Source organism: Heteronotia binoei, chromosome 3, assembly GCF_032191835.1.
Source record: "Heteronotia binoei isolate CCM8104 ecotype False Entrance Well chromosome 3, APGP_CSIRO_Hbin_v1, whole genome shotgun sequence".
Taxonomy (NCBI): Eukaryota; Metazoa; Chordata; class Lepidosauria; order Squamata; family Gekkonidae; genus Heteronotia; species Heteronotia binoei.
Window position 1 is genome coordinate 101,855,257 of NC_083225.1, and position 72,089 is coordinate 101,927,345.

At 42.6% G+C, this 72,089-nt stretch overlaps 2 protein-coding genes across 2 annotated transcripts in view; both read right to left on the bottom strand.

Moving 5' to 3' along the window:
* Window positions 1-7,046: 7,046 nt before the first annotated feature.
* On the bottom strand, window positions 7,047-41,638 carry IFNAR1 (interferon alpha and beta receptor subunit 1). The gene is made up of 11 exons (XM_060234311.1): window positions 41,362-41,638; window positions 38,078-38,201; window positions 36,394-36,584; window positions 35,404-35,558; window positions 33,739-33,877; window positions 33,072-33,189; window positions 20,272-20,471; window positions 18,492-18,646; window positions 15,636-15,774; window positions 10,919-11,067; window positions 7,047-8,522 (listed from the first exon to the last, which is right to left on the bottom strand). Exons 1-11 carry the CDS (start codon window positions 41,423-41,425, stop codon window positions 8,298-8,300), a joined length of 1,659 nt encoding a protein of 552 aa, XP_060090294.1. The 5' UTR covers window positions 41,426-41,638; the 3' UTR covers window positions 7,047-8,297.
* Window positions 41,639-54,912: 13,274 nt separating this feature from the next.
* Window positions 54,913-72,089, bottom strand: part of IL10RB (interleukin 10 receptor subunit beta) — a 17,640-nt gene continuing 463 nt past the window's right edge. The window contains exons 2-6 of the mRNA XM_060234320.1: window positions 69,258-69,415; window positions 65,257-65,423; window positions 56,873-57,023; window positions 55,951-56,093; window positions 54,913-55,405 (exon numbers count right to left, since the gene is read on the bottom strand). Of these exons, the coding sequence (XP_060090303.1) occupies window positions 55,142-55,405; window positions 55,951-56,093; window positions 56,873-57,023; window positions 65,257-65,423; window positions 69,258-69,415 (883 nt within the window). The 3' untranslated portion in view covers window positions 54,913-55,141. The remainder of the gene's footprint in view (window positions 55,406-55,950; window positions 56,094-56,872; window positions 57,024-65,256; window positions 65,424-69,257; window positions 69,416-72,089) is intronic.

The window sequence follows — 72,089 nt, forward strand, 5'->3', positions numbered from 1 at the left end:
TTTGTTTCCGACTCTGGGGTGACGTTGCTTTTTCACGGCATACTTCTTACGGGGTCGTTTGCCATTGCCTTCCGCTTCCCGCCAGGGATCGAACTCAGGTCCTGAGCAGTGTTCAGACTGCAGTAGTGCAACTTTACCACTCTGCGCCACCGGGGTTACTGGCAATCCTTTCTTTACTTGCAAGCATACTTCCTGGAATGAAAGCCAAAATTCGGAGAGTGCGGGGGGTGTATTTAACCTTTTCTTGAAAGTTTTCTGCTTCAGGAAGTATCTCTCCGGAGCTGTGACTGGGCAAGACAAATATTCCTATAAGTCTTAAAAGGGGCCCAGGTTTGCAGAAAACTGAAATATTTATCATCTATGTATCTCAGGGCCCCCTGGGCTTAAAAACCCTGAAAATAGTAAAAGGATGCCTGAAGCATTAGGCAATGGATTCCCTCAGTGGCTGTTGCTAGTATTCCAGGATGGGTTTCTGTGAGTGAAAAGGCAGTCGGAGAGGGGACCTTCCAGGACTGAGCTAGGGTTGCCAGCTCCAAGGTGGGAAATTCCTGGAGATTTTGTGGTGGACTCTGATGGGGACAGGGTTAAGGAAGAGGCCTCAACTGGTATAATGCCATAGATCCCACCAGCCCATAGCTAAGAGTCATAGGGGAAGGGGGGCATGGGGGTAAGAGCAAGACGCTTGAGAGGCTAGGGGCCACCCCTCTCCCTCCAGTGTGATTTAAATTGCATGTAAGCTCCATTCCCCTTCTACCTTTTCTGGAGCTCAGCCTGCAGTGATCAACTTCCAATTCCGAAGTTCAAAAGAAGGCTGATTTGTATCTCTGAGCTCCCTCCCCATTTCCCTACTTTCCTGTGCCATTCCCCAACTGGGAGCAGCAGGGAATGTAGGCAGCTTGTAAATGCCAGTTGAGGAAGACATGTCCTGGCTGCCCTCCCTCCCCACCCCGAAAGGGCTCTAGCTGCCCTTGTAGCCTTTGCAGTCTAGGAGCTTCTCCTGCCCACCCAAGAACTTACCATTCAGGCTCATGGTGGTGGAAAACAAGGCAGCACATGGAGCCCTCAGCCCTTTATGGCTGGACTAAGGGCTGCTGAGAGTAGGGGGTGGGGCTGGCTGGCCACCTACCTACCCAACTTTAAGAATTTGCCCAGAGTGCTTCAAGGAAGAGCTTGCTGTAGGAGGCTGAAGTTGGTTCCTTATTCATTACTTACTTGTGAATTCAACCAAAGACACTGAAGAGAATTTGAAAGCTCCGAACCCCAAAATAAATATCATACACCCCCACATTCAGGGGACTCTGCCCTTCGAGAAGACATGTGCTGCTTCATGGTCCAATGAGCGGTTCTCATGCCAACTGCAAGGTGCACCCAGGACACTCAAAGAGGCAGACACTAGGGCCAGGCTGTACCCCAAAACAATGTTTGGACCAATAAGGAATGAATAAGGAATGAACTGCAAAGAAGGAACCAACTTCAGCCTCCTAGAACAGGATGGCTTGGTAGAATGATAGAATGGTCAGCACGTAGGGATGGCTCTGAAAAGGGGATCTTTTACTCAAAATGAAGCCAGTGTTTTCACTTAAATGTAAACAGAGTTTATTTAGAAATATAACTGTGTAAATGTTTCAATATAGTTCATAAACATAGTGGTTTCAGATTACCGTTCACCTCCTTTCTCTACAGTTTTCTTCAATAGACCTAGCCACACAGTTTTATTTTCCTCACATGCCACGGCTAATCACTTCCACAAAGAACACAGACTTCTCACTTTCATCCACAGCACCTCATGCAGTCTCTTTACACACTCAACTCCCTTCTTCTGTCTCACACAAAAAACCTCTGTACAAACTTAGTCAACTCTGCACCTTTGGTTCAACTACGATCTAATCACAACACATTTCAATCACCCATCCAGCCCATCTTTCTTACTCTAGAGGCCTGCCTTTTAAACCACAGCAACACACACAAAATTTCACATTAAATCACAAAAATAAAATCACACAAAATATTTACATAGCAAAACACTACCCACACTATTTACTATATCCCTCCTCCTGGCAACCTTTTTCTGTTTCTATCTCTCCCTTCCCTCCCCACTAACCAACTGATCTTTGATCTGCCCCACCCCCATCAGGTATATTTTTTATTTACTACATTTATACTCCACCTTTCTCTACAATGTTGACACAACACAACTTACATAATTCTCTTCCCTTTTATCTCACCATCAGCCCTGTGAAGTAGATTAGGCTGAGAGGGTATGACTGCTCCAAGGTCACTCAGCAGGCTTCCATGGCAAATTGGAGATGAACCTGGGTCTCCCAAATCCTGGTCTGAAACTCTAACTTCACCACCACACTGGCTTTTGTGGGGTGGCTGCTGCTGAACAGTAGTAAGCAGCCAGTCCTGGGGAAGTCATGCAAACTGCATGGCATCAAGTCACTTGGTGGGCCTGGCCATAATGTATTCTCCTCCCTCAAAGACCAAAATAGCCCTGGAAAGGGCCCTGCTTCTCCCTATCTTCAACTGACAGAAATCAAGTCTTCAACTGGCAAAACTGCTGTGGTTGCCAAGCAATGGGCCTCAGAGGGCATTTATTCCCTAAAGTGGGGGTGTCAAACTCATTTGTTGTGTGGGCTGGATCTGACATAAATGAGACCTTGAGGGGCTGGGCCATGTTGTGTCGGGCCAAGTCGTGTCGAGCCAGGTCATATGTGTACCTATTTAAGATTAGGTAGCAGAGATATAAATTGTATAAAGAACACAAACACAATTTTTTTAAACTTAAAACATTAGCACTCATTGGTCTTAAAGGTGCTATCTTTGTATTTCTTCCATGGGATCCAGGGAACTGGGCAAAGGAAGCTCTGGCTCTTTCTTTTCTTCCTTCCCCAGGGACGGGGGGGGGGGGGGGGAGCCTCAGTCAATAGAAGGAAGAGAGGTTTGGCTCAGTAGCTCTGCTGTGCAATTGAGAGAGCCTGGCAAAGCAAGCTATTCTTCCCCCTTCCTCTTCAAGAGAGGAGCCTCAGCCAATGGAGAAAATAGAGGATTTGCTCTAGCTCCTGTGCAATTGAGCAAGCCTGGCAAAGCAAGCTATTATGCAGAAGGAAGCAAGAAAGAGGGGGAAGGAAGCAGATGACAGCCAGTTGCTTGGAAGCCTGATAGGAGCCCTCCAGGGGCCTGATTCGGCCCCCTGAACTGCATGTTTGACACCCCTGCCCTAAAGCTACAGGCACTGCTATTATTTTGTGGGGTTTTAAATCACCAATTCTTTTTTAAAAAAGATTTCCAATTTTTCTGCAAGCCTGGGGCATTTTTCAGATTTGTAGTAAGCCCTGTCTTGTCTGTTCACAGCTCTAATCTTTAAACATTCACAGATCTGGCCATATTGAGAATTAGTTATATTGATGTGGACAAAGTATCAAAATATGAGTTTGAGGGATGAATCACACCAATCTGCTATCTGTTGCTGAATAGCATTTTATGTTTAAGTATCAACTAATTATCTAATTAGAGTTAAAATATACTAAATTTTCAATGCCGGGTCAATTGCCTTGAATCTGGTGTTATTTACTTCCAGATAACACCGGTTTAAAATCACAGTCTTAGGCACTTATTCTGTAAGAGTTATGATAATAATACTTTGCATGGATAGAACACATATGTGACGTGTTCAAAGCAATTCACCTACATTATCTCTGTAATCCTGTTAAAAATATTGTGAACCAGACCCATATTGTTATCTCCCATATTGCAGCTGAGCGAACAGTGGCTTTCCTGCTGCTCTAATAAATTCATGGCTGAAGTGAAACTTGAGCAGGGGACTTCCCAACTCATGGCCATACTTTCATTACACTAGTATCTGTGACTACATAGCAATGTACAAAACTGGCTCATTTCCAGACTTTCACTATGCGTGAAAATCACTAGTATGTGCAATAGAGAAAAATGGTGAGGAATTTTTAAATATGTAAGATAAAGTATATTTGCATTTTATTCTGCAGATCTGGAAACGATGGCTTTTATACAGCAGTCATCAGATCAACAATATGATATAATTTATATGCAGAATACAGAGCAATATAGTTATTGGGAATCAGCCTCCACAAATTAATTACCAAAAGCATGCATCCAGCATTATATGAACAGTAAGTGCTAAATACTATTTGACATATTCCTCAAAACAATTAAGTGCAGCTTAGAAAGATTTGCTCAGAGTCAATTACTGACCTGCAAGGCACATCAGTGTATTGATTTCGGTTTCCCACATTCAAATTCTTTGTGCTATTCATGCAAATTAATATATAAATATCCACAACAGCATGTAATGCAGAGATCTAGTATAATTTGTTTGCTGCTAATCGGATTAGCAGCAACAGAGAAGTGACATTCAGTCAAACACCATGTGAGTTTTCACTATTACAGACTTCATATTGGATAAATTTTCTATTGATCTCCTGGGAACATCTATAAACACAGTGAGTGGCAAGATAATGAATACTAAATATGCGCTGATCATTTAAGGAAAGAGCAAAAAAATAAAATAAAAAATTAACCCAAACCAGAAAGAAGTAGCTGTATATATTAGAATTAAAGGATGTGGCTCAGGATGTGCATCATACCTGTTATTTTAAGCTACAACATTTTTAAAGATGCTGCTTTATCATTCTTTTTGTATGGGAATTTGGTCTGGGCATTGCTGTTTCTAACACAGGACACATTGTTACCATTCATTGTGCAAAACCACACATGGATTCTGCTCAGATGGGCACACCTAAGGCTTTTTTCTTGGAGAAACATAGCAGAATGGAGTTCCATAACCTCTTCATGAAAAGAAAATTGTTAACAATGTTAGAAATTAATAAGAGGCACCGGGAGAGCATGACATCACTTGTGAAGTCACAAAAATATTAAATATAAAAAAGATTTCAATGAAGGGATGACCAGTAGTGGCTGCGGGTGAGTGGGGAAGCAGCTAGACACTGCAAGGGACTTGTTGCTCTCACCAAGGGTGAGGTACAGACTGCGAGCTACGGAAAGTCTGGGATGGATTCAGGCAGGAGAGAGAAAATCAACTGCAGTCTTCCTGATGGAGGCTTTCCCCCCCCCGGCAGCAGCTATTACAGCCGTTCAGAAAAGAAATGCCCAAGGAACTGTCTTGGATTTCGCACACACTCAATACAGTAGGTATTTCCTCCAGTGAGTGTGAAAGGCGATCTCCTTTAATAGTCTTTGTTGGACCTCCCTTAACAGTCTCTGATCCAATAAAGTATGTTAAAACATTCAGTGTTAGGCACCAAAAGCAAGATCCAAAAAAGAACTGAGGTAGTTAGTGACATGTCTAAAGTTTGGAAACTGCTTTAAAATAGAGGTAAGTCCATAGTGCATGAAAATAATATTGTTCCAAGGAATTCCATGTGTTTCTCCTTCATTTCCCTCTCGAGAGTTCCAGCACCAATTTTCCAGAAAAAAAGCCTTGGACACACCTAAATGCGTTAAAATACAAAGCTCTCTCACATATGCAGATATGTAAACTTTACCTCCTTTTGTTCATTCACATATTACAGAAACTGTATTACATGCAGGACTTTTTTTGTAGCAAGAACTCCTTTGCATATTAGGCTGCACCCCCCTGATCTAGCCAATCCTCCAAGAGTTTACAGGGCTCTTCTTACAGGGCCTACTGTAAGCTCTTGGAGGATTGGCTACATTTGGTGTGTGGCCAAATATGCAAAGGAGTTCCTGCTACAAATATATATATATATATATAAAAACACAGAGAGGCACTGACATCAAAGAGATGGCATTTTTTTCTTTCTAGGTTGTAAAACCAATTCTATATGGTGAAATGGAGCTGTTCCCACGCTCTGTGGCTCCATCTCTAGTTCATTTTCATCACTGTCAAGGTCTACCTGCCCATCTGCTCTTCATTCAGTCCACCACTCTTAGCCACCATACCGCACTGGCTCTCCACTACTCCATGCAGGCTACAAAAGTAACAGAGCATGGAAAAGGTTACTAGGTAAGAGCAACTCACACAAGTCCTCAGCGGAAGGCTGGTTCTTGTGTGCATGGCACAAGTACACATACATTCTACCCTTCACACTCCACCTTCTTGAGCAGGCAAACAGGCTGCCCACTCTCTTTCAGCCATGCTACTTGCTCACAAGAGACAGCTCCTTTTCAGCCTCCCCTCCCATGTACTCCAATGGCACTGTCAAGGTCTATCTGCCCATCTGCCTCTCATCTACAAGACCATTTGTATGGATTTATGTTGCTTGAGTGTCCTGATGCAATGTTACAAGACAATCCTAAAACTTATCTCAAGGTTAAATGAGAGTCAGAACTCAAACAGTATGCTCATCTATTCTACTGTGCCTGTGGAGACTGCCCAGTACAAATACTCACCTTTATATCTGCCATCCAAGAGACTACAAAAATCAGACATATACAACAGCTGCCATTTGGTGCAAAATAACAGATGCAGAAGCAACATACATCCACACATAAATCCACAACATAAATCCAAATGGCTTTGTTGTAGATGAGAGGCAGATGGGCAGATAGACCTTGACAGTGCCATTTGAGCACATGGGAGGGGAGGCTGAAAAGGAACTGTCTCTTTGCATGTCAAAACTGAATAACTACACAGTACTATTCCTTGTGTATCTCTAAGGAAGAAACAAGAACCCACAAGCAAGGTGGGCTGCAGTAATCGCTACAATTAAAATGTTGACTCAGAATGTGGTGAGAAGATCTTGGGGTTGTTGCTGATAGTTTGACAACAATGTCAGTGTTCTGCAGTGGTGAAAAGGCAAAGCTGAAGATGATTAGGAAAGAGACTGAAAATAAAATGACTGATATCACAGTGGTCTATGGTGGCCATATTTAGAATACTATATAAAGTTCTGATTGTTGAACCTCAACAAAAAATATCACAGAGCTGGAAACAAATTTAGAAGGGGGCAACCAAGATTATTATCAGGCTGGTGTACCTGTTGAAGAGAGGTGGAAGAGTCTGGAAAATCAGATCTGAAAAAAGACAATTTGGGTATCAGAGGTTTATACATAGTTATACATGTGGTAGGGAAAGTAGATAAGTTCTCCCTCTTCCATGAAGCTGGATTACACAGACCACTGGTCTGATTCAGCACAGGACTCTTATTTTCTTACAACACACACAGAGTATCCTTTCTTACAAATTGTTTAGACTTCACTAGCGGTGTTCCCTGGTAAGCTTTAGACAGTGATTAATTTCTCCCCTCAAAAACAGCACAGAAAACTTAAGTAGAGGCACACTATATCCTTGCAAAGTCCTTCCCTAAAACTTGGTTTTCAAATATTTTGACACGAGTTGCAGACTTGAGAAAAAGTCTTCTGTTCAACAGGAGGCTGTTTTTCTATGTTAAAATTGGAAGTAACTGAGAATATGTATACTAATACAGATAGGCAGTGATAACAAAACATTATTATTTACTGTTAACACTAATAACATTGTATTTGTATTTACAAACTGCAGGTATCCATTATGGTCACTGTAAACTGAGAGACTGCTAAGAACTATTAACTATTTTGAGGCAGGCCATGCCTTTCTTCACAATTTTCACTTATTTAACTCCTTCGAAGGATTTTCCTTGAAGAAACTTTGATTCCCTCTCCCGGTGCTCTTCATTACATGCTACTTTTGTCTTAACTGTCTGTAAAGAAGAAACAATTGATCTTGTACAGGGTTATGTTAACAACAAGCACCACCTTCTAGAAGGCGCTATTAACACTGTGGTCAAACTGTGCTCTGCACACCACAGTTATCACTAATGCCTGTGTAGATTTGGGATCCTCTGAGAAAATCTGGAGAGACCATCCTATCAATACTTTTTGGAGGCTTATATAGCCTCTTTTAAGACTATTATACTTTGCTACAGAAAGAAGATGTTAATTCACAGTTGATATTATAAAACTGAAAGTCTGCATGTATACAGCCTAAGTTTACTATAATTTTCTTTCCTCTGTTCTTTGTATTTCCAAACACCTAAACAGGTGAACATTTTAGCGAAGTTCTCATTATGACTTTATAGAGAAAATTCAGATTTTAAAAAATCTCCTCTGTTCCAGCCATATTCCTGATAGCAATACATAACAAGTTCTTTGACACCAAAGCCAGTTGCCAGTCTTTTTTCTGGCATGAAGTCTCTTTTAACAAAAGACAACAGCTATAATAAAAAAAATATTTTAAGAGATTGAATAAGGTGCTAGCTATATTGCCCCTCTCATCTTGGAGCTTCTACCCATCATCCAAGTCATATTGCTGCTTCTTCTTTGATTTCATGTGGATTTTTATTTCCAGAAATATCATCATCATTGGAATAATTTCCTGAGTCTCGACAGCTCTGTTCTGATTGACTGTGGCCCTTAATATGGTTAATTTCAGGTGGGATGCTGTTTTCAATTACAAGGACACATTTTTCTGTGGATTCTTCTGAAGATATCCAGTAGGAGCTGTTTGGATCTCTTTCTCCAGTCTTCTGTAGATGGAGTGACACAAAGAAAGCAGTGAGGAAAAAAAACTGTAATGAACTTTCAAGTCTCTTAATGGCATTGCAAGACTGTGTAGTACATTCTGCTGAACTTGGCTCTCTACTATGTCAGAACACATAACTACATAGATTCCAATATAAGGGCTCTACAAAGACTTATTCTACATGGTAGGAATAAGATACCTAAATGAATGCTTATTAATACTGAGAAATTAATTGGTATACAAAACATTTCAACCATTATTGACTTCCCTCCCTGATGTATTAACTAAATAGAATATCTGAAGAGGACAATGGTAAGTTCTACTACACAGCATGGGAGAATGGGGACAGAAAGAAAGATATACAATTGATGTTGCACATTTAAAAAAATTTAGTTTGGCCTTTCATTGTTTCATTGCACATTTAAAAAAAATTAGTTTGGCCCTTCACTGCATTTTAAAGAAGTGAGAAGAAAGCAATTATAAACAGATGATGTCAAGTCTGCAAATTCAAATGCTGCAAAGGCTGGTGGATGTGTATCAAAAATAATTTGATTTCAGGCAGTTAATTCACTGAAACAGTGCCATCCTAAGCACAGTCAAACTCTTTAAAATCCATTCTCCATTTAGCAGAAAAAATCCTTCAAGTTAACTCTCAGAGCTGGCAGGACCATATAGGTAAGTTAGGCAGTCACCTAAAGCACCAGATTTTGAGAGGTGCAAAACCCCCACAAGATCATGCAAAGCTCCTCCCCGGGGCTCCAAGCCATACTCTGCAACTGCCCTCACCCTTGGTCAATCTTAGCCTTGTTTGCACTGAGACACCAGCTGGTGCCTGCAGTTGTACACCCAGAGAAGTTTGCACAAGGAAGCAAATGGGGGAACTGAAACAGGGCCTGAAACACTGTACAGAACATTGAGCTAGATATCAGCATTGTATCCTGCTTTTTAAACCAAAACCGATTCATAAGAACATCCCCCAAGGATTAATAAGTAAAAAACAAAAAACAACTTATTTTCACATTGTTCTGTTGGAATGACACCTCAATCTCCACTATTCTATAGTCCTTGTTTTTTAATTGGGGGTGGGTGGGTGGGAGGAGAATATGCCAATGTAATATCTCTACAGTACGAAAAACCCTTAGGCCAACCATGTCAACCCCATGTTCTATGTTTTGCCTTCAAGGGGTATTTGACTAATGGCCAAATAGGGATGGACACGAGCCGCATTTTTGTGGTTTGGTTTGTGGCTGAACCACAAACTGAACTACAAACCCATATGAACTAGGAGGTCAGTTTGTGAACCAACGTAGTTCATAAGCCATTTAAAGTTTAAACGCCCTGCTTTCTGCTCCCCATGGCTTTTCCACTCAGCTATTTTCCGTGAAAAACAAAAAGCAGAGGTTTAAATCCTTGTTTTCTGCTTTTCATGAACCACCATGAACTGCATCAAAATTCAAGAAAGTTCATGGTAGTTCTTCAGTTCATGTGCTTCTCAAACCACAACCTGGCCAAAATTAGCGACAAACTATCAGTCAGTTCATGCCCATCCCTAATGGCAACTTCTGGTGGGTTTTTCAAGGAAAGAGATGTTCAGAGGTGGTTTGCTATTGCCTGACTCTCCATTGCAACCCCATTGAAATTGGTGGTCTCCCATCCAAATACTGATCAGGACCAACCCAGCTTAACTTGCGAGATCTGACAAGCCTGGGCTACCCAGGTCAAGGCAAGACAATCATACAAACAGCTAAAAATTCAATCTTAAAAAAAATTCTATTACAAATCTGAAAAAGTTAATTTCCATTTTCTAATTGTTCCATTTGTGCAACAAACAGGAAGAAATTCTTAGATATTAGAAATATGTTTTACCATTAAATGTGTGAAATACCTTGTTTTAGGACTGAATACAGGTGGATATGAAGAATCTGGCCAGACACTACTCTGAAGTAAGTGAAAAGCAAGAGGCAGCACTTAGAACCAACCTCTTATTTTCACTGCTAGGTTTATGTATTGTAAGGAAGAAAAAAATTTCTAAGGTATTACTTAATATTTTAAAAGTTAAATGCCAAGCCTTTACTCAGCATTAGTGAGATCTATGGATGCATCAAAATAAACTCTCAAAGAGTCACTAGGCAAATATATTCAGCACTAATAAAATTTATATCCTCCATGCAGAACTCCTTAAATGCATGGAAATTCTGAGAGGCATCTAAAAATTCCTGGATATATAACAGCTTCTGTTTAGTGGTATGCTGAGAATCTCTCTCAGTTCACACATTATCACTATGGATAATGCCTGCTAACAATGAGCTTTGTGTGGACAACAGAGAACCTACAATGGAGTCTGCTAGGATATTCGTGTAATTTATTATTTGTAACAAGATAGTTAATTAATACTTATACCTCTATGATTGATGGAAGATTGCATGAGGGGAAGAATGCATATTTGATCTTCTTCCATGTACACCAGAAAGCAAAGAGCAAGAATATGACAACAGCAGCAGCACCAAAGAAAATAATTGTGATGACAAGAGAAACATGATTTGATTGTCCTATAAAGCAAACAAAAAGGAATTAAACTATTTAGATATTGAAAAATATACTATTTCAAAATTTATTCTTAAATGTTAAAAGACCTGTGGTATGAAGAGGGGAAGATGCAGACTGCAGCCACTCTGTCTTATAGGAAACTGAAACTGATTGGGTATAAAAGTCAGTCAGGGCCGGCGCGCCCATTAGGTGACCTTAAGTAGTTGCCTAGGGCAGCGGCCCTGGGGGGTGCCAAATTGGGTGGCCTCTGGAGGGGTGAAGGCCGCCCCCTACCTCCTGAGCGATTTAAATTGCACAGGAGGGCCCTAGGAGCAGCTGCTGCCCTCCCCGTCAGTGAAAGGTCGCTGCCGATCAGTCCATCAGTGAGGACCTTTCACTGGGGCAGGGAGTGCTGGCAGAAGCAGCCACACTGGCCTCCCCCTCCATTTAAAGAGCCTGCAGACCAGCTGGTCAGCAGGGTCTTTAAATAGTGTGGGGAGGCATGTGACTGCTTCTGCCATCTCTCTTGTGTGATTTGGGTTGCTAGTGAAGGCAGGGGCTTGAGAGCCACTGTTGTCAGCAATTCCGATCATGTGGGAGGGCTAGCAGAAACAGCTGCAGCCTCCCCATGAGATTTAAAGACCCCACTGACTAGCTGGTCGGGGGGCTCTTCAAATCACATGGAGAAGCATGCTCCTGCTGCTCTTGCCGTGCAATATGAATCATCAGCGGGGGCAGCCTCCACCAGCTTGAGAGCTGCCCCCACCAGTGATTCAAATGGCACAGGAAGAATGGCAGAAGCTGCATGTCTCCCTGTGCGATTTAAATAGCCCACCAACCAGTTGGTCGTTGGGGTCTTTGAATTGCGTAGGGAGGCTATGGCTGCTTCTGCCAGCCCTCCCGTGTGATTTGAATCACTGGTAGGGGCAGCTCTCAAGCCCCAGCTTCCACCGGCAATCCAAATCGTGTGGGAGAGGCAGCAGAAGCAGCTGCACACCTCCCCACGTGATTTAAAGAGCCCACTGACCAGCTGGTTTTCGCAGGCTCTTTAAATGGTGGGGGGGAGGCCAGTGCTTCCTGCCTCAGTGAAAGGTCCTGTCAATCAGTTGATCGACGGGGACCTTTACCTGGCAGGGAGGACAGCTAGGGCCCTCCCACATGATTTAAATTGCCTGGGAGGAGAGGCAGCCCCCACCCTTCCAACCTAAGGTGCCAAGAAGCCTGGCACTGGCCCTGGTCACAGTAAAATGAAAATGGTTTCATGCACATTAGGAACATTTTGTATTAAACGTTACATTTGATAGTTTTCTTCCTGGAACACTGGATGTTAAGAAAAGTACTTCAGCTGAGTCTTTTCTATACTAAGAACATAAGAGAAGCCAATGGCCCATCCAGTCCAACATTCTGTGTCACACAGTGACAAAAATAAATAAATAAATATATATATACACACACACACACGCACCACCCCTCTTGAAGGTGGCTATGCTTGTGGCCGCCACCACCTCCTGTGGCAGTGAATTCCACATGTTAATCACCCTTTGGGTGAAGAAGTACTTCCTTTTATCCGTTTTAACTTGTCTGCTCAGCGATTTCATCGAATGCCCACGAGTTCTTGTATTGGGAGAAAGGGAGAAAAGTACTTCTTTCTCTACTTTCTCCATCCCATGCATTAGCTTGTAAACCTCTATCATGTCACCCCGCACTCGATGTTTCTCAAAGCTAAAGAGTCCCAAGCGTTTCAACCTTTCTTCATAGGGAAAGTGTTCCAGCCCTTTAATCATTCTAGTTGCCCTTTTCTGGACTTTCTCCAATGCTATAATATCCTTTTTGAAGTGCGGTGACCAGAACTACACACAGTACTCCAAATGAGACCGCACCATCGATTTATACAGGGGCATTATGAATCTGGCTGATTTGTTTTCAATTCCCTTCCTAATAATTCCCAGCATGGTGTTGGCCTTTTTTATTGCAAATGCACACTGTCTTGACGTTTTCAGTGAGTTATCTACCACGACCCCAAGATCTCTCTCTTGGTCAGTCTCTGCCAGTTCACACCCCATCAACTTGTATTTGTAGCTGGGATTCTTGGCCCCAATGTGCATTACTTTGCACTTGGCCACAATGAATCGCATCTGCCACGTTGACGCCCACTCACCCAGCCTCAACAGATCCCTTTGGAGTTCCTCACAATCCTCTCTGGTTCTCACCACCCTGAACAATTTAGTATCATCCGCAAACTTGGCCACTTCACTGCTCACTCCCAACTCTAAATCATTTATGAACAAGTTAAAGAGCATGGGACCCAGTACCGAGCCCTGCGGCACCCCACTGCTTACCGTCCTCCACTGCGAAGACTGCCCATTTATACTCACTCTCTGCTTCCTATTACTCAGCTAGTTTTTGATCCACAAGAGGACCTGTCCTTTTACTCCATGACTCTCAAGCTTTCTAAGGAGCCTTTGATGAGGAACTTTATCAAAAGCTTTCTGGAAGTCAAGGTAAACAACATCTATCGGGTCTCCTTCGTCCACATGTTTGTTCACCCCCTCAAAGAAATGTAACAGGTTAGTGAGGCAAGATCTTCCCTTACAGAACCCATACTGAGTCTTCCTCAATAACCCGTGTTCATCAATGTGCCTACTCATTCTGTCCTTGATAATGGTTTCTACCAACTTTCCCGGTATTGAAGTCAGACTGACTGGCCTGTAATTTCCCGGATCTCCTCTGGAACCCTTTTTAAAGATGGGGGTGACATTTGCTACCTTCCAGTCCTTGGGAACGGAGGCAGATTTCAATGAAAGATTACAGATTTTTGTTAGAAGATCCACAAGTTCAACTTTGAGTTCTTTCAGAACTCTTGGATGTATGCCATCTGGACCTGGTGACTTATTAGTTTTTAATTTGTCTATCAGTTGTAGGACCTCCTCTTTTGTCACCTCAATCTGACTCAGGTCTTTCAACACCCCTTCCAAAATTAGTGGTTCTGGGGCGGGCAAAAAGTTCTCATCTTCCACAGTGAAGACGGAGGCAAAAAATTCATTCAGCTTCTCAGCCATTTCCCTATCCTCCTTCAGTAATCCTTTTACCCCATGGTCATCCAAGGGCCCCACTGCCTCCCTGGCTGGTTTCCTACTTCTAATATATTTGAAGAAATTTTTATTGTTGGTCTTTATGTTTTTTGCAATATGCTCCTCATAGTCCCTTTTTGCCTGCCTGATCACAGTCTTGCATTTGATTTGCCACAGCCTGTGTTCCCTTTTACTAATCTCACTTGGACTGGTTTTCCACCACTTAAAGGAATCCTTCTTACCTTTTACAGCTTCCATTACTTTGTTCATTAACCATGCAGGCCTTTTCTTATGCCTGTTGGTGCCTTTCCTAACTTGTGGTATGTATTTTATCTGAGCTTCTAGGATTATAGTTTTAAATAGTCTCCAAGCTTCCCCAAGGGTTTTGACCGTATTTACCTTTCCTTTCACTTTCCTCCTCACATGCCTCCTCATCTCAGAGAATTTACCCCTTTTAAAGGTAAACGTGGTTGTGGTGGTCTTTTTGGGCAACTCCCTATTTATACAAATGGTGAAATTAATAACATTATGGTCACTGCTCCCAAGCGGCGCAATCACTTTTACATCTCTCACCAAGTCTTGGGCATTACTTAGGACCAAATCCAGGATCGCCCCACCCCTGGTAGGTTCTGAGACCATCTGCTCCATAGCACACAGTCATTGAGAGCATCAAGAAACTCAATCTCTTTCTCTCGACCAGAACACACATTGACCCAATCAATCTGCGGGTAGTTAAAATCACCTATTATGACACAGTTTTTATGTTTAGCCGCTATCTTTAAGCCTTCCATCATATTATAATCGTCCTCTCTCTTTTAATTTGGTGGGCGATAACAAACTCCCATAGTTAAATTTCCTTTTGGGCCCTCTATTTCAACCCAAAGCATTTCTAAAAGTGAATCTAATTCTCTGACCTCAGTCTTACTGGATCGTATATCATCTCTGACATACAGAGCCACCCCACCTCCAACCCTTCCCTCCCTATCCTTCCGATATAACTTATATCCAGGAATCCCAAGAATCAGTGTCCCACTGATTCTCCTCATTCCACCAAGTTTCTGAAATTCCCACAATGTCTATGTTTTCTCCCAACACTAAACATTCCAATTCACCAATTTTACTTCGAACACTTCTAGCATTTGCATACAAACATCTATAATTTCCCAGGCAAGCTAGGCCTGCCACCTCCCTCTTGCCGCCTCGAGACTCTGGCAGACAGTCCATACTGTTTGTCACCATCACAGTGGACAACTCTGGTCCGTTACCCGGTAGAAAAATAGCAGCCAACCCTTCATCTCTTTGAGACGAGTCCTCCCGAACCAGAGACATTTCATCTCCTGTTGGCTTTCTCCCAAGATTTAGTTTAAAAACTCATCATAAGACTACCAAGGCTCACTGACCTGAACCACAACGCAGAGCAAAGAAACGTATTCATCACATTTTCATAAGAGGTTACATAAACGTATGTCACACTACACTTTCTGAGCAGTACATTCCAATAAGTGTTAAACATCTCATACCACTGGCAGTTTCAATGCACGTCACATTGCTGAAATTGCTGCTTTTTACAGGAGACCATGCTTGCACTTCTAAGCAGTATACAGTTGAAGGAGACAAATTCGGGATTATGAATGATGCTGATTTTGTTTCAACTTTGTTCTGTACCAGGAACAAAAATTTAAATATGAGCAAAAGTCTTTTTAATTACAGCTTAGGTTGACTATGTTAATGTTTTAAAAAAATGATTGCATTTTGGAATGCTACCCACAACTTTGCAGTGCCACAGAGAACACTGTAGCAATACACTGCCAACTCTCTGGCCTTAAAACATTGTAGCTGTCAGGAGAATACACATGCCAGGCAGCAACTGGTGGAAATCCATGGCACACCATTCCACAGAAAGCAGTGTTTGTAACTACTCCAAGCTGTGCAACAGTACAGGTGGCTACAGAGAAGCTGCTAGTTAAACAGTCTTCAGGTTTGCTTAGGTTTCCGCTGTCTGCACTCAGCTGGAGGGAAGAACTATCATTTTTGTTGTACACATCTAGGGCTGGATGTTAAGATTCCCTTTCATAAAGTATTCCTTTAAGAAAGAAAGACTTTTCTTCCAAAGAAGTCTTTTTCCATCAGCAAAAGCCTTCTCCATTGAAAGAAGTCTTTCTGTCAAAGGACGTTAGAGGAAGAGAGTCATAAAATCCAATTTAACAGAAAGAATAGAATCCAACCCACAAGTATTTCTTTTTCTTGTTGGAGAATGTAGTTTAGTTTCAAAGCAGTGTTTATAATAATAATAATAATAATAATAATAACTTTTTATTTCTATCTCGCCCTCCCCGCCGGGGCAGGCTCAGGGCGGCTCACAACATAAAATACATTATACATCAATTTACTTATAAAATCACAGTTAAAACAATTTACAAATTATTAAAATTAACAATAACAATATCAACATGGTGCTAGGCGTTAGATCTTCAGCAGAATTCAGTAATTAAAGCATTTTCAATGGCACTTCCCGGTTTATCATTGGTTGAAGGCTATTTTGAAGAGGTGGGTCTTACAGGCCCTACAGAATTGATCTAAGCATCGTAGGACCCACACCTCCTCCGGGAGTTGATTCCACAGCAGTGGAGCAGCAATAGAGAAGGCCCGGTCTCGGGTGGCCTTCAATCTGGCCTCCCTTGGCCCAGGGATATTCAGCTGTTTTTTTCCAGCTGACCTCAGTGCTCTCTGGGGCTCATATGAGGAGAGACGGTCCCTCAGGTAGGCAGGTCCTCGGCCATATAAGGCTTTAAAGGTGATAACCAGCACCTTGTAACGAACTCGGTATACCACTGGCAGCCAGTGCAGTCCGCGTAGCCCCGGCTGTATGTGCTCCCACCTTGGGAGCCCCAACAGTAGCCTAGCCGCCACGTTCTGCACCAGCTGCAGCCGCCGAGTTCGGCACAAGGGCAGCCCCATGTAGAGGGTGTTGCAGTAATCTAATCTCGAGGTGACCGTAGCATGGATCACCGTTGCTAGGTCACGGCGTTCCAGGAAGGGGGCCAACTGCTTCGCCCGTCGAAGATGAAAGAAAGTGGACTTGGCAGGGGCCGCTATCTGTGCCTCCATTGATAGTGAAGGCTCCAGAAGAACCCCCAAGCTCTTGACCTTATGGGCTACTTTCAGCAGCACACCGTCAAAAGTCGGCAAGGGGATTTCCCTTCCCAGGGCACCGCGACCCAAGCAAAGGACCTCTGTCTTCGTTGGATTCAACTTCAGCCCGCTCAGTCTGAGCCAACCTGCCACGGCTTGCAATGCTAGGTCCAGGCTTTCTGGGACGGAGTCAGGTCGGCCGTCCATTAGTAGATAGAGCTGGGTGTCATCTGCGTATTTGATGGCACCCAAGCCCAAACCTCCAGGCAATCTGGGCAAGGGGGCGCATGTAGATGTTAAACAACATCGGGGAGAGAACTGCCCCTTGTGGCACTCCGCATACTAGTGGGTGCCTCTGGGACAGCTCCCCTCCAATTGCCACTGGGATTAGACAGGGGATTAGACATAATAACAGGGGACAGGGGATTAGACATAATGACAGGGGATTAGAAATAATAAAGAATACTTTTACTTTTTTAAAGGGTCAATGTTGTATTATAAAAGGGTGTGTATGTGTAAAGTGCTGTCAAGTCATAGCCAACTCAGGGTTTTCAAGGCAAGAGACATTCAGAGTTGGTTTGCCATTGTCTAACTCTGTGTAATGATTCTGGTATTTCTTGGTGATCTCCTATCCAAATATTGACCAAGGCTGACCTTACTTAACTTCTGAGATCTGATTAGATCTGGCTAGCCATCAAAAAGGTATTGAATTGCAAATAAAACATTACTTTAATAGTTGTTGCATCAAATAAGAGTTTCTAAGCATACTGCCATGCACAGTTCAGCTCCATACTTAAGGGCATTAGATGTAATTCTGTAATCCCTTATTTTTGCTGATGAGGAATGTCTGTGCAGTTGGATACTCCATTCTGACAGGAAATCGGGATAGATGGTGGCTGGCATACTATTAAGCAATGAAAAACTCATCACCAGCATTACTAACAGGGGACTTATGAAGATGGCACACTCTGACAAAAAGAGTGTGCTGTATAATCTATGGGGCAAGAAAACCCCTAATGAAGGAAAATATTCTGATATTTTGGGCTCAATGTTGAAATAATTTTAACATGAAAAAGCCTGTATAACAAAGAAGTCTGTCACTTCCTAGGAGGACTTATCGACCGCTTGAAGCACCAGAGATAGCCAGAATAAGAGTACAAGACTGACAGGTTTGCATTACAATTTTATAGTTCAGATTTCTCATCCATGCTTAAACTAAAACTATTTTTTAGAATTAGTGTTACCTTGGCATCTGAAGATTTATTCCAATACCAAATTTTGTAAGTAAATGGATAATAGTTGCTCATAGAGTTATTTTCCAGTTCTCCGGGTGGCAAAACAACAATATGAAGTGAATTCTCACCGGTATTAACCTTGATATTTGGTGGGCCAATTTCATCTTTAAAAACAAATGTTATACAGTTCAGTTGTACCACCAAAAACATGGTCAATCTTCTGTTTAAGTTAGCAGATTTAGTGATTTCAGGTTGCCAATCTCCAGGTGGTAACTGAAGATCTCTTTGGATTACAACTGCTCTCCAGGCAACAGAGATCTGTTCCTTTGGAGAAAATGGCCACTTTGGAAGGTGGACTCTATGGCATTATACCCCATTAAAGTTCCTACCCTCCCTTCCCAACCTCCCTTCCTGAAATCTCCAGGAATTTCCCAGAGCTGGCAACCCTAATCATTCATCCAGATCTGCAGCTCCCAGCATATAGGCTCACTAGCTACTTTCACTTTAAACAACAAAAATAATCTATCCAAAGCAGTAAAACTGATAACTCACAGTATTAAAGCCAATAAAAAGCAGAAAAGCTTTAATAAAGAAATGTTTATAAAATGGTTTTGCACTAAAACTTACAGCAAAATCTTCAATAGAGTTATGCCCTTCTAAATCCACTTAAATAAATGAGCTTAGAAAGATTAACTCTGTTTAGGATCACACTGTTTAACTCAAGGTGCTAATAAACCTTTTTTTGGTAGCGCGTGTTAATCTGTTGCAATCTGTTCTGTATCCATGAACATATCCTGAGCACCTCTGGAAGTCTCACAGAGAAATCCATTAATTACTACTGCTGAATAACTTCTATTTGCTTCAGTGAGGTTTATTCAACTGAATTCATTTCAAACCGAAGTTGCACAACAGTGGAGCTTGTGAGATCGCTTTCAGACTATTACATGCTTTACACTTTACACAGACTATTACATGCTTTAAAAGTGTGTGTGTGTGTATCAAAGAGCCCTTACACCCATAGTTGGTACCAGACTTCTGTGCACTCTGGGCCCTGTCCCCAACCCTACCCCAGGCAGACCCAAGAAGGCAAGGGCAGGGCAGTGGCCTGTGCACTCCTTTGAGCCTGTCAAGGTGCACACGATGCCGCACTGCCCCACTCTTGGCTTCCCAAGTCTGCGCAGACCTGGGAAGCCAAGAGTGGCATGGGGCTGTGGCCTGTGTGCTCCTCGGAACCTGCCAAAGATGGGCTCCAAGGAGCACCCAGGCTGCCACATTGCCTTCAAGGCCAAGAGTGGCAGGCCAGGGCATGCTCTCCTCCAAGCCTGCATTCCCTTGCAAGGGAAGGTGGGCTTGGAGAAGCACACTGATGCCCTGCCCGGCAGTTTTCACCTTTAAGGCAAGAGCAGCCCAGTGGGGCGTGCTCTCCAAGCCCACCTTCCCTTGCAAGAGAAGGTGGGTTCAGAGGAGCGTGCTGGTGCCCCAACACTTTCGCCTTCAAGACAAGAGCAGCCAGACAGGGTGTGCTCTCGAGCCTGCCTTCCCCTACACGGGAGGGCAGGCTCAGAGAGCACATGCCAATGTGCCGCCCAGCCGCTTTCGCCTTCCTGAGTCTGCGCAGACTTGGGAAGCCAAGAGCAACGGGGTAGGGGAGGGGGCACCTGGCGGCACCCTGTAGGCCTGGTGGTGGTCTAGACAGCCACCTATCTGGCCTACCCCCACATACCAGCTCTGCTGACATCATTTAGACCTTCTGCCATTTTGGAGAGGCAGAAGGAAAGGAGATGCTTACTTTCTATTAAAGGATCAAATTCTAGCTCTTCAGACCAAGGTGATTTGAAGTGGCTATTCATGGCACGTACACGAAAATAGAAAATTCCATTGAAAGTAATCGGAGATGAGATGTCACACTTTTCTCTGGTGATGTTTTCACATCCAAGTACAGTGTTCCATTCCTTTGAGTAATCACGAGATAATTCCCTTCTATATGCACTATTGGAAGAGATCAGACATGAAAGAAATATGTTTATTAGGACAGATTTCCAGTCTATTCATGTTTACTCAAGTAACCCTTACTAAGTTCAGTGGGACCTACTGTTATCACCTCAACCAGCTTTTTATTGGAGAATATTAATTTTTCTTAGCTCAAAATGGCAAGCTGTTAGAGGTGAGATAAAGCAGGATCTCTGTCAATGTTTACGGAGATAGACCACTGAAAATCCTTTGGTTAAATTAATGGATTATATTATAGGAAATGATTTTCAAATAGTTACATCCCAATCAAATAATTTTCAAGCATACAAGAGGAATCACAGATGTTAGCTGAATAAGTGTGGGAGGGGTAGATAATACAATACCTAGTCCTTGCAGAATAGGGTCGGTCAGAGAAGGCAAGAGGCCTCTGGAGAGAGATTCCTCTTGAGAAGAAGTGCGGGGGGGGGGGGAATGAAGCAGGAAGGAGGGGAGGATGCCTGGAGGAAGAACGGGAGGATGGAAAAGATACCCTCTTGACACGTAGGGTGGCCTGTTTTCTAGGGTAAGTTACGTCACATCAAGAGGTCCAATTGTCCAATAAGGAAGCAGAGTGTCAAAAACCAAAATCCAATGAGAAATCAGAGTGTCATATGCCAAGTATCCAATGGGAAATCAGAATGTCATACGCACAAAGCCGAAAAAGGAATCTTAATTACATTGGCCAAATAGGTTTATGGCCCTGTTATTGCTGAGGCTGGTTCCTTTGAAGCTCACAAGAGGTGATAGATTTCTCTCTACATGCCAGGATGGATGTCCATTAATCACAAATTCAGGAGACTTTGATAGCCTTTAGCAGTAGTTAAAGAAAAATAGAGATTCTATAGAACTTAGATTCCCTGGCAGAAATGTGAGACCAGATTAGAGATATGGCACACATTCACACAACAAGATGGCACTTTAAAGACAGTTTGCTTACCTGTAACTGTAGATCTTCGAGTGGTCATCTGTGCATTCACACCCATGGGATAGAGCGCCTGCGCCGATCCCCCAATCGGTATCTGAAAAGCCTGGGATTTTTCCGCACTCAGCGCCAATGGGCATGCGCAGGTGTCCCAGTACGCATGCTCACTGGCGCCAGTGCGGGGATCCCGCCAGTTCCTTCCTGACCGCTGGAAGCCCCTACTGGAGGGAGACCGTCAGCAGTGGGGAAGGAGGGCGGGTAGTGTGAATGCACAGATGACCACTCGAAGATCTACAGTTACAGGTAAGCAACCTGTCTATCTTCTTCGTGGTCTCTGTGCTTCACACCCATGGGAGACTAGCAAGCAAAGCATACCTGGAGGCGGGAAGAGGGTCAATTGGAAGAGACAGCTTGCAGCACCGCAGTTCCCAACCGAGTCCTCTGCTGAGCATGCACGTCCAGCGCGTAATGCTTCATGAAGGCATGCGGAGAAGACCAGGTGGCAGCCTTGCAGACATCAGAAAGGGACACGCCTCTCAGGAACGCCACCGATGTGGCCATCGCTCTTGTGGAGTGTCCACGAACAGGCCCAGGGGGCAGCTTCTTCGCCAACAAATAACAGAGTTTAATCATCTCAGTGAGCCATTTTGAGAGCCTCTGAGACGAAATCCTGGAACCTATCTTGGGAGCAGCATACGAAACAAAAAGCTGCTTGTCCTTACGAAAAACCTTTGAACGTTTCAAATAAAACAGTAAAGCACGCTTAACATCCAGAGCATGCAACCTACGTTCCTCATCCGAGGAAGGGCTAGGGTAAAAAGTGGCCAACCAAACTTCTAAATTGAATTAGAACTGAGAGACCACCTTTGGAAGAAAACTAATGTCCGGAGCCAGGGAAACCCCAGCCTCTCTAAAAACAAGATAAGGGTAATCACACCACATCGCCGTGAGCTCCCCAACACGACGTGCTGATGTGATGGCAACCAAAAATGCAGTCTTCCATGACAAGAGCTGCAAAGAGCACATGGCCATCGGCTCAAATGGGCGACAGGTTAGTTTGTCCAGCACTAAAGTCAAGTCCCACAACTGTGGGGGCGATCTTGATGGTGGATGCAGCCTAAACAACCCCTTCAAAAATTTCTTGGACTGAGGGTGCGCAAAAACGGAGTACCCCTCCATCGGATCATGGAAGGCAGATATTGCCGCCAAATAAACTTTGACAGAGGAGAAAACCAGGCCTGCATCCACTAGGGACAGCAAAAAATCAAAAATTGCCGCCAATCCCACCCTGCTAGGTGAGACCAAAGGGTCAACTAAAAACTTGGTAAATCTCCGCCACTTCCTGTCATAGGAAGCACGAGTGGACGGTTTTCTGCTGTTTATAAGAACTTGCTGGACCCTGTCAGAGAACCCTACTGGTCGATGAACCACGCTGTCAGCTTCAGATGGGGCACGTTGTGATGGAGTACATGCCTGCCCTGAGCTGACAGAAGGCCTGGTTCTGCCGGGAACTGGTAGAAGACCCCCCTTGAGAGTTGGAGCAGGATCGTGAACCAGTTCTGGCGAGGCCACCAGGGAGTCATCAGGATGCAGCGTGGTCTCTCCCTTGCTATTTTGTTGACCTCCTTCGTCAACAACGGCAGAGGCGGGAACATGTAGAGGAACCGGCCCTCCCAAGGAAGCAGGAGCCCGTCTCCCAGAGATGCTGGATCCGTTCCCCCTCTGGAACAGAACCTGGGGCATTTCTTGTTCTCGGCCGTGGTGAAGACATCCAGCTGCAGGTACCCCCAAAGCTGGAATACATGCTTCAGGAAACGCCACTGCAGTTCCCACTCGTGTGGGGAAGCCCCACCCCTGCTGAGGGAGTCTGCCTGAATGTTGAGGACCCCCGGAAGATGTGCCCCCTTCACGAAGATATCGTACTGGAGACACTCGAACCAGAGATCCATCGCCAATGCGCAGAGCCGATGAGACACTGTCCCTCTCTGCCTGTTGATGTAGCACAGGGCAGTGGTATTGTCCGTAAGCAGCGCTACAGTCCTCCCCGCCACTAAGGGGCGGAAAGAACGTAGGGCAAAGTGAACCGCCAGCAGCTCTAGATAGTTTATGTGGAACTGAGTCAGTTTTGGCGGCCACCGGCCCCCCCTCCCCACAGGCCTTCCATGTGGGCCCCGCACCCCCACAAGGAAGCATCTGTGGTGATAGTCATAGTAGGAGTCGGAAGATTAAAGGGAGCTCCCTGGCAGATGTTGTTCTCTGCCCCCCACCATCGTAGCGACTGCAGAGTCCTGGCTGGGACAGTAAACCTCTTTTGAGGTGAGTCTCTGAGAGGGCGAAACTGGCGAAGAAACCACAACTGTAGGCCTCTCATTCTCAGTTTCGCAAAAAGTAGCACGCTTGTCGTCGCCACCATCAGCCTCAGCATCCGCCGAAGCTGCTGTGTTGTGCCCCACTTTCGCCTCTGAAGCAGTTGTACCAGACTGACAATGTCCTTTGCCCTCTGCGAAGGCAGGTATGCACGATGCTGGTTCATATCCAGGAAAGCCCCTATGAACTGCACTGTCCTTGACGGAGTAAGATGAGATTTCTCCAAACTGACCTGCAACCCCAAGGTGTCGAGAAGACGTAGAGTGATGGCAATGTGCATTGACAAACTTTCCCTCGACTTTGCCACAAGGAGCCAGTCGTCGATGTATGGAAAAACGACAAGACGGAGATGGGCAGCCACAACGCTCATCATCTTCGTAAACACCCGAGGTGCAGTGGACAGGCCGAACGGAAGGGCTTTGAACTGTAAGTTCTGGGAACCCACTGCAAACCTGAGGAAACGCCTGAACGCCGGATGGATGCTGACATGGAAGTAGGCATCCTTGAGGTCCAGGGTCGCCATCCAGTCCCCTTGGTTGATGAGGGGCAGGATTGTTTGCAGCGTGGCCATTCTGAACTTCTGGTACAGAATAAATTTGTTCAGATTCCGAAGATCCATAATTGGTCTTAAGCCCTCATCCCTCTTGGGGACCAGGAAGTAGCAGGAGTAAAAACCTCCCGTCCTGGCCTCCGTCGGAACTCTCTCTATGGCTTGTTTCTGTAGGAGGTTGTTCACCTCCGCCAGCAAAGGTGGGGAAGGGGGAGTGGTGATTACCACGGATTGGTTCGGAATCTGCACAAAATCTATTTTGTAGCCCTCTTCTATGATGGACAGAGCCCACATGTCTGTAGAGATCAACTCCCAGGTAGATAGGAAAGGGCGGAGGCGAATAGATGTTGAAGTGGGGGCGATGACGTGTGCCACAAGAAAGTCAAAGGCCCTGCTTCTGAGGGCGAGCACCCTTAGACTTGCCAGCAGCCTGAGAACCATAGCGGTTCCTGTTGTTGCCTGAGTATGATGGTCTGTCAGGCTGGGTGCAGCGAGGTCGCCATTGCTGTTCTGGCGAAAATTTTTGGAAGGGCTTCTTGGCCCATGGTTTGTGCCACTGCTTCGCCTTAGGAGTCCTTGAGGTGGCCTGCACACCCAGGTTCCTAGAGGTTTTCAGGCTCTTGTCGATTTCCTGCAGTGCACTGTCTGTGGTGGTGCTAAACAGGCCATCCCCCTCGAAGGGCAAGTCCTCGACAAAAGCCCTAGTGTCCTGCTGCAGGGCTGTTGATCTCAACCAGGAGTGCCGACGAATGCACACAGCGGACGTGATTGCCTTTGCCGACACGTCCACCATGTGCTTTGCTGCAGCCAATTGTTGCTTGGCCACAGCAAAGCCTTCTTTCTGCAGCTTCCTGGCAGCCGCCTTCTTGTCCTCGCTCAGGGAAGAGAGAAGAGGGGTGAGTTGTTCCCATACGGAGTACTGGTATCTAGCATGCAAGCCGCATAATTAGATACCCTTTACTCCCAGGGCCCCTGCAGAATACACCTTTCTTCCCATGTTGTCCAGCTTCTTTCCCTCCTTGTTGGGTGGGGATGAGTGGACCTTTCGTGCCTTGGATGAAGAAGAGACGACCACTGAGTTCGGTTTCGGATGGGTGAAAAGGAACTCAGCCCCCGTCTCCTGGACCCTGTACATGTGGTCCAGCCTTCTGGATTACACTGGAGTTGAAGATGGTTTCTTCCAGGGCTCCTTCACTGCCTGTAGAATCACTTTGGTGACCGGCAAAGTGATTGCTGTGGATGTGTCCCTCTGCATAATGTCAAAGACATTATCATCCACGATGGGTTGTGGTTGTGTCACAGGCAGGGAGAGGGAGGTTGCCATCCTCTTCACTAGGTCACCATAGGACTTCAGATCCTCCGATGGCGAAATCAGGAGATCTTCGGTCGTCTGGGACCTAGGCGAAGGCTCCAAGGCACCCTCCTGGGTGTCGGCACCGCTCTCAGAGTCCGATAAAGAAGACTCCCGGTGCTCAGAAAGGATCGGCGTCGATTCCCGGACCGGCGAGCGGATCGACGTCGAGGGTCATCGACGAGTCTCAGCCGCTGATGTAGTGCGCCTCTCCGGAGGGATCGATGCCGATGGTCTTCGGGAATGGTGCGACAGCCTCGACATACAGGACGCCTCGGAGTGTTGATCCCATTCCGCAAACTCCCTTGGTGGATACCACTGATAAGGAGGGTACGGATAAGGATAGGAGGGCAACCATTGACGCTGCTCCCACGATGGTAGCGGTGGGAAACGGCATGGTGCCATGGAGGGCTCTAGCTCCCGTCTCCCTCTGGGTTCCATCGGGGGAGACGGATCCATCGGCGCCGAAGCCTCCACTTCTGAGATCGACCCGCTCCTGCTGCGACATACCGACCCAGATGACGAGGATCGCTGGGTGAGGTCGATCTCCTGCTCAGACATCGAGAGACGGTGTTGTTGGGTACTGCCTCTCGATGCTGAAGAGCTGTGGCACGGGGACGCCAGGATCTTCCTTGGCGGGGCAGTCGGCGCTGAAACGTTGTGTGATGGCGATGGAGTGCGGGGCCTGTTCCGCTTCTCCTTGGCCTTCTTCGGGGCAGATGCTCGGGTCCCCGAGTCATCCTGACGCTTCTTAGCAGGCGTTTCCACTGATCCATCATGGGATCATTTCGTGGAGGAGCCTCGCTCAGTCGGCATTTCGGTCACGACCGGGGTCACATCAGCTGATGTGACCGTCGAGGCCGGGGTGTCTGCCATGGTCGATGCCGACAGGCCCGATGCCGATCTTTGAGGGCGGAGTGCCGATTCGGTTAGAGCCGCCGAAAGCCGCGCCGCCCGGTTCTTCCTCGTTTGCTTGGAGAAGCGGAGGCAATGTGGGCAGGACTCCACACAGTGCGCTTCACCCAAGCAGACAAGACACAGAGAATGGCCGCCTGAGGGGGCAATCGTCTTCCCGCAGGAACGGCAACGTTTGAAAAACCCCCAGCGACTTTCCATAGACTCCAGTCGCTAAAAACCCGCTCAGAGTCCTCTGAGGGGAAAAAAACTTTGGGGGAAGGCCCAGAGGGCAGTCCGATAGACACACACACAAACTCTTTTTTTTTTTTTACTAACTATCTAACTATCTACTCTAAGAAAACAACAAACGGGCTAAATACACAAGAAAAGGCAAAAAATGATATCTCACTGACCGGGGACATGAAAGGCGAACCTCTCCGCGCAGCGGTCAGAAAGGAACTGGCGGGATACCCGCGTTGGCGCTGGTGAGCATACATACTGGGATGCCTGCGCATGCCCATTGGCGCCGAGCGCGGAAAAATCCCGGGCTTTTCAGATACCGATTCGGGGATTGGCGCAGGCACTCTATCCCATGGGTGTGAAGCACAGAGACCACGAAGAAGATCCTTTGCATATCTGCTGTCTTTCCAAAGGATAGCAGATCATGCATACAGACCATTTGTTTATGTGTTGCAGGTTTTATGTTTTGGGAACAAGACTTGAAAGAGGTTGCCAGAAGAGGTGAAGGAATTTTTACAGCTTTGTCCACAATACATCCTTCTCTGTGCCTGGATTTTTCCATTTCCACGATCAGAAAAATGGTTGTTTCTTTAGTCTTTCAGCACAGCCAAGATGTCTGCCAAGCCTATGAACCAGACTTGATATCATTCCAGCCTGCCTAGGGGCCTAAATTGAACTGGGTTTGCTTCTCTTATGTGGAAAAGAGACCATCCCAGTTCAGATGGGCATTGCTGTGTAATATTCATATTGTAGTGTTACATTGCAATATCACATCCAGGGGTGTCTTTCTGGGTTTCACCACTACCAAGAAAGTGTGAACAGGACTGCAGGCTTAATCAGATGTGTGGCTTTCAGAAGAGAACAGCTGTGAGAAGAGGGCAAGGTCACCATGCCACCTTCTGCAAAAGTCAGAATGACCATGTGCATGAAACCTTAGGATCTTGGCATTCAGAGTATTCCACAGGATGAATTTGTCAGAGGCAAAGGCCTAGTTCACTCAGGTGTGACCTTAACTGCTTTGGGTCCACTTTCCTAGCCAGCCTAGTATTTCTAGCCACTGGCATAACTTAAGTGTACATCTGGACATAGCAGACATTTGGCTCTCACACTTAAGGAGGGCTCTCATGTCACTATGTGTGACTGGGTGGGATTTCTCCAATTTTAGCTACATTTCTGTTTTCGTTCACATTTTATGATTTTTAAAAAATTCATACCCCAGATGTGGACCAAGACATTTTCTGCTTTAAAGAGATTATTCACTGATCTGGAGACTGACAAGACAACAGATTTTGTCAGCAACAGTAAACATTATCTGGCTGAATTTTCTCTAGTTCCAGAACAAACTAATTTAGCCAACAATCCCACTAAAAATGTTTAAACCAGCTGCTGCTTTGCAATTATTGGAATATTATAGCAAATGGGCCTTTTACTACTAACACTTTAAGTTATCCATACTGTTATTACCATTTTTGAAAGTCTCTTCCCTTCTCTCATTTGTATTCACAGAACAGCACTTTGGACCTTACCCTTTATTACCATGGCTGATCTTATACAAATAAATAGGAAATAATACTATAAGATCCAAGGACTTACTGTTTTGTCAAGCCAGAAACAGAGGCCTCCAAACAACTGTAAATTTTAAAAGGAGTCCTGAAAGCAGTACGAGTTCCAGCACAATGGATCCAGTGCCTCTACCTCTCTCACATCTCCAAAATTAAATATGCAACCAATTTTTGTTGCATTTAACAGTATTTTTCAAAAACCCAGTGGTTTTGCTTGGGATGGTACAAAAGACCTCACGCTGGGAAGGTAATTTCTTGGCTCACCCTATTCTGGGCCAAGTTCTAAGCCACTGTGCACATGAAAGCAAGGGGAATGGTTGTGATGAAATACAACCAAGGTGCTGTTGGTCAACAATGATGCCAACCAAGTAATAATGAGTCAGTCAGTTATGGATGGAGTTGTACTCTCAGGCTTGCAGTTTGGTGGTATTGTTAGATCCACTGCTACAGATAGACATTCATGGCTCATCTATGGAGGATAATGCCTTTTATCAACTTTGATTTGCCAACAGCATCTCTTCTTGGAAAAGCAAGACCTGGTGTCAAGATCCGAGGCCTACAGGCTCCAGGGAAGCCTCTATCAGAGTAGTTACAGGGCCTACATTTCCAAGATCCCTTCTGTCCCTCTGACTGAGTGGGCAGAAGTTTAGGAGGGAAAACTTGGCCAGAGAGGTGGTATCTGAGAGGAAACAATAAAAGGCTAGCAAAAGCAGTTAGTGTATTCTCTCTGAAAGGCTGGGATGGAGAAGGCTGCAGCTGGAGAGAGATTTCTCAGTTGGAATTAAAGAAAGGGAATGTCTAGTTAGTTGCATCAGGGCTTTTATTTCTTTGTACCAACTTGTACTGTTTTAATATTCACTTACACTGAATTTTTTTACAAACCACTTATTGTTTTTGAGCACTTATAATAAACCTGTTGTTATACTGCCTGGTTCCTCATGTCTCTTTGGTCACATAGAAGAAGGGGTCATGGGGGGTGCTCTGGGCCCTCCCAGAAAGACTCTTACCAGAGTGGTGGCAGCCAGTAGTACCCTGCTGTGTGACACCTGGCCACAGTCTGATCGCTTGTATGTGGTCTTCAGCTATGTGCTACAAGTCAGCTAACTAGAAGCACATCTGCACAGGAACATATCCTTTCTGTTTTAAAAGAGCTTCACGGGCTGCATCCATGTGCTAATGCTGGTGCTTAATTTTAAAGCTCCCAACAGACTGCAATCTGATACCTTTAGGCCTGGTCTACACATGAGGCAAAATGAGCAGGTGCAAGTGAGAGCAGTTCTTTTTAAAATTATGCCCTAGGTAAAAATTTCCTTCAAATACAACATTCAGCACATTAGAAAAATGTTTCTAGCCTTGCTTTTCTCATGCTATGTAAGTTCTTACAGGGCTTATTAATGAAGCAGAAATTTGAAAAATGCGTCTACAAACTGAAGTGGTACAATGTGTTTTAGCATCTTAGCAGTTTTGCCACATTACAGCCTTGTGCTACACGAGGAGACAACATCTACAAACTTCTCTCCTGCACTAGCTGGTTGGACCATTAAAATCTACATCAATTACTATGTTATACATGCTGCTCTCACTTATGTATGGCAAGTGGCTATAGACAGTGCATTTCCTGCAGTGGCACCTCAGTTGTGGAACTTCCTCTTATCTTGTATCTTTCTTTTGGACACCAGTTAAAAAGTTTATGTTTATCCAGATATCTGTTTAGTTGTGAGAATTATTTCAGAATACTTTGGAAGTAGAGGTGGAATATGATGGTTCCTTTGTCTTGGCAAGATTGATAGATTTTATCTGATTTAATTAAAACTCATTGCTTGCATAGTGGTACTTTGTTATCAGGTTTTCCAATATCACAAACGGGTAAAGGGGCATTCCTGTTACTCCCTTCTTCACTGTAGCCCCATCCCATGTGGATTTTTGTCTGAGTGGGTTCCACAATCCTTGGTATAGTCTTGGGGGGAGGGAGTACCAAAGTAATTAGAGTTATGGAAAAGGTGGTAGGACCAAACCCTATACTATTTATTTCAGGGTCTCTTCCACTGTATTGTAGTCTTTAAAATACTTTTGCTGTTGATCTCTCAGCCAGTGCTGATACAATGAACGAACCAGAGACCCTTTGGCTGTCATCTGGCTCAGTATTAGATCAATTCAGATGGTTTACTCAGACTGATGTGGACAGTGTTCTGTCACCTGTTAAACCCACCACTTGCTCCCTTGATCCATGCCCTTCCCGGCTGGGCTAATGGATGCAGCCCGTGAAGCTCTTCTAAAACAGAAAGGATATGTTCCTGTGCAGATGTGCTTCTAGTTAACTGACTTGTAGCACTATTCTGCCATAGCTGAAGACCACATACAAGGCCAAAACTAAGAGAGTGTGAACTTCCCTGGATGGCATTATCAATCTGTCCCTGGGTTCAGGGGTCTCCCTGGGAATGTTGAAGAAGGCAGTGGTGAGGCCTGTTGAAAAAACCATCGCAAGATCTTTCTGATCTGGCCAACTAAAGTTTTAAATGTGCTGTTCCTGAGTAAGGTGGTTGAACATGCAGCAGAACAGCTACAGGCTTTCCTGGAAGACACATTGGCCTTGGATCCATTCCAGTCTCACTTTCAACCTAGTCATGTTGGAAACCACCCAGAGCCCTGCTTGGTGGGAAAAGTTGAATGAATAAATAATTAAATATTTTAATTGTTTACTGTTGGTGTTATTAGTTGATGATCTGATCATTTTTTTGGGATTCCATATGTATTTTATTATTCTATACTGACTTTAGACATTTGAGACTTTGAAGTTGTATAGAAAAGACTTAAAAGCAACGAATACAAAAGAACCTAAGTTTTCAATGCATACCTCAGATTAGAAAAGGTACCATGAAATCTAAAATAGAATGTCAACCAATCCTTTGTACTCAGTAATAAAAACCAATAATTATTTAACCTTTGCTCTAAAAAAAGGCATTTACATTTCTAAGATTTCACCCATCCTCTCTCCTATGTTGGACATTTGTGGCATAATGTTTGTGGCAAAATAGTAAAAGATATCCAGGACTGTCCCCCATATTCCAATGGCAGCAAGGCAGTGGGTCAACAAATTATGGTTGACCATGTCAAACACCTGCTGAAAGATTTAACAGAAGCTAAGCCCATTGAAGGCAAAGATCCTGTGTCTAGGTCAGTATATTTTATAGTTCTGTCACTGAAAACAGGTGAAATAGCTCTATCTATATATTATTGAAGGAGACTGCAAATTGATCAGACTACCAGCAAATGGAATCTCTGCTTAAAGACAACGTGGGTGTGAACAAAGCTTGTAACCCATGATCCATTAAACCAACCCAACTAGAACCTGTACATGGTTTCCCATTTAGCACCATCACTTAACACTTTATCCTGATCCAGTGAGTTGCTTTCAACCTGGGGCACCATCATGTTAGTGATAGTAATCAACCACAGAATTCTTTGACACATGCACAAGCTTTAGGTCAATTAAGAAGCTTTTGTATGGTGCCCTATATGGATATCTGCTGAAGATGAATCTAAACAGAATCTAGTTCTCATTCCTTCAGGCAATGGGAAGGCTGCCTAGATGCATTTCATCACTGGCTCTTCATTATGAATTTGGGCTTAGCTCTGTAGTACCCTGTGCCTGGTACATCTTTAATTTTTGGTTCCATCTATTCTTCGAGGCCCGAGGGTAACTTGGTAAGCTTAACTCTCAGGGATTTTTATAAGGCCCCCTGACTCCAGCTCCTTGAACAGAAGTTATCTCTTCTAGATCTTGAGGAGGATTTTTTCCCTTCCTTGGTGAATCAATGTAAAAAATATGTGGCCAAACTGATCTGTGCTAGAGATAAGAACTATACCCATTTTGATGCTATAGGAATGTGTGCTCCACTTGTCTTGGAACTTTCATCTTAGGGGAGACTCCTTCCCTACTCAGAATTCTTGATTAGCCCAAAGTTATGCAGGAATGTTATGCAGTCATGATTTAATTGCCCCTTTTCAATGGTACTGCTGGGTCATCTCTCAAGGATCTCTTTCTCAGAGCGGCTATGTCTTTCCCCCTCCAGTCGGTGGACTCTCTTGCACATATCCTCTTGCAATGTCCTTATGGGCTTCAGCCTCGGCTAAAGTGGATTATGCTCAGTTTTAGTAAATGGACTATGTTCCCTCTAGTAGCATTAGAGCAAAAGGTTCAATTCCTCCTAGAGGATTTAGATTCTAAATGTATTTATTTTATTGCTCGATTTCTAAAGGCAGCAGAGAAGTTCCAAAGGGGGATGTTTTCAGGCAGGGATCTTATTTAAGCTCTCAAGTTTTATTCAAGCTTAGGTCTAAGAACAGGGGAAGGAAAGGAAAGGAGCTTTTGGAAAGGGTAACTATGCTGCAGCAATGCAAGCCACTATTCAAGGATGTGCAGAAGTGCAAAATTGCCCCTTAAAATGTGACTGAAATATCACTGAATGTCAATATGAAAGGATCGTTAATATGCATTTAGCTCACTTGCCTATTTGTATTTTTAGCCACTTATTTAATGTGGCTGGTCAAAGCAAATACCAAACCAGGACAAACTTATGTAGCAAGCTAACTTTGTTAGAAATCTTAAGCTGTGAAGATTCAATAAAGATGAGAAAATAGCTGGAATGTAAAAGTTAGAGATTAAAACATATGCAGTAATGATTCTTACTAGATCCACTGGACTGTGAAGCTTACTCTTCCATTATATAGGTCATCCCAATACAAAATGCACTTCATATTCAAAGCACGAACATGAAGGTTTGTGGGAGGAGCCAGACCATCAAAAGCTGTGAAGAGAAAATAAATAATTAAACAAAGTATCATAGAGTTGGAAGAGACCCCCAGGGTCATCCAGTCCAACCCCCTGCAAAATGCAAGAAATCCACCAATACCTCCCCCCACACAACCCCAGTGATACCTGCTCCACACCCAGAACATGTTCATTTAGATTCAAGAACATTGACAAAAACTACAAAGGGAACTACAATTCTATAGCAATCAAAGGCTTACAGGGTTTGATGTGGTGGCTGAAGTAGTGCCTCAATGATGCTTATCAACTGCTCCAGGACTTAAGGGGACTATGGGAGTGACCCCTGGAGCAGCACAAACAAAATGCTTAGTTATCTGTGAGCATTTCACAGTGCAATCCTAAACAGAGTTACACTATTTGAAGGCTATTGATTTAAAAGAATAACTACTTTCAGATTGCACTAGGAACCAGAAATTTTAAAGAATTATCAATTTTACTACAGGGTATCAAAACTGGGTGAAAAAAAATTAATTAGTGTGACACTATTGATTTGAACAGTTAAACTGAAAAATAAACCAAACGATACCTTTAGGTGTCTTTATACAGTACTCTGGGCTCCATAAAGCTTTATGATATTCTAGGTACGCTTTAACTTCCAAACAATAAGTAGTATCTGGCTGAAGATCAGAAAGGTTCTGCCCTGAAAAAACATCCTGGTATTTTTTCTGCAATGGAAATGTATGACTTTTTAAAAATTGTGACTGCTTTAGACATGTCTTGCTATAACAATTCAGACATGATTTTTATAAGCGATTACCCTTTATTGGATCAACAGAAGTAGTGCTGGTATTTTGTCAACAGAATGATTGCTGTATCTCCAGAATGGCATACATTATTGTAATTATTTATATGTTTTCATTTAAATACTTACACCAAAACCAGCAAGGAGATATCACCAAGTTTTCTGACACCTTAGGCCAATTGAGATTTTTTTTTCATTGTATAATGCACCTCGGTACCCCTTGGAATGCAACCAGAGAACACAAGGTATATTTCTATAGATACAGTGACAGCCTCCTCCTCATTTGACTCAACCTGGATCTGTGGAAAAACTTTCTGGCACTTCCTTCTACTATAATTTTATATTCCCCCATTTAGTACTTTTTGGTAACGCTCTTATTTATTGATAATACGGCTTTTTTTTTAGCAGGAATGCAGTTCTGGCTGGATTGGTATCAGAGGGTGTGGCCTAATATGCAAATGAGTTCCTGCTGGGCTTTTTCTACAAAAAGTATCAGGACAAACAATGGTGACATCAGGGCTATGACCTAATATGCAAATGAGTTCACTGTTGCCTAATATGCAAATGAGTTCCTGCTGGTCTTTTTCTACAAAAAACCGTGATAATACTGCTGATATTTGGTATATGATAGTGAATTTTTTCACTGTAACTTTTATCTTAATATGTTGTTAAGTGTCTCAGATTCCAAAATGGTAGAGAATACAGGGTATAAATCTGTAAAATAAATGAAATTTAATCATGTAATGAAACTTGATTGTAAGTAAGATTAGTTAAATTGTGAAAAAGTAGTACTTTTTCACAACTTGTGAAGAGAGCCAGTCTGATGGTGTGGTTACATTCGAGGACTCTTATCTGGAAGAACTGGGTTTGATCCTGGAAACCAAGCCCTATGAGGGACTTGGGAATGTTCAGTCTGGAGAAAAGGAGGTTGAGGGGGGACATAATTGCTCTCTTAAATTTTTTAAGGACTGTCACTTTGAGGAGGGCAGGGAGCTGTTCCTGTTGGCAGAAGAGGATACAAGTTGCAAAAGGGCGAGAAGGTACCAGCTCAATATTAGGAAAAACTTATAGTAGGAGTTGTTCAACAGTGGAATCAGCTACCTACGGAGATGGTGAGCTTCCCTTCACTGGCAGTCTTTAAGCAGCAGCTGGACAAACACTTGCTGGGGTTGCTTTAGGCTGATCCTGCGTTGAGCAGGGGGTTAGACTAGATGGCCTGTATAGCCCCTTCCAAATATATTATTCTAAGTGCCCCAGTTCTATGAATGCATACTCAAAAGTAAATCCCACTAAACTGGTAGACAAGGAGTGCAACATTTAGAGAATTAGCATTCACACCAAAGAAATAAACGCTACCAACATGAAGCATATATAATAGAAAATCATACATTATAGCATTTATGAAATGAAAACTGAAGCATACTAAATTCATGGAGAATAATGTAGCACCTCAGATTTTGATGAGTTCTTCCAGATTGCTAAATTGTAAATTAAAGTGTCATACTTCCACATTTGTTTTGGCTGGTCTGCTTCTGGAGGTATAATTTTGATGTTTACATTTCCATCTACTGATTCCAACAACACTCCTGGAGGACCAACCTGGGCTGCCAACCAAGATGACAAACTTAAGCACAAATGTTCATATTAATGATAGCTTGCAACATGAAGATATAGACTTCAAAAGCAAACAGATGACAAAATATTATCACTGGCATTATGCCATCTACAGATATGAGAATCTGGTATTAGTAAAATAATCTTTATTAAAATAATCCAATCAACACTTAATCCAGTATTATTAGGACTACCAGATCTTTTGACTGGAAAAAGTGACTATCTTTATGTGTCCTGAGACAAGATACCACTAGCATATTGTTTGTCCCATTCCTTTCTCTAACTCCTCCATCTTTCCTATGTGCTATGGCCAGCAGGACTCTGAGTAGATGCGGAATGATAATCAAGAGAAACAACTGGTGGGAAATGGAACATAAGGCACACAGTGGTGCTATCAGGAATGGAATTCCAAGCTACTAAAGGAAGTCTCCTGTGCAAGCACCAGTCATTTCCAACTCTGGGCTGATGTTGCATCACAACATTTTCATGGCAGACTTTTTTATGGGGTGGTTTGCCACTGCCTTCCCCAGTCATCTACACTTTACTCCAGCAAGCTGGGTACTCATTTTACCAACCTCGAAAGGATGGAAGGCTGAGTCAACCCTGAGCCGGTTACCTGAACCTGAGCCGGGATCTAACTCAGGTTGTAAGCAGAGTTTAGACTGCAGTACTGCAGCTTACTACTTTGCGCCACAGGGTTCCTAAGTAAGTTACTAAATGTTTGTAACTAGGCCTCAGAATTGCTTATAATCATATAACATGCATAAGACATGAGCAAACACAAACCAAATCAAAACTATAAATAAATAAGGAAGAGAGTTGTACCTGAAAGATAAGGAGAAAATTTTAAAGAGGCCCTTGGAGAACTCTCTTTCCCTGCTTCCACTCTGACACTCACATTATAATAACTTAAATAATCTAGTTTCAATAATGAGAGATCACATTCTGTGGAGATTACATTCTGACACTCCGGAATCACTGTCCAATTTTCAAAATTCTCCTCATGTTCTGGCATCCTGAAAGGCAATGTAGAAGTTCTCAAACAGTAAGAGTTGATAATTCCAGAGATAAATTTACTTGAGTCTTAATCTATAACCACCCAATGGCCAAAAACCTATATATGTCATGTTGCAACCAGTCACTTTGTAGCACACATGGATTCTGAAACGTTGTCACCTGATACCTCTTGCCTCTTTCTAGCTGGGTGTTATGCCATCTCACAGCAAAAAGTTGTCTACATGATCTGTTCAATCATTTCCCTACCTACCCACTAATTTATTTCCCCAGTTCTTCTTCATATTTAGCACATTACAGGGTAAAGGGGAGAGGTACTGGTAGCAAACCACCTTGCCCAAATTCATTGTTTCATCCAGTTAGTTACATTGCTTCTCTGAGGCTAGTGGATGGTAACTTGTGCTCCCCAGTCTCTACCTGTCTAATTCTGCAAGGCAAAGTTCTACATAAAAGGAAAGAAAATACCTTTGGAACAGGGACAACCCTCTCAGCCATCAAACAAAGTGAAAGAGATTCTCTCAGACTAGAAAACCAAGAAGCAATAATAGCATGGGAATTGAAATAGTCTCTCATAGACATAACACCCTTTCCTCCTTAGCATACCTCCAAGAGCAGCAGCTTCTTTGCAGCAAATTACTTGGGAGAGCGCTCAGCATCTGCTAGATAGATAGAACTCACAGGATCCAGCCAGCCAGGTTACAGAGGTAGAAGAAGTACTGTGCATACTGTGATGTTGTTCTTATTAATTGCAAATATATTGTGGAAGCTAAGTTTGTATTGTGTTTGAAACTTGGTCTTAAAATGTCTTCCCTAAAGACCCCATCCTGAATTTCTGAAGCTCATCTCTGCTTTAAAAAAAAATAACAGCTGCTACTTATGAAAATAAGGAAAGTCTAATGGCACCTTAAAGACTAACAACATTTCTTTCAAAATGAGCTCCTGTGAGTCACAGCTCACTTCTTCAGATATGTGAAGAGGAAATCAGGGGAATTTTTCAGGAGAAGACTGGGTAGATTGCAGAGGAAGCCAAGATACAGAAGCTTAGGGCTAAATTACAGTTCATCAAGAAATTCAACACCATGTTAACAGAGCCTGGGATTTCCTTCCTTACAATGATCTCTAGCAGCTCCAAAGGATCCACATCCTGAAAATTTAATTGGCTGTTCATAACACATTTTATCACACCGTAACCATGTACCAATTTTCACTTAAGCAAAGTAATAAAGTTGGATAAATAGATTATCTGTTTCAACTTCTGACCTCTCTTAAAATCCATTATGTGTAACTGCTAATTCTGTTCATTTATGACAGGATTCACACTTAACCTTACCTCCCTTTTCAGCTTATATTGATAATTTTGCATTGTATTCACATTGTTTTATTTTGTCATGACAAACTAACATAGTATCTTTTGTTACTTAGGGGTATTCCAAAAACATCAGCAGCTTTTGTAAACTCTTGTTAACAGTGAGTTAAATGGAAACTGGTGGCTTACTCTTCATACTGTGCTGAAAAGGTTACAATGAGTCCACATGGGTTTTCCCAGTCCCATTTCAGAGTGATGTTTGTGTTAACAATGTGTACAGTAACATTCTGAGGGGGCTCCAGACATGTTGACCCTATAGAAATTTGAGAGAGAAACAGAACGTTATGTTCAAAATTTGTTCCACTATGGAAAGGTGCAGTGGCAGACTATAACTAAATGCATTCAAAAAAGTTAAAGCCACTCCTTCAGCCACATTTCATGCAACAGACCACTCTCAATATAACACAATAAGTCACCCAAGCACAAACCCGTGCTTTCCCAAGTGTAACATGCAAAACATCACTAAAAGTTCTGGTCCTAAGCAAGACCTCATACGACCAAGAGCTCACTCAACTGCTCTAAAATGATAGAACCCAATGAAGGACTATTTTAGTCCCCCAGGATGCTCATCTGCCAACTCCAACAAAAACAACATATGCAATTGCAGAACAATAATCTGTTAGAACACCTGTTTGACTTAACCTATAATCTAGAGTTCTTTCCCAGTTCAGCTAGAAAGTTGCTATAGCTGGATGAATAACTCTCTTAATAAATGGACCAATCTGATTATATCTGCATTCCGCACAGATTAATTTAATTTCGTTCCCCAATTGGTACGCAAAGCAGCTTACATCATTCTGTTCTCCATTTTATGCTCATAACACACCATTGACATAGTTTAGACCAGGAGTGTCAAACTCATTTGTTAACCTCTATCATGTCCCCCCTTAGTCAACTCTTTTCTAAACTGAAAAGTCCCAGACTCTTCAGCCTTTCCTCCAAACACATAACCATCTATTACTTTTTCCAGCTCTGCAATGTCCTTTTTGAGATACAGTAGTCAGAAATGTACACTACACAGTATACCCAAATAAGAGCACACCATAGATCTATATAGGAAATTACAATATCAGCCATTTTATTCTCAATTCCTTCCCTAAAAATCCCTAATATAGAGTTTGCCTTTTTTCACTGCTGCAGTACATTAGGTGCAATTGACTCCTATTTTGTTCAACTACTTGAGACCAACACAGCTACCTATTTGGATCTAAGTACATTAGGTTGACACTTGAACTGAACTATCAATGATGACTCCAAGATCTTTTGACCTAACAGTCTCAGCCTATAGAAGCTGGAATTTTTTTGTCCCAATGTGCATCACCTTACAGTTACTAACACTGAACTTCATTTGCCACATTGTCGTCCACTCACCCAGTTTATGGAGGTCCTCTTGGAGTTCTTCACAGTCAGCCTTGGTTTTCACCATCCTGAATCATATTGTCATCTGCAAACTTGGCCATTACACTACTCACCCCAAGTTCCAGATCATCTAGGAGTAAATTAAATAGTACTAGCCCTACCTATCCTTGTAGGACTCTATTGCCTATTTCCCCCCATTGTGAAAACTGTCCATTTATTCTTACTCTTTGCTTCCTGTCATTTAACTAGTTTTTAATCCATAAGAGAACCCATCCTCTTATTATCCCATGCCTGCTAAGTTTACTCAGGAGTCTTTGGTGATGTACCTTGTCAAATGCCTTCACATTTTCCACAGTGAACATAGAAGCAAAAAGGTCATTGAGCTTCTCTGCCCGCCCCATCTTCCTTCAGCAATCCCTCTCCTAGTTTGTTTTTAACTACACACACACACACATTATATATATTCCTCCAAGGAATACCAGGGTCGCAATACAAAAACAGGCAATGGCAAACTGCCTCTGAACGTCTCTTGTCTGAAAATCTCACGGGGTCACCAAAAGTAAGCTGTGACTTGATTGCACTTTCCGCCATCATTGTTTATAAAAGCCAATTTTAATGTTTTCTAATTGTTCACCACCTTGAGGACCCTAACTGAGCAAAAAAGCAACATACAAATGTTTCAAATAAATAAATTCAAGAAGTAAAGGAAATCCAAAGAAAATTTTAGTTTGGACCCAAAGGACCCAAGTGAAAAAAGCTACAGTCTAAAATGGACAATGCAAGGGTAAGGAGGAATAAGCATAGACATATGTAAATTATGTGTAGCTAAACTTGGTTACCATTTGGAATGAAGATTAAGGCAATGAAAAGGTAGGTTTTGAAGAGGGATCTGAAGGGAGAAAAATAGCACTACTTATGTTCTACAAGAAAGATTCAGTTGAATAGCCATGTTGGTCTAAAGCAGCAAAACAAAGTTTGCGTCCAGTGGCACTTTTAAGACCAATGAAGTTTTATTCTGACTATAGGCTTTCATGTGCACACACACTTGCATTCATGTGAAAGCTTCTATCCAGAATAAAACTTTGATGATCTTAAAGGTGCTGCTGGACTCCAACTACATTCTACATGTTTATTCATATGGTAGCTGTAGAATCTTTTTGATTTTTAAATAATGAAGAACTCCTGGAGTACTCAGCACAGCACAAGGTTCAGCAAACAGCTGCAAAATATCACTATTAACAACTGTGTCTTTGCACAACTCTTCATGTCTTGTCCTTGTGCTAACAAGGGAAACAAGCACTAATAAACCAGTAAGGGGGCAGTCTACAGGATGCAGAGTTCTACAGAAGCTCAAATCTTGGTTTTGCCATTGCTTTCACTTCTGCTTTCCAGTGGAATTATGCACAGCATTATTAGTAAGATCTCATTAGAAAATCACACCCACAAACACCCACCCAGACTCAAACATATATCCAACTCAGCATCCAGAAAGTCACCAAACCAAATCACATGACAAAGGCAGCAAATCAACATGGGCCAATTGCTGGAAGTCTTAGCTTACCAACATGTACTACTGCTTGATTTCTGAATCAGTACATGCAGAAAAGCGACTCTTCTTCCTGTTTTTACAAGTGCCCCCTTGTAAAAACTTCGATTACAAAAACGAAGACACTTGGCAAGGCCATATGGGAAGGCTGCGTGTTACCATAACATTTGATCTTTAGGTAGACACAGCACAAGTACTATTTCTAGCACCTTTCGAACCCAGTGCTTAACCCTTTGCCTTTATATGCATAATTATGAATGCTGGCTGCCGTGAGCTCTGGCCCATGACAGCTGATGTTACGAAGAGTCTGCAGAATCGTGTGGCCCCTTACGAGTTCAAGCTCTGCCCAAGACCGAGGCTTCCCAGCAGCCAGCCCAAGCTCCCTCCTTCATAACTGTCTTCTCTAACATGCCTGTTTTCTTGCTACCGATAGACAATGAAGCAAATACTCCGCCCCTTCCTTCGCCAGCCTCAAAGGTGGAGAGGGATCCTCCCTTATACAGCTTACCTGTGTTGGAAGGAACCATTCTAAGCGTTGCTACGACCACAAGCAGAGCGCGCGCCGCTGTCATGTCCAGCCTTCAGGGACAAAGGCTCTGAAGGACCGAACGACTACCGCCGCTTCCACGCCACCTTTACGGCGTAATTGAGAAATAAAAAAAAAAGGGAACCGACTACACCCACACCACCGCTACAGCCCCCTTCCTCGTTGCACTGAGCCTGGCGACGCATGTGTAGTCTCCTGACTTCAGTCTTCCACCCGCCTCATAAAGGTTAGAATTTCCGGTGAAAAATAGCCATTGCGTCGCTTCCCTCTCGGTGGAGGGTGGTGCTGTTCTGTAAAGGCGGGCTAGACTCGTGTCTCTCTTGCGGTGGAAGTTAAACTGGAAAGTCAGTTTCGTTTTAGGCTTTAAAAAGTACGAGACAATCTCCAATTGTTTATTTGCAGGAAGGAAACGATAGAGAAGATTGGAGACTGGTGTACCTATGTCTGTGTAGTAACGCACACTCACCCGCAGAAGCACAGATCGCAATTTACGTTCTTTCGAATTCTGCTCAATTATTGTGGAAAAGCTTTTATGCAGTGTTTTTTAAAACTGCGAATAGAGCTTTAGTATCTAAGGAACAACCAAAGTTATTATCTAGGGTTACCATAAAACCAAAAAAGACATTCCCAACTACTTCAAACGTGATCAGTATGATAAATCTCATTTTAAAGACTTCCTACTACTTAAGCTGTGATAATTGCTATTAACTAGAAATATTGCTATTAACTAGAAATATGCCTAACCTTCCATCCCAAAGAGGACATTTTCATCAGTTTTCTTTTTCCCCAAAAGAGGGTGGACACCAAAAAGTACATGTCCTTTAAAAATAAGACATCTGGTACCCTATATCGGGGTCCCAACCTTTCTCTGTCTCTCTCCCCTGAAGAAAATGGCTGCTTTAAATGGTGGACTCAATGGCACTGTACTATGCTGAGGTCCCTCCCCTCCCCAAATTCTACCCTCTCCCAGATCTTTCCTCAAAGTCTCCAAATATTTTCCAACACAGACCTGGCAACCCTCGCTACAACGAAGAAATCAGAAGGCAATTGAGACTGGGAAGGCAGCCATAAAGGAGCTAGAAAAGATCTCTTAAGTGTAAGGATGTGTCACTGGTAGGGTTGCCAAGTGTCACTGGTACGGTTGCCCGGCAGGGAACACTCGTGCATGCAGTGAGTGATGTCATCAAAATGGCAGCACCCTTGCGGGGCCAATCTAGGTGTTTCTGGGAAAACTCTATGGTTTTGCAGCACGGTCTAGCCATTTGGGAGGTAAAACTCTATGGTACAAGATGTACCATATAGTTTTGACCTCCCAAATGGCTAGAGTGCCTGGGGAAAACCATAGCGTTTTCCCAGAACCATCTAAAGTGGCCCCGCACAAGTGCCGCCATTTTGATTATGTCACTTCTGGGTGACATCATCATGCCCACGATGCAGGGGGAGGTTCCCTCCGCTGGCCCAATGTGGGCCAGCAGGTTGGCAACCTCCTGAGCAGGAGATTCCCCACCCGGACCGGGGACTTGGCAGCCGTAGTCACTGGTGACCAAGATCAAGAACATCCATACCATAGTATTTCCCATTACTATGCATGGGTGGGGAAATTGGACAATGAAAAAAGTCTAAAGCTGATGTGAAAGGCGGTATGAAATGTGTCTCATTCTTATCAATTTGTTACAAACATTTCTGAAGTTGTTAATTATTGTTAGAGTATGGAAACAAGACCACAATTTATTTAAAAACATTGGAAGATGATCTGCCCTCTCATACAAGGTCACAAATTACAGTCATCTTACTCAGATCTGTTCTTCATACAACTGCAGATCCAAACTGGAAATATTTGGAAGGTTGTGCTTGCTGTAGGGTTGCCAGGTCTGTGTTGGAAAATAGCTGGAGACTTTGGGGTTGATCCAGGAGAGGGTGGGGTTTGGGGAGGGGAGGGGCCTCAACATTGTACAGATGTGAAAAAGGTCAGATAGGTTTTATTTATGGCAAAAGCCAACATTTTAAACAGAAGGGATAACTATACATATCCATATGAACTATCTGTAAAACCTGATAAAAGTATTATAACATAATTAAAATTGAAAAATATAGAGAAATGGCCATAAAACAAACGTTCTCGCATTTTAGGCTACTAGTAATTTTCTCGTCCTAAAGGTGAACCAATCAAATTTAGCTATTTTAAGAGTAACTGCAGGATATTTGCCCTCTAGGAGTTCTTTAAATTGGCATATTTTTTGACTGCTAGTAGGGGGAGTAATCATGGAAGGCAGGAGGGATTCCCTATGCTTGCTGTACAACTTGCAATCATAAAATACATGAACTAATGACTCTATGCCATCATTACAGCAAGAGCATATATGAGCTTCAAAGGGGATTTTCCTTTATCTACCCTCTGTAACTGCAGAAAGGAGGGCGTCTCACCTCATAAGGGAGAATAGTCTCCTGTATTCATGGTTTTCTAGGTGAAACAAATATGGCATGGGAGATAACCTATGAAACAGCTCTATAAAGGTGTGCCATATTTGTGAGTTACCGTATTTTTCGGACCATAAGACGCACTCCCCCCCCCAAAAAAAAGTGGAGGGGAAAAGTGTGTGCATCTTATGGAGTGAAGGGACGATAGGACGTACCTTCCTCTGGGGAGGAGGGCGATCCGCTGCCTCCGCCTCCGATCCTGGCGCTTCCCCCGTGCCTGCCTGGCTTCAGCTCTGCTTCCAGCAAGCGCTAGGATCGCTCCACGCTGCCCCCACCGCAAACCCAGCGCTTCGCAAGCACCGGCTGCGGAGGGGGCAGCATGCTTCCTCCGTGCCTGTCTGCCTGGCTCCAGCTCTGACACTTACAGCAAGCTCCAGGATCGCTCTCTCCGCCCTCCGATCCCAGCGCTTGCTTTAAGCATCAGAGCTGGAGCCAGGCAGACAGGCACGGAGGAAGCACCCGCCCCCTCTGCAAACCCAGCGCTTCGCGAGCGCCGGCTGCGGAGGGGGCAGCGTGCTTCCTCCGTGCCTGTCTGCCTGTCTGCCTGGCTCCAGCTCTGACGCTTACAGCAAGCGCCAGGATCGCTCCCTCCGCCCTACGATCCTGGCGCTTTATTTTATTTTATTTTATTTTATTTGGCCTTGCCCAAAAGATCAGGTCTCTGTTAGTATGACAAAGTCTGCCACCTGTCTGGCCGAGGTGGGTCAGCAGACTTGCCAACTGATAGTCCAACACAGGTCCAGAGTCTGGTATTTCCCCCAGAAACACCAGGAAGGTAGGTTGCCACCAGACTGGATAAATCCTTTAGCACAGAGGCCCTCGTCAAGCCTCTGCCTATTAGTAAAACTCTAGAGAAAACCAAGCCACACCACTGCAACAAGGGGTTCCCCAAGTCAGATTTCACAAATTGATAGTAGGTACTTTCAAAGGCTAGTGGGTAAGTTTGGCTCAGATTGTGGTGGCCCTGAAAGCATTGGTTTAAGTGAGTTGTTCAATAAAACTAGTTAACTGGGTATAAATTCAGAGAGCTAGATATTATCATACAGAGTTCAAATGTCCAGATGGAATCCAAGGGTTTCCCTGAATGGAATAACGTCAGGAGGCTGTTTAGCATAATAGGCTCTAGTCTAGGTTAGGCTAGGCAAAGAAATGTACTTATTTTTATGCCTCCCAGACCCTCGTGGTATATCCATTTAAGGCTATTCAGCTATCTTAGCACTAAAATTCAGTTGGTACATGGCTGCTGCATTACAGTTAGCCCAAAAGAACTTAGGTTCAGCTCCTTTAAAATGCAGCCAAGATGCAAATTAAATAAATACAATTTATTGTCATGATTGAGAGAGAGATTCAGAGAGTTGTGCCTTTATTTTCACCTTTAAAATGCCAGAACCAAATACCTCTGAGAAAGAGAGATTAAACTAGTTTTGTTAAATATTTACTGCTTTAGTTCTATAAATTTCAGGCTCAAGGAAAGGCCTCTGAGCATGTACAGAGAGTGCCTAAATCAGCCCCAAATTGGAGCCTGGCTTAGGGAAGTTAAAGATTGCAAATTTGCAGTCCTCCTGCCCTCCCCCTCACAAGAACACCGTGGCACAGAGTGTTAGAGCTGCAGTACTGCAGTCCTAAGCTCTGCTCACAACCTGAGTTCGATCTCCAGCGGAAGCAGGGTTTTTAGGTAGTCGGCTCCAGGTTGACTCAGCCTTTCATCCTTCTGAGGTCAGTAAAATGAGTACCCAGCTTGCTGGGGAAAGTGTAAAAGACTGGGGAAGGCAATGGCAAACCACCCCGTAAAAAGTCTGCCATGAAAATGTGAAGTTGTGAAAGCAATGTCACCCCATTCGACTGGTGCTTGCACAGGGGACTGTTCCCTTCCTGCCCTCCCCACATTGGGAAGGAATGTTAATCCTCTTTTCTCTTCTCAATCTGAAATCTTTAACAGAACCAGAAAAGGGAAGTAAATTGCTAGCATCTTTGCGAAGAGTCAAAGTTTTCTCTTTTGCAAGGAATTTATGTCCTAGCAACTTCCACTGGATTTTGGCTAGGAAAACTTTGGCAGACAATCTTTAGCTGTTTTAGGAAAGAGAAGGCACTTCGCCAAATTTAGTCTTAATTGTAGCAATAAGAAGTGTAAAACCTGAACCCCCACCAGGCAGATATCTCATCACCTTCCCCATCTTGTGTTTATATATATGCCCCATGGTATCAAAGGGGGGAGGCACAATTGAGATATTTTTCTGAATTCTAATATTCTCCTGATTTTGGGTCTAAGGATACAAATTCAAACTTTTGAAACTCTTCAGGAATGTCTCCACAAACAAAATGAATATTTCTATATGCCTGGAAGGAAGATGTGTATATGTTAAAAAAAAAAAGCAAGTCAGTTTGGAAGCTCCTTGGCTTGCTCAAAACACTACTGTTTTGCAAGGGTGCCAGTCTCCAGGTGGAACCTGGAGATCACTCCCAAAAATATAATGTAATGCCCAAAACATTAAGGCTAGTGCCTCTGGGAGAGAAAGTGTCCAGAAGGGTGGACTACATGTCTTGTAATCTTCAAATTTGATTCAGAAATCTCCAGCCTGGAGCTGGCATCCCAAAGTTCCATTTACAGCTAATCTTTCTCTGCCAGAGAAAGGACCCTGCCTGTAAACTGCCTTGAGGCAAGAGTTCTTCTTGATTAGAAGCTATTCCTCTGATAATTTATTTCTTTTTTTCTTTACCTTTTGAGTCTGAGAATATTCTTCTAGTGACCGTTATCAGTTTCCCTTGTACTTAGATTTTGAAGCTTTAATTTTAAGGGGGATATTTTTAAGACAGTTAGCTTGTGATCTCCTTTGCTTTAAAGAAATGGTGCACCTAACAGATCTCTTGTTAAGTTTTTTGATCTGGGACAATGGGTTGGAAGTTTATATCTGTAATCTTGGGTTTATATGGAGTATCTATTCTGCTAAAGAAATACAGTATCCAACCTTTTGGAAATTTTATTCTCTTGGGATTTTTTGTTAAGAAAATCTCATACCAGAAGCATGTGGTCTTCAGGTGTTGCATCTGGCAGTTTTTCTGTCTTACTTTGGGTTGCTTTCCAATTTTTCATTCATTTAAATTTGGGGGTTCCTTTTGATGGTTGGTACTGAGTTTTTGTTTAGAGCAGTGTTTTGAAGTTCTGCTTCATAAATTTTGGTTTCTACAAGACCTCTTTCCATTTGAAATTATAATGTGTTATAGAGAAGCATCTGTGCCCTTCCTTGGGTGGAACTGCCCTCTCACTGTGCATCTTCTCTCTTAAGTCTTGAGAAACTAATACTTTGCTTTACCAGCGAGCCAGTTATTCTCAGTATCATGTTTGCTATGGAAATACCCTTTCTAGATTTCTTAGTAATGTAGTAGGCAGGATTCCTGAAAACTCTTGGTCTTCATTGGAAATCTGGACTTTAATACTGTTCTGCATTCCTCAAAAAGTATATCTTCATTTGCTGTCTTGATGTCATTTATAGTTATGATCCATCTATGAACTGTGCATATCAATCTTCCTATTCAGATTTAGTGTAAACTTCTTACTTGTGGAAAGAGGCATCTATATGCTTATCTATCATATTTTATGCCTCCAACAATAGTATTTTGTTGAAGCATGACTTTTCCGAGTGTTTTGTTCAGAAAATTCTTTCTACGTTTCATGTTCTTACCATGGTAGGACTCCAATTCTGCTTGATTTTTTGTTTCAATCCAGTCTCCAGTCCTGGCCAGGCTTGCTACTGGATAACACATTTCCATTTAATTGTTTTAAGTTCCTGTCTCTCTGTTATTTCAACCTTCTTTGTCAAAGTGTATTAACCAGAATTTGCCTTCCAGGATTGTTTCGTTATATATATGAAGAAAATTAGGATCTGCAACTCAAGTTTAGTGCATGCTCATTATTATATAGTAATTTTAAGAATTACTGGTATGTCTGCTAAGAATTGTTTGTTTAAGGATTAACTATTATTTGCTTTTAGGATTTTTGTTGTTAAAGTTTGTTGAAACCCACTCTCACACCTATGTGAGACCCACAGAACAAATTTTGGATGAGCTGACACAGAGGAAGATGGGGTTCAGAGGGACTTGAACACCCCACTGATGTCCAATGGTTTAAATTCTCTAATCCAGTTCTCTAATCTTTTTTGGGTCTGATCCCTCGCATACATGTATCTTAAAAGCTGGCATTGTTCTATTGAGGCCTCAGTTTTGTTTTGTGTTTGTTTTTGAAGTTTTTCTTCCCTTTTTGTGACCATTTTCATAATTCAGGGGTAACTTCAACTCTGGTAATCTCTTTTTGGAGCTCCAAATTTTGTGCACAATTTCATGTTTCTTTTTTAGATTCATATCTGTTGCAACAAAATAAAAAGCCTCTCATGAACCACTAGGTGCTCGTTTTCTATATGGATATGCACTAGCCTGAATCATGAGAAGTGATGCATAGGGTTATATTGTGAATTTGTGTTTTGTATAATGTATGGTGTATGAAATCTGTCCTTTAACATTGAAAGTGTAGGGACCTTGTCAAACTGAAACACCATGTGAGAAGGAGGAAGTCTCCTGTCCAAAGCAAGTATGGTAATTTAGCTAATGTATGCAACCCTATCTCAAGAGGGTTGGACTCAAGTTATGGCAATTTGTGGACAGCCAAGGAAAGCTTTAAAGGGAAAAAGCACCTATTATTGCTGTTTTATTTGTTTGTTTCTCCAAGTATGTTTTCCAGGCTCTTCCATATCTACCTAGAGGTCCTGAAATTTGCCTGGTCATGCCTCATTGATGCTGGAAGGAAGGCCTCCTGGAGAACCCCATCCAAACTGAGTTGTGGAGAAAACTTATTTCCAGGGAAATTCCTCTGCCTAGCAAAAGGCTGGTTGCCCAAGTTGTTTACAACAGTAGCCCCACTGCCACTTTCAAGTTGTGCTTACAGGAAAAGGAATTCCTTTTGGCTGCAATAGAAACAGATTTCCCTGTGAAAAGATGGTCATGCATAGAGCACGCAAACTCTCCATGAACTCAAGAAAGAAGACCTTTTGTTAGACTAAGGGAGGAGGGAAACAAAGAATTAGTCAGGAAATGGTTTTTGTATTGTAATAATGTGTCCAGATGTGGACTGCCCACGGCTACCAGTGTTTCCAAGTATGTCTGAATGTGTGTATCTTAATCACCTAGGATACAACAAGGTGTCTGCCATAAAGGCACATGAGTTGATTCAGTTTATAGCATGTCACTTGCATATGTCCCTTATATGTTTTAGAAAATGAGATGAGTTCTTGTATTCTTGCATCGTAACTAGTAATGTTTTATTGATAAAGAAATAAGTTTTTTAGGATCCTTCCAAGATCTATATTCACAAATTTAGACTGGACATGTGTAATTATTCAATGCATATACCATGAATGGACTATTTTATATTTTTTAACTCATGCATAGCCTATTTTTGGTAGTTGACATTCCTAAACCTTTCCCTTTGTCCCAATTGTGTCACAACCCTGGTTGTTTGAAGTCTGATCAGCAGTACGCCATGAAATGTGGCACACATCCTCCAAGGACTGGACAGTGCCAAAGAGGAGGAATTGATACCAGAGTGCTGCCAAATAAAGAGGGTAGCCTTAAAAGAAGGGGGGGCCCCTCTCAAGCTAGTCCGTGTGCCCAGAAAGGCCCCATGATAAAGACCAGGAAAACTCCATATTGGAAGGCTGGGCTGCATAGCCAAGGCATGCCTCTGAGTGACCTTTTTCCACACACACACCCCTTCTCTAGATGGAAAATACTGGGATGTGCCAGTGTGAATAGATAATCCCATCACTGTCTCTCTCCTGTGACCCATCTATACCCCATCTCTGTCAATATACCATTTCATTACCCCATTGTAGTGTCATTTCAGTCTTTCTTGGGAATGTTGAAAACCAAATTGTTACCTAGCTGTCCTTCTTGAGTGGGCATACAGAATAGATTTGTTTGATGATGATGGCCAGTCTCCTTCAAATTTTAAAATAATAAAAAAATTTCAGAAGACTGAAAGGGGGGAATGAACAGGGACCCATGAATAATTAATGAATACCTCTATAAAATAATAATTGAAAATATGGTTGTGCCTTCAGAAGAGAATGGCTGATGCAACATTTAAAAGTAACTGTTAAGAGGCCACACAGCCCAAAATAGGTGTGAAGTCAAAGGTTGTAAAAGTAGATAAGAGGCCCCTCTGAGGAAGCTTCTGCTAAACTGATAAGCAGAGGGAGACAGTGGAGTGGAAAATACTAGAAATAACTGGAAGTAAAACGAGGGGGTAGGGAAATGTTGAGTAGATAAGCCTGTTTGTTTGGGGTGTGAATAAAAAGGGTCTGAATGGAATAATTTTAACTTAGTTATTTTAAAGGCATATGCCTTGCTAAGTTCTGCTTTGATGTCAAAGTAAAATACCAAGCAATGTGTGGGGCTTCGTTATTTACCTGCTACACTTGCATTAAACCTTTGTATTTTTCTTTATGTCTATAAGAATTTTCAGAGTGATTTTGATTAATTTTGGAACACGGGTAACTCCAGGCTTTCATCAAATAATAGCTAGCTTGTGTGTAATCAAAAGTTATTTCTCCATACCAGCACAAAAGTACGGCAACGTGACAAAATCCATTACAGCAAGTGGAATGGAATTTCCCCTCTGGTGAAACATCCAAAAAGTTAAACAGTGAAATCAATACTATTAGTGGAGACCTGCTGCAAGAGACTTGTGAGGAGACATTCCCCCACTTTTGTTTCCTTCCTTCTCCCCCCCATGTGTCCCTTTCTTTCTCTCCCCAAACCAATCCCTCCTCCTTTTTCTTTCCAATCCTCCACCATCAATCCCCCTTGTCTTTCTCTGTCTCTGTCTCTCTCCAAGCCAACGCCACTTCCTTCTCTTTCCCCAAGGCAATACTCCATTTTCCCCTTTCTCTCTCTCCCCCAAGCCAATCCCTCCTTCTTTCTTCCCCTTCTTTTCCCCTACCTGTGAGCTCAGCAACAGTGGTAGTGCCTGGGGGTGCTGCACCCTACTCAAGCAGCAGTCCAGCAGCTGAGTGCTATGCTATAAATCAGCAATCAAGGCTTTCACTGGACCAGGCAGCCAGAGACCACTGCTGCCAGTAAAGGCCAAGCCAGTGTGGGCTCAGCTGCAAAGTCACCCGCCGCTTTTCTTCCCTCTTTGCTCCCAGCTTCCTAAGAGCAGAAAAGCCTGTGGAGGCCTTGTCACTAGGAAAGCCATTGCTAAGGGCAGTCACGTCCTCAAAACAGTCACTTTCCCCTTGAAACAGGAAAGGAAGGTCCCGGCCTGTTAGGTGCTCAATCTGCCAAGCACTGACAGAAAGGAGTGAAGGGGGGAGAAAGAAGGAGGGATTGGCCAAAGGCAAAGGCCTCTCCTTTCACTCATTCCCTCTGCCTGGGTAAGTTCTCTGCACATGTGTAGTACATTTATATCTGTAGTACATCTGGGGGTATTTAAGTATCCCCTGTATAGTATTTTAAAGATGTAAGATTTTTCTGCAGACCTGGGGAGTGCCCCAAGTGTGCAGGAAAATCTTTTTACCCTCCATGTGGTCCCTATCTGTGGAAATAAATATCTGCATGTAATTATAGCCAATCTTTAAAAACAGCATTAGAGGAGATTACATCATTTTCTGCAAGAAACTGCATCTCTGGGTGTCACAGGATGATAAATGAACTTTGGTAATTATCACTTGATGAGCTAACCCATCAACTATTTTCTCCATGATAAATTGCATCCATATTTTTTCATACCATGTATCCAAAGAAAGACCTTTAGGCTCCTTCCATTTGGAGGCAATGGCCTAGTTGCAGCTAGCAACATAAAAATGACATCTTCCTCTGTTCAAGGACAGGGGTATCAGGCCAAATATCTAGTAAAGCCAATTCAGGCAAGAGGGAAATTTTCAGGTTTGTGATTGTGCTTATTTTGGAAATTATTTCATGCCAAAAGTTCTGTACATAGGGGCATTCCACCAACAATGAAATAATGATCCATACCTACTGCCAAGAGGATCAAGAGAACTCTCTGCCCAAGTCGTTATGCCATTTCCTCTGAAAATTTAATAGGCCCTTGCTGTGTGAGTTTATTAGATTTTGTTGAATAGTGGATACTTTGATTTGATTTTGATTTACCATCACAGTTCTTTATGATTCGAATTCTGTGAAGGAATGCCTGGTCATATTTGTTGCTCTATATGGCTTCACACCTAAAAATACTTGAACCACATGATCTGTGTATTTGTTTTTCATTCCAGAAAGTCAACAAGCCTTTGTAGGTCTAATCCAGGGGTGGCCAATGGTAGCTCTCCAGATGTTTTTTGCCTACAACTCCCATCAGCCCCAGTCATTGGCCATGCTGGCTGGGGCTGATAGGAGTTGTAGGCAAAAAACATCTGGAGCGCTACTGTTGGCCACCCCTGATCATCTATAAGATGAGTGATGCCAACAAGAAACCATTTTCAGACCACCTGCCCTACCTTCCCAGATGAGAACCAACCTTGGTTGGTAAACAAAGTAACAGGGATTAGCTGGTTTTTTGTGTGGTCCCAGACACAAGAAACCATTGTGTCTCATCTGAGCTGGTCTAAAGTAGCTTTGTTCCATATTGTTTCTTGAATGAAGTAAGAGAATGTGAAGGCCTCTGATGGAAATCCATTTTTCCTGAGAAAAACATTTTAAGAATCTGATCCAGATTAGCAGCATAGTAATAGGATTTGAGATGTGGGAGTCCCAAGTCCTTCCTTAGAACAGAGTCTGTATATAATTTTTTTTTTATTTATTCTAGGCTTTTTATAACACCAGAGAAAGTTATTGGTGGTCTTTTGCCAAGACTTACGTGAAGAGTTCGGGAGATCAAGACAGAGAGTCCTTAAGAGGAGAGTAAATTTTGGTCGTATGAAATGTTTAATTAAGTAAAATCTGTCTGAAAGCTTGGATGAAGGATTGTGAAGGTAGATTATCTGTAGAGGACTGGGAAGGTACTTGGAAAGCACCAAGTTTTAACTCCAAAATACCTACAATTAAATTTAATGCTTTTAAACTATTATATAGATGGCATTTGACCCCTGTGAGACTTTCTCAATTCTATAAAGAGGTAAAAAATAAATGTTGGAAGGGCTGTGGACAAGTAGGTGATTATATACACTCTTTTTGAAGTTGCCCGGTAATTAAAAAATTTTGGAATGAGGTGCTTTCACAAATAGAAATAATAGTGGAATACAAATCAGTAGAAATCCAGAAACTATTCTTCTTGAGGTAAGTCAAATGATGAAGTTAGATAAAATGAAATGTCATATTGTCAACATTATTAGCAATTGCTAAGATAGAAATTGGACGTAAATGGAGACAGAAAAAAGGGCCTAGGCTGGAGGAATGGTATAACTCTATTTGGAATCATTTTGTGTTGGGTAAATTAAGAACATAAGAGAAGCCATGTTGGATCAGGCCAACGGCCCATCAAGTCCAACACTCTGTGTCACACAGTGGCAAAAAATTTTATATACACACATACACTGTGGCTAATAGCCACTGATGGACCTGTGCTCCATATTTTTATCTAAACCCTTCTTGAAGGTGGCTATACTTGTGGCCGCCACCACCTCCTGTGGCAGTGAATTCCACATGTCAATCACCCTTTGGGTGAAGAAGTACTTCCTTTTATCCGTTTTAACCTGTCTGCTCAGCAATTTCATCGAATGCCCACGAATTCTTGTATTGTGAGAAAGGGAGAAAAGTACTTCTTTCTCTACTTTCTCCATCCCATGCATTATCTTGTAAACCTCTATCATGTCACCCCGTAGTCGACGTTTCTCCAAGCTAAAGAGTCCCAAGCGTTTCAACCTTTCTTCATAGGGAAAGTGCTCCAGCCCTTTAATCATTCTAGTTGCCCTTCTCTGGACTTTCTCCAATGCTATAATATCCTTTTTGAGGTGCGGCGACCAGAACTGCACACAGTACTCCAAATGAAACCGCACCATTGATTTATACAGGGGCATTATGATACTGGCTGATTTGTTTTCAATTCCCTTCCTAATAATTCCCAGCATGGCGTTGGCCTTTTTTATTGCAAACGCACACTGTCTTGACATTTTCAGTGAGTTATCTACCACGACCCCAAGATCTCTCTCTTGGTCAGTCTCTGCCAGTTCACACCCCATCAACTTGTATTTGTAGCTGGGATTCTTGGCCCCAATGTGCATTACTTTGCACTTGGCCACACTGACCCGCATCTGCCACGTTGACGCCCACTCACCCAGCCTCAACAGATCCCTTTGGAATTAGATCTTTCTTCAGGGTTACAAAATTTAGATACATAAAAAAAATTCAAACAGTCTGGTTTCTGATAGTTCAGTTTCTTCAAGAGAGAAAAATTCTGTCATCTAATCTTTTTTTTCCCAGGAGCTCATATTTTTTAAAAAGAATAAATTACTTTTAGATGACAATAGATTAAAGAATAATGAACGGGGGAAAAATGGGGTACTGAATTATAGGAAAAGAAATTTTGTTTACAGTTTTAGATTGGTTGTAATTTTGTTTCATATTACCTAAAATAAAAAAGCTTTTTTAAAAAAGTAAAATCTGTCTGATTAAGAGATGTTTGATTTGTCCCCTTTTTTCAGTTGAGAGCTAACATCTTTGAAGATCCTGCCAAACTTAAGATTCTGTATCGATTTAAAGTCCAAGGATATAAGAATTCCCAGATAATGCCAGGCAGAGGAAACCCAATTATAACAAAAGTTCAGAATGATTGTGGAAATGTCATTTGGGGTTAAATTAATTGGACATATGTCTGATTTACTTCGGTACACTACTAGCCCAGAGAGGAGTCCAAATTTATGAATGACCCCTAACCCATTTCACTGAAATATATGAGCACTGAAATATACAAGGATTAGAGCAAGTAAATCCTTTCTAATAGGTATTATAATACTATGACATTTTAAATCTTTCCTATGAAAAGGTCTCATAATAATAAATTTGAACTATTCTGTAGAAATTACAACTCAGTTTTTAAAAAGTTGAATATTAGTGTAAATTTATGTAAGTGCAATCTGCTTAATAAATATTTTGGCTACATTTATCTGTAAAATAAATGCTTCCTTATTACAAAAATAAACCTCTAAATTGCAGAGCTGCTATATAAAATTGTCTAATAAAGCTTCTTGTAGCTTAATAAATGTAAGTTGCGATAAAACTGTATGCAAAATTACAATTTTGAAATTGATAATGTGCATTATCAACTACCACTTTGTAAAATTCCTTTTGAATTATGTGTATTGTACCATTCGGTCTGAACAGTGTACAGAAGAGGAGTGTCTGAAACTTTTTTGGCCTCAGAGATTTCTTTGAAGTTTTGGAGCTGCTGCTTTGCATTGTTCACTTGCTCTTCAGATTCATCAGTACCACTTTTTAAGATCTCTGAAATGACAGTTATCTTCTCATGAGAATAATCTTCTTGTAATGCAAGAGACTGTGAACTGTGAAAAGGCTTGCTTAGAAACTGCAAAGAAAAAAAAAGTGTTTATCTTCACTGATAAATATGCACCACATCTGTGTTTGTCTATGCCCAAATGCACATCTAACTTTTTGAGCATCTGTGCAGTGAAGCTGCCAGTGTCACAGACATATCCTGACCCACAACCAGAAGAAACATCAGTCATGGCATAGCATTTTGTTAAGCAAGTAGCCAACTTTTTCTTAAACAGAAGCTGCAGGTTTTCTATCACAGAATACGTATGATGTATAAACACCAATTTACCTTTGCAAACATTATGCCAACACAAAGTCAAGATCGTTTAATTTTAGAAGTTTGCTTTAAAAAACAAGCAAAAATTCTTATGCAGAGCATAAATATAAGCTAAGAAATATGAGGTACTTTTCTGTTAAGCAAAGGTAAATGTTCAGTTTGTTGTTTATATGCCATCCTACATATCCAGGGCAGAGCATAAGACTGCAGAACTGACATTTTGCAAAGACTACAGCTTGGAGTACCAAAGATCTCTTAATCTACCCGAGTATATTTTGCAAGGTACAAAAAGAACAAACCTCTTTGAAATGCTGTGGTAAAGAATATGAAGGATGGAAGACATATTTGACCTGTTGTTTAACACATAAAAACATCCAGCAGCAGAGAAATAATACTATTAACCCTGATAGTAGACTAACAGTCAGCAGCATTGAACTTATACCTGCAAGAGAGAAAAAAAGATGACAAACATCTGAACTATTTATTCACTGCAAATATATAATGTAAGGAGCATATAATTGTCCAATCAACCACTATATTATTTTGAAATTAATTACCTCATAATAAAAACATAACAACTATGATGATATTTATAATGGATATTACCTGTGCTACTATGCGCAATGAGGAAACATTTGAATTGTATCTTGCTGGGGATAAGCCACATAGTGCTTTTGTCCTATTGAAGATGGCTTATCAGTCATGCTAGATCTAATGGAAGCCATTTTATATATGTAAAAACAAAGACAAGTCTAATACACAACAATCTGTTGTAGCAACAGATCATATATATTTTCTTCTTTTGACTAGAATATTTCATAACTATCTCCAGGGCTTTTTTGGTAGAAAAAGCCCAGCAGGAGCTCATTTGCATATTAGTTTACACCCTCTGACACCAAGCCAGCTGGAACTGCATTCCTGTGCATTCCTGCTCAAAAAAAGCCCTGACTACATGTTTGGCTCTGTTTACCAATAACAAAGCCAACCAATGAAGTATTCAACCAAGGCTGCAATCGCATAGTCACTTACTTGGGTGTAAGTACTGAACTAGTATGATTTCTGATTCAACATGTATAGGATTAGCATGCATATTTATAACTGTTTTTAGAAACTCTATTTTTCAAACAATATATTGCCATTTGTTCCAAAGCAAGGAAAAATAAGTGCATAGAATTACAAGAATTCCCTTCATGAATACACTTTTAATTATTTAAATATTACCATTGTCAGTTGTTTTAATACAGGACATTTTGCTCCACTCTCCTGTTTTATTCAACTCAGGAATAAATGCTCGAACTTGAATGCAATATGTTGTCCAGGGATTCAGGCTGGAGAGGTTTTCTGAATCGTACTTTATATTCACAATGTTCGTCTAGTAGAAAAGAATCCAAAGAATGAATTGACACATTAGTTTATAGTGCAGTCCTAACTTTTACTTTCACATGCTCAATGGGACAGGATTGCTACTAAGGGGGTTTTCAGACTGCAGTCACCTTTCATGCTTTTGCATGTGTTGTGCTGCTTCTGATGATCATACTATTGGTGGGATCAGTTCAGACTTCCCCTCATGGGTTCCCTCTATGCTGGGCTGAGATTTTTTTGCAAAGTTGCTGAAACATTTGAGCATTACTCCATCTCTCTTCCTTGGAATAAACAGGCAAAGTGCAATATCCTTATATGTAGATTTACATGAGAGTAGCCCCACTGATATCAGTAAATTTACTCTTGTGTAAATCATAGGAGGCTTTCAAACAGCAGAAAACTCTGAAGCAGAAAAGTTAATTTATTGGCTCAGTCACTTGGCCCCTGCCATTTTAAAACTTATTACCCTCCCAGCTGTTTAAGGTATTTTATCACCTTCTGACTTCTAAATCTGAATCTCTACTCTCTCAGGAACAGACAATTAGCTGTGACAGCTTTTCAAGGTTCTTTGCTGATAAAATAGCATGTTGTATGCTAATTTGCTGTTCACTTATGTAGAGGCATCTGCCTATATACATTAAGAGTTAACTTCCATTCTATGTATCTGAAGAAGTGTGCCTGCACACAAAAGCTCATACCTTGAATAAGTTTTTGTTGGTCTTAAAGATGCCACTGGACTAAAAATGTTCTGCGGCTTCAGACCAACATGGCTGCCCACCTGGATCTATGAATACACTCTAACTGTGATCACACACATTAAATAATGCACTTTCAATCCACTTTCAGTGCACTTTCCAACTGAATTTTGCCAGTTCACACAGTAAAATCCCATTGGAAAGTACATTGAATGTGGATTGAAAGTTCATTATTTAGTGTATGTGATTGCTACCTCTGATCTGGATGCTGTCTCTAAGACAGGCCTGACAGAAGAAATGCTTAATATATTGTCTGATCTGCTTATGGAGCATTTTGATGGGTATTGATAAGATCTTGAAATCTGTGAAGGCAACTGCATGGCCAATGGACCCCAACCCATTCTAAGAACCACATAATTAAACCCTTGATAGCTATCATAAATCAGTCACTAGCCCAAGGCACCTTCCCTCAAGCACTCAAACAGGTGGTTATCTGGCCACTAGTTTAAAAAAACATCTCTAGACAAAAATGATGCTAATTATCGCCGTTTCTAATCTACCCTTTCTAGGCAAAGCGACTGAGAGACCTACTCTGGGTCTTAGATAATTCATGGGTTCTAGATCCTCTTCAGTCTAGTTTCAGGTCGTTGTGGTTGTTATTGAGCCTGCTTCGGTGGGGAGGGCAGGGTATAAATAAAAATTTATTATTATTATTTTATTTATATTCCGCTCAGTCACCCATGGGGGCTCAGAGCGGAGTACATTATAGTAAAAATGAAATCACAATAAAATCACAGTAACATTACAATAAAAACCAGTTACAATATTTAGTAAAAGTACAAAAGGATGGTCCAGCAAGATGGTATAGCAAAATGGTATAGCAGGATGGTACAACAGAACAGCACAGGTTGGGCTATGGGACAGAGATGACTCCGGTGGCTTCTGCCTGAATGCAAACAACTGTCATATTTCTTTGCTGCTCCTCCAGGATCTATTTGCGGTCTTTGATGTAGTAAATCATGCCACTGTATTGAGGCATTTGGATCCAAAAGTGGGTATCGGGTTGTGCATTGGACAGGTTTAAATTGTTCGTCAAGCATCAGACTCAATGGATTGCTGTTGGAGATAATTTATCTTCAGTTTGGGAGTTGACCTGTGGAGATCCACAGAGTGCAATTTTATCCCTATGTTATCCAACCTCTAGAAGAAGAAGAAGATACTGGATTTATATCCCACCCTCCACTCCGAAGAGTCTCAGAGCGGCTCACAATCTCCTTTACCTTCCTCCCCCACAACAGACACCCTGTGAGGCGGGTGGGGCTGGAGAGGACTCTCACAGCAGCTGCCCTTTCAAGGACAACCTCTGCCAGAGCTATGGCTGACCCAAGGCCATGCTAGCAGGTGCAAGTGGAGGAGTGGGGAATCAAACCCGGTTCTCCCAGATAAGAGTCCGCATACTTAACCACTACACCAAACTGGCTCTAGATCAGGGGTGTCAAACTTGTTTGTTATGAGGGCCAGATCTGACATAAATGAGACCTTGAGGGGCCAGGCCATGTTGTGTTGGGCTGAGCCGTGTCGGGCCAGGCCATGGATGATTCCACATTTGGCGTTTGCCTCCCTTTCACTCCGAGGTTGTTCCATGCGGGTGTGATTTCCCAATTCCGCACTAGAGGATTTCTTCCGGATTATTGAGACTTAGTTGGAACATGCATGTAAATCCCATTCTCCTACCTGGAGTTTTTAATCTGTGACTTTCCCTCCCCCCTTTTGTTTTTATAATTATTCTTTATATTGTGTTTTCATAATGTTTTATTTATATTGAAAGCCGCCTTAAGTTCTGCAAGGGAGAAAAGTAGCTAACAAATGTTTTAAATACATAAATAAAATTCTGCGGTCATTCCATTGGCTGCCCATCAATTACCGAGCTCAGTAATTACACGTACAAAGCCTGTCATGACCTTGGTCCCTCATATCTCCAAGCCTGCCTGTCCCTCATGCTCCACCACAACAGCTTTGGCCATCTCAGCCGAGCCTTCTGCAGATGCCATTGTCCATGTTTATGTGTTCTCTGCTGTAGCTCCCACCTTATGGAATGTTCCCTTGATGCGGTCAGAAAGGCTTCCACTCTCCTGGCTTTCCACAAACTATGCAAAACATAATTATTCAAGAGCACTTTTCTGCACAGGTAACTAAGACTGTACTGTAATTAAATGGTCCAAAAAGTTGTATTGATAAATCAACAAGGACTGTGGCCTATACTGTACTTTATACTACTGTACTGTATTATACAGTATTATAATTACACAACAAACTATGTAGTTTCTACACCATTTAGCATAATACGTCTAAATGTTTATGCTTTGTTTCAGCTCTATTTTACATTTCTGTTTATTTTTAGATTTCTATAGTCCAAAATGTACTGTACTATTCATTGGAAGTCCCACCTGTTGACAGTACTTTACTTATACTATGTTATCTGTCTTGAGTCTCAGGAAGAAAGGCAGACTGTAAATAACCTTAATAAAATAATTTCTGGCACAAGAAGAAATAATGGGTGGAGTTACGAAGCACTGTCTCCTTTGTGCATCAGCATCAGACATTCTGCCATAACAGACTGGTACTACTGATTTCTCTTGTAGGATCAGAAGAACAAGGGACAAGCCCTTTTCCTTCATCTAAGTCACCATCATGTCTGGGAAGCTGAGTAAAAATAGCTGATTCTGTCCTCTCTTTGCTTTGTGCCACATCTTGCAATTCCTGTGGTCAAACAGCAAATGGAAGAGGACCCTGATCTGTTTTAGCCCCTGACAGTACAGTATAACAAGTCCCCAGAAAGTTCAATGCCACCTATCTGCCCCTAATCCAAAAACCTAACCTACAAGCGGCCAACATTGCCATCACAGCTTTATTTCTTGAAGCTACCAAGTAACTTTATGACTGAAAAGAAAATCCAAGTTTCTCATATGAAATCACATATGATCCCACAATTTGCATTTTAAAAAATAAAAACATTCAGTAAATAATTACACTGAAGCTGCATTTTTTCCTGCACACCACCTCTACTATCATTAAATGATTTGCAAATACTAGTGAGGCAAATACTAGATCTTTCATCTGTCAGCAAGAGCGTGTGTATAATAATCACTTTGGATTGTTGTTTTCAAAGTTATCTACTTGATCACATTTATAGCCATTCCATTTCTCCCAGGAACTCTTGGTATTGGAAATGGAAGGGGCAGGCTATCCAATTGTATCCTTATACCATTGTGAGGTAGATTAAAGCTGAGAATAACTGGCCCAAGACCAGACCATGAGCCTTGTGGCTGAGCTGGATTGAAACACAGACCTCTCCCTGGACTATAGAGCAGGGGTGGGGAACCTTTTTTCTGCCTAGGGCCATTTGGATATTTATAATTTCATTTGTGGGCCATACAAAATTATCAGCTTAAAAAACAGTGCTCCGCCAAGGGAGAATGATTCAGGCGGCAAAATTAATGTAAATAACTGTTTTTCTATTTGAAGTCATGTGGGGAGAGCCTAATTTGGCACACACACACACACATACACACACACACACACAACCGCTGCCCTAGGCAAATGCCTAGCTCCAGGGCTTTTTTTGTAGAAAAAGCCCAGCAGGAACTCATCAGCATATTAGACCAAATATCCTAATATTAGCATATTAGGTCACACACTCATCAGCATATTAGGCCACACCATCTGGGATAATCAAGTGCAAATTGAACTGGTGATAGCTGGCTCCCCACCCCTGCCACCCTGTTACCACCTCAACCAACTTTTTATTGGGGAATATTAATATTTCTTAGCTCAAAATGGCAAGCTCACAAGAGGTGAGGTGAAGCAGGACCTCTGTCAATGTTTACAGAGATAGACCACTGAAAATCCTTTGGTTAAATTAATGGATTTTATTATAGGAAATGATTTTTCAAATAGTTACATCCCATTCAAATAATTTTCAAGCATACAAGAGGAATCACAGAGTTTAGCTGTGGGGGGTTATACAGTTACCTAGTCCTTGCAGAGTAGGCTCAGTCAGAGGAAACACGAGGCCTCTGGAGAAAGAGTTCTCTTGAGAGGGGGTAGGGGTGAAGGCAGGAAGGGATGGATGTTGGGAAGGATGCCAGGGAGGATGGGAAGGTGCTAGGAAGGTAGTCTTGACAGGTGGCCTGTTTTCTAGGGTCAGTTAGGTCACATCAAGAGATCCAATTGTCCAATGGGGAAGCAGAATGTCAAAAACCCAAATACCCAATTGAAAATCAGAGTGTCATATTCAAACATCCAATGAAAACAGGGTGTCTTAATCAGTCTGGCCAAATGGGTTTATGGCCCTGTTTTTGCTGACACTGGAGAGCCAGTTTGGTGTAGTGGTTAAGTGTGTGGACTCTTATCTGGGAGAACCAGGTTTGATTCCCAACTCCTCCACTTGCAACCTGCTAGCATGGCCTTGGGTCCGCCATAGCTCTGGCAGAGGTTGTCCTTGAAAGGGCAGCTGCTGTGAGAGCCCTCTCCAGCCCCACCCACCTCACAGGGTGTCTGTTGTGGGGGAGGAAGGTAAAGGAGATTGTGAGCCGCTCTGAGACTCTTTGGAGTGGAGGGCGGGATATAAATCCAATATCTTCTTCTTCTTCCTTTGAAGCTCACCAAAAGTGATAGATTTCTCCCTACATGTCAGGATGGATAGCCATTCATCAAGTGTTCAGGAGATTGGTTAACTCTGATAGCCTTTAGCAGTAATTAAAGAAAAATAGAAATTCTATAGAACTCTGATTCCCTGGCAGAAATGTGAGACCAGATTACAGATATAGCACACATCCACACAACAATATGACCCTTTGGTCTTTAACCTTTCTGTTTCTGCTGTCTTTCCTGAAGACTAGAAGACCATACATACAGACCATTTGTTTATATGTTGCCAGTTTTATGTTTTGGGAATAGGCTTGAAAGGGGTTACCACAAGGGGTGAAGGAATTTTTACAGCTTTGTCCACTATGTCCCTTTCTCGGCCTGGAGTTGTTCATTTCCAGGATCAGAAAAATGGATGCTCTTTAGCCTTTCAGCACAGCCAAGATGTCTGCCCAACCTGTGAACCAGACTTGACATCCTTCCAGCCTGCCTAGGGCCTAGATTGAACCGGATTTGCCTCTCTTATGTGCAAAAGAGACCATCCAGTTCAAATGGGTATTGCTGTGTCATATTAATATTCTAGAGTTACATTGCAATATCACATTTCAGGGGTGCATTGTTTGGGTGTCAGTCTAGGGGTGTCTTTCAGGGTCTCAACCCCTCCCTCCCTCCCTTCATGTGGAAACTTCAGCTGTTCCCAGCAGACCTTAAAGGGCACCCACATACCCCTGCAGAAGTCCTTCACAATGCCACTCATGCTCCATGGAGAGTGAGGGAGAGGGAGCGAGAGAGAGGGAGGGAGAGAGGGTAAGAAAGAAAGGGAAAGAAAGAAATGGGGGGAAGAAAGGGAAATAAATGGAAATAAAAAATGGGGGAGAAAAAGAAATAAACGGAAATAAAAAATGGGGGAGGAAAGGGAAATTAAATGGAAGGAAGAAAGAAAGAAGAATAAAGGGAAATAAAGAAATAGCGGGGGGAAAGGGGAAGATAGTGAAATAAAGAAATGAGATAAATATAGGGAAATAAAGAAAGGGGGAAAGGAAGGGAAAAAAAGAAATGGTGGGAAGAAAGGGAAAGAAAGAAATGGGAATAAAAGGTAATAAAGGAAGATAAAGAAAGGGGAAAACAAAAGAGGAATAAAGGGAAAGAAAGGGAAATAATGAAAGGGGGGAAGAAAGAGGAATTAAGGGAAACAAAAAAATGGGGGAAGACATAGAAAGAAAGGGAAATAAAGAAATGAGGGGGAAACTTACCTGAACCGTGACAGTGACTTTTCCAGGCCCTGCAGTGATCCTGGCTGGCCAGCCAGGTCTCAGGGAGGCTTCAGTGCAGCGCAGCTGGGCCCTGCATTCCCTGCCGGCCCCAGGGTGGCTGCTGCACAGTGTGGCTGGGCCCCACAATCCTCGCTGGCCAGCCAGGGCCCAGAGAGGCCACCACGTGGCTCGTCTCAGCCCAGCAATCCCCGAGGGTCAGTCCAAGTGGTTTTGAAGGCCGTAAATGGCCCTAGGGCTGGACGTATCCCATCCCTGCTATAAAAAGGCAAAGGTAGTCTCCTGTGCAAGCACCAGTCATTTCCGACTCTGGGGTGACGTCGCATCGTGACATTTTCACAGCAGACTTTTTACGGGGTGGTTTACGATTGCCTTCCCCAGTCATCTACACTTTCCCCCCATCAAGCTGGGTACTCATTTTACCGACCTCAGAAGGGTGGAAGGCTGAGTCAACCATGAGTTGACTATCTGAACCCAGCTTCTGCCAGTATTGAACTCAGGTTGTGAGCAAAGAGTTTGACTGCAGTACTGCAGCTTTACCACTCTGCACCACGGGGTTCACTCAACCCCTGCTATAGAGCCACCTATTTGCTATACCAGAGGCCTGCAACCTATGGCTCTGTGGCCAAATGCTGCTTAATATTTAACTTGATGCTGTTCTTTAAAGAAGAAATTTAATCTTTAAGTTAAAGCAGAGGTGTCTAACTCATTTGTTATGAGGGCCAGATTTGACACAAATGGGGCTTTGTGGGGCTGAGCCATGTGTCTCATAAAATGTAATGCCAGGGAGTTGAGATATAAATTTTATAAATACAAACATGCATAAAACTCTTGTGATATTTTGTTTAAAATGGAAATGTGGGGGAATACTGGCAATGCAATTTTAAAAACAAAACAAGAGAAAAAAGCGCAAGGATTACAGAAGAAACTAAAAATATAGTAGTATAAAATGCTCTGAACCTGGGAAAACATGAAATGGCTGGGAATTGCAAGCTTCTCCCCCCCACCTCACCCCCGAGTCTACTAAGGTTGACAATGGCTCTCCAGTGCAATATCCCCTTCGACTGTGGGTTCCCACATTAGAGTACTCACTAGGCACCAGTTCATTCAGCAGAGGCAAGCTGGCTCAAAGCATCAACCCTTTATTTGTAAGGAGCTTCAACTGGCCATATATACTGCAAAAAGCTGCAAAATGCTGCTTTAGCTCCACTCCACTGAAATACATTGCAGCACAAAGTTGCAAGGGAAACAAAGAATGGATTTTCCATTAAGGACTGTGGGTGCAGCTTTGCAAGCCCAGAAGCCAGCAAAGACAAGCCAGAAGGAGCTGGGAATTTCATTAGCAGTCTCTGAGCTTCAAAGGGTGAGAAAGGACAGAAAGACTACTTAAATAAATAAAGAAGAACAGGATGGGGAGGAGGAGGGAGAAAATTGTCATGAACCTGACTGAAGCTCTGGGTGGGCCAGTTGTGGCCCGTGGGCAAGGAGTTTGACAGCCTTGAGTTAAAGTGTGTGGGATGAGTTTTTCTACACTTTTAAATGCATAGAGTTTTTCCTATACTTTTGAATACAGAAGGACACCTCCAACCCCCCTACAAATGCCACAATCAAAACTGCCAGCAAGCCTTACCTGTTCATCATAGTCTTTCTTCCAGATTAGCACATTGTAAACCATATTACCATAAATGCTCTGTATGTGCCTACTGTCACCATTCTGTTGAAAAAAAGGACCTTTGACTTCTACATACAAAGCCCTTGGTCTTGGTTCAACATCTACTTCAGGGGGTCCAATAACTGCTAAAGAGAAAAGAAAGCAAGATGCAACTTCTGTTTTTCATATTGGTTTTGGAGCCATTTATACATGCAGCACTTCATATAAATCAGGTGATTTTTGAGGGGGCTGAGAAAGGAACCTTGGACTTACCATGAAGGTTACTTCTATTTGAGGTAGAGGCAGGGGCCCAGGCCAGAGACATTTGACCCAGTAACATCATCAATTTCCCGGGGGCTGGGGCCCAGCCGGAGACATTTAATCCAGTGACATCACAGGCAGGGGCCTCCATTATCACTACCTATGAATTTATGGAGAAGCTCCCTCCTCATAAATTTAGGGAGCATCCCCCCAACAATGCCCATGGACCGGGCCAAACCCAGAAAAAGGTGGGAGTTGGCCAGTGGTTATAGTGGTATCTCAGAGGTCTCTTGCTGTGTCCTGTTTTTGAAATTCACTTTTAGAATAGTCACTTTAAGATCTGCAAATATGCATATCATGTGCATAGGACAAACTAATGGTCACAAATTTGACAGTAAAAGGCAATACAGAAAAGCTTTAGGGGAACATTTCCCTTTCCCCCGCTGTTTTCTGATGACCCTGAAGCATGGGGAGGGCCTCCAAATTGGGGGGTCCCCTGCCCCCAACTGGGGATTCATAACCCTATGCCTGGGTGGTGAACAATTGTCAATACACACCTACTTGACCAAGTCTTTAAGAGTGTAATCATTTTGAAAAAAAAAAAAAAGGCTTGCTGGGGCCATTAATTTTCAAAAGGATCTGGTTCAGCATCCACTTAAATGAATGTAAACAATCACAGGCTTGAAGAAGACACGAAATATCTATCTGCCAAAAGAACCCCCAAATACTAAAGCAATATGTATGCAACATAGCAATACAGTGTTATTCTTCCCCCCAATTTCTTCTCCAATCATTAATTAGTTGAACAAAGTTTGAGTCCAGTAACACCTTTAAGACTTAATAAATTTTATTCTGGGTACAAGCTATCCTGTGCTAGCACACTTTGTCAGATACATTGAAAACAGTTTCCTCAACCCTTACTTACAGTGGTTGGGTGGTTGTCAGAAAAGCCAAGTTCCTTAAGTATTACATATAGGTAAGAAAGGAGGGGTAAGTAACTGAACAATAAATCCAGCTAAGATTGGAATAACACATTGGGTAAGATGTGTAAATCACAGTAAATTGGTATACAGATAATAAGGTAAAGGTAGGTAAAAGTAGTCCCCTGTGCAAGCACCAGTCGTTTCCGACTCTGGGGTGACATTGCTTTCACGTTTTTACGGGGTGGTTTGAAATTGCCTTCCCCAGTCATCTACACTTTCACCCCAGCACACTGGGTACTCATTTTACTGATCTTGGAAGGATGAAAGGCTGAGTCAACCTGGAGCCGGCTACCTGAACCCAGCTTCCACCGGGATCGAACTCAGATCGTGAGCAGGGAGCTCAGACTGCAGTACTGCAGCTTTACCAGTCTGCACCATGGGGCTCTTACAGATAATAAAGCAGTCAACAAATGTGAGAACTGAGTTGGAGCCCAGTGGCATCTTTAACACCAACAAAGTGGTGTCTATAGCCCCCTTCACAATGCCTTCTTACTTTTTGATATTTTTTCAGACACAAGGGGTTTCAGGGTTACAGACACACACAAATATTTCTCTGACATGAGGCATGGGTGTTTTTTTTTTGCTAGGGGGCAGGATTGGGTATAAATTGAGAAGAGGAAGGAGGATGAGGAGGATATTATTATTGGATTTATATCCTGCCCTATACTCTGAATCAAAGTGGCTCACAATCTCCTTTACCTCCCCCCACCCTCCAACAGACACCCTGTGAGGTAGGTTGGGCTAAGAGAGCTCTTACAACAGCTGCCCTTTCAAGGACAACTCCTGCGAAAGTGATGTTTGACTCAAGGCCATTCCAGCAGCTGCAAGTAGAGGAGTGGGGAATCAAACCCAGTTCTCCCAGATAAGAGTCTGGGCGCTTAACTACTGCACCAAACTGGCTGTCACCAATTACATGTTGGGTTCAGTATATGCTACAGTTTATAGCTGCTGTTGATACCTAAATCATTCAGTTTTCACTTATACTCAGAAATCAGACTTTCATTTCATTTCATGTATTCAACATATCCTGCCCTATTCACAAAATGGGCTCAGGATGGCTCACATCATAAAACCAACAGCAGGAAAACAATAAATAAGATCAATGATTAATAGCAAAAAAAAGGCTCATGCCAGAGAAAATAAGTGTGTGCAATCTAAATGAAACAGTGTACATGCACACAAAAGCTGATGCCCAGAATAGAACTTGGTTGGTTCTTAAAGGTGCTACTGGCCTCAAATTTTGTTCTTAAAGGCCTCGGATCTTCATGTCCACCCACACTCAATCTCACTTTCCCCCCAAATGTAAATTGGAACTGAACAAGTATTTTGAATCCACCAAAGAGAGCCTGCAGTCTAACCGTTGGTACATTAAAAGTGGATGTAGCCAGCCAGGCTTTATTTTCCAACAGACACCAAACTTATAAGGATTGATATGTGCTGGATATCAATACTTTAGTAATTAATCCAGAGAATCCAAAGATACAAGTGAAAACTTTTGCAGATCTCAATTACCTTACAATATCAAGAGTCCTTCAACACTCCAGATTGGCTGGATGGATGAAAAAAATAGCCACTTTTCTAGATCTCAGAGAGGTCTGTATTTCATGTGTGCTGAAACAGCTAGGCCAGGAAAGAAAGTTACCAGATCTCCTCACCCCCTTGACTCAGGTCTGCCAATGTAATTGACACCATCCCTCTAATCCATTTGTATCTGTTTTAGCTCAATTAGCATTTCTAAGAAGCTGAAGTTGTAAAGTCATTACACACTTTGCAACTCACAGGGAAGATCACACATAGCCTTTATCACCCCATTCATGCCTTTGAAGCCCCAAGTCCTGCGTTGGTTGCCCAGTGGGGGCTTAGCCCCCACTGGGAAAATCCAAGGGGGGCTCCAGCCCCCAAGCCCCTACGTAGTTAAGCCTTTGGGTAGAGGAGGATATCCTGATGCTGCAGTACACCGTCTCCCATAATCCCTGGAGGAAGGATATCACATCATTCCTTCTGTCCCTGCGGAGGGGCAGACCCCCCTCTTAAGTTCTTTTCCTGCCCGAGCATCAGGATGTCCCCTTCTCCTCAGATGGCAAAGCAACACCCCTTTATATACTGAAAATAAATCCCATCACCTATAATTTAGGTGTGAGTAGGGACAGTGTTAGTTAATGGGCAACAGGTGCACATTTGCCCAACAACAATTAGTGCAGATTTTTGTTTGGATAGATGTATATACATCGAACTCCACCCCCCACCCCCGCATTCCATTCATTGGAATTGTCTTACTTGGTTTGCATTTTCTCTCTCATGTGAACATTTAAATAATATTGGTTTGGGGGGAATATTTGGTAAACGTTGCTCTCTCCTTCCCAGAATCTAACTTTGGGAGTACAAAGAAGACATGCATTTTTTATGTTATATCATTTTTCCAATGCCTTATTATTATTACTACATTGTAATATATAATGAAATAATTATACAACTCACGGCCCGGTTGCTAAGAGGCCACGGACCGGTACTGGTCCATGGACTGGAGGTTGGGGATCCCTGCAATAGACACTTTGGAGAACATTAATTCATAGAGTCACCATAAGTTGGAAGCAACCTGACTGCACTTAATACACAAAGAGTTGTTTCATTAAACAAAATTTTTATCCCTACAACGGGATTGTGCCACTGTTAAGTCAGTCAGGACAAAACCACACACTGCCTACCAGTGGAATAATAATGGTAAAAAAGACTTACTATCTATTGGTGTGAAGGCAATGCTTTTCCAGTTTGACTGTTCCTTCTCAGATTCAGTTCTAACTCTTACAGTATAATTACCATATAGAGGTAAACTTGATATACTGCACTCTGTGAAAGCAATTCTTGTACACAGATCAGTGAATCCAGCAGACTGTCTGTAAAAAGGAATGTTCAAGAAAAGAAATTTGTTCATGGTAGGTACTAAAACTCACTGTTCATCCACTTCTCATGCTTATCACTGCACTTTCTCTAAATAAAATTAGAATAATTTAAATAAATTAGAATGCAGATGTATAAAAAACATGTTTGATTTTATAGGTTTACTTTTTCTTTGTGATACAGAATAGAACTTCCAAGCCTTCACTACTACAATGCCTGTGAGAAGGTAATATACCCTTCTTTGTGATTGCAACTTGTTCTTTTCATAATTAGGGAGGCCTGTCATGGAACGTGCTAACAGGCTTTTATAAAGCAATGCTTCCCCCCACCCCCCAAAAAGAGAATCTGAAATACATCTCTGAAAAAGTGTTTTGATTTTATTGAAGTTATATGGTGGTGGAAATGGAAGGCTGTACATCCCACAAATTACATGATTTTTTTTTCTTAGCCAACTTTAATTTTAAGATGTTGGGGTAGATATCTTAAAATTAACTTCTTGTTTTGAGTAAAATGAGTTAAGGCATGGAATCTGTTGCAGCATAAACTCTGAAAAGATGACAAAACAATACAATAAAGCAACTTAAGGTGAAAGAGATGACTTGCACAGAATTTTGCTCTGGACCATAAGTAAGTCTTTCTGAAGCTGGGATCTCCTAAAGCAGTAATGTCAAACTCAATTGTTATGAGGGCCAGATCTGACATAAATGAGACCTTGCTGGGCTGGGCCATGTTGGACCGGGCCATGTGTGTACCTTTTTAAGATTGGTGGGTTCAATGCAATGAAGGGGCGAGGTGGTAGTGATCATCAGCTCTTTATTAGGTACAGCATAGTATAGGACTGCACTCAAGACTGACTAACTGGGCCCACAGGGTCAACTATATTCAACTCAGGGTTCCCGCGCAAGCACGTTATTGGATCATTCAAACCAGCAGGGGGGCCATGATTGGAGCAGGGCAGCAGGGATTTGGATCCTGCTGCCCATTGTTCCCGAGTCCCCAAGCTCAGCCCTTATGGCTCCAATGAGCCTTGCAGGAACACCCAATAAGTCTTCAGTTTGGTCCGCATACATAACAGATAGCAAAGATATAAACTTTATAAAGGACACAAACACAATTAAAGATTTTTTTTTTTTAGAAAAAAAAACTTATGCTTAAAACATAAGCACTCATTGGTCTTAAAGGTGTTTTTTTTGTATCTCCCAAGGAATCCAGGGAACTGGGCAAAGGAAGCTCTGGCTCTTTCCTTCCTTCCCCAGGGGACAAGGAGGGGGAGGAGCCTCAGCCAATAGAAAGAAAAGAGGCTTGGATCAGTAGGTGTACTGTGTGATTGAGAGAGCATGGCAAAGCAAGTTCTCCCCCCCCCTTCCTCTGTAACTCCTGTGTGACTGAGCAAACCTGACAAAGCAAGCTGTGTTGGAGAAGGAAGCAAGAGAGAGGGAGAAGGAAGCAGACAACAGCCAGTTGCTTGGGGGCCTGGTAGGAGCCCTCCAGGGGCCTGATTGACACCCCTGCTCCAAAGCATCTAACCTACTCTGTTTTCTAGAACAGTGGGTCTTACATACTTTGTCCATTGAAAACAGCAGTTCTGCCCATCAATGTATCTAATTCTTAACCTGGCCAAATCTGAGGATATGTAAATCAGATATTGGAGCTGTGAACGAACGATCCAGATTTTTCTACAAACCTGAAAAACATCTTAGGTTTGCATAAAACACTCTAATCTTTAAAAAATGAAATGTTAAAAATGATAAAAGGAACACCTGTAGCGTTAAGAAACAGATACCTTCAGTGGCTGTTGGTAGGCAAACACAACAGTTCTGCCAGCATTTCCAGGGTTGGTTTGTCTGTAAAAGGCATAGGGAGCCCTTTTCAGAGCTATTTTGGCCTTTGAGGCAAGACTCAACAACACTGGGCAGCTTGTGGCAACACAGCTTCCATGGCTCACCCAAGACTGGCTGCTCACTACTGCTTAACAGCAGCCCCTGCACAGGTGCCAGTGTAGTGCTTAGAGTTTCAGACTAGAATCTGAGAGACCCAGCTTGGAATCCCTGCTCTGCCATGGAAGCTCCCTTGGGTCACCATAGGCCAGTCACCTGCTCTCTTGCTGGTTTGTTGTGAGGATGATACACAGCAGAGAAGAATGATGTAAACTGCTTTGTGTCCCCATTGTAGAGAAAGGCAAGGTATAAATGAAGTAAATAAATCATAACAGCTGGAGACTGGGGCAAGGACAGGCTCAGGAGAGAAGGAGGGAAAGTTCAAGACAGAGGGGCAGATTGGCTGATAGATGGGGGGACAGAAGGAAGTAGGAAAAAGGAAGTTGCAATGGGGGCTTTCAGGAAAGATCAATAGTGGGGAAGAAAATGAGATGCCCCCACAAGTCCTGACTTTGAAGATGTTATACTTCAGCCCTAGCTGATTACCCACAAAACCTTCTGGCCCATTTATAATGCAAAATGCATTAATGCAAGGGTCCCCCCCTTTCCGGTACTCTGTGGTGTGCATCAATTGAACTTATATCAAGGCAGTTTTTCATAAACACATGTCATTTTGGTTCTCTGCAAAACCAGTGTATGTATTTGCTACAGTCCATAGAACTGCCACTTTGTTTTTTACAGCACTGGTGTAGAAAATGGTGCAAATGTGCATCAGGGATGGTGATTAATATAT

What these genes read in the sequence shown, in the direction of transcription:
- IFNAR1 (XM_060234311.1), bottom strand. Translation starts at nt 41,425, where the DNA reads ATGACAGCGGCGCGCGCTCTGCTTGTGGTCGTAGCAACGCTTAGAATG. An exon ending in CTGTATAAAGACACCTAAAG is followed by an intron (nt 33,190 to 33,738) that starts GTATCGTTTGGT and finishes TTCTCTTCACAG; the next exon opens with CTTTTGATGGTCTGGCTCCT. An exon ending in ATTTGATCCTTTAATAGAAA is followed by an intron (nt 18,647 to 20,271) that starts GTAAGCATCTCC and finishes TTGTTTTTAAAG; the next exon opens with ATGAAATTGGCCCACCAAAT.